Raw genomic sequence first — 72089 nt, forward strand, 5'->3', positions numbered from 1 at the left:
ACCCAGCGACATGCCACTGGCCACAGTCTGTGAGGAAGAAAGAGACTCAGGGAGCACCCGGATCATCATCCTGATGCTCTCACTATCGGAGCCAGGCATGTCCTAGGCGCTTTCTTTCCATGCGTTACCTTATGGTATTGTGCTTATTTCTACTTTTATGTATGAGAGAACTAAGGGACAACAGCTCAAATAACTCATCCCCATTATGCAGAGTAACTGAGGCTCAGAGTCATTCACTTGCCCAAGATAGGTTCAGAGGTCTCAGAGGGCCAAGCTGGGGCTTAAATCCAAGCATGTCTGATTCCCCAGTCTGTGCCTTCAAAACCCGGGAAACGAGAGTGAGGTTGTGTGGTGGGTCCTCAGTGAGTCAAGGACCTGGCCCTGAGGGGATGGGGAGCCTGTGCCTAATGCCCGGGAGGGGGAGGGTTGGGTCCCTGACCAGGAAGAGATGGTGCTGCTCCCACAGCCCTCACTCCACCCCGAACACACCCATTTGTACCTGGAACAAGAGACTGGTGCCTGTCGGGGACTGACATGACTCTGGTTGGCTTCTGGACCAACAGGGTAGCTCTGGCGTCTTTCCAAGTCCCCTTCTGGCCAGGCCCCTGCAAGGCTGTGGCTGGTGCAGCTGGAGCTGGGACTGGGGTCTGCCAGAAGCCCTGCTAGTGCCACAGAGCCCCTGCCTTCCTCCCGCTGCCTGCTCTGCAATTAGCAGCCTCACCAGCCCAGACCTCAGCTGACAGCCTGAACTTTTCTATCCAAAGTAGCTTTCGATGTCGAGGTCCCTGGGGATCCTCAAAGGTCACAGGAAGAGAGATGCTTCTGTGAGCTCCCTCTTACTGGACTGGAAGGTGCCTGGCTTAACTCGCCTGGCTGCATCCGGAGCCTCACCCTTTGAGACCACACGCGGGTGATTGGAGGGACATTAAACGACAGCCAGGTTCTATCTGACTTGGCACTGCCATAGGTTAAGTAGCTTCCTTAACTTTCATTGGCTGCAAGATCTTGTTCAAATGATATCTTATGTAGAAGCCCAACTGGCAAAATAAATGAGTAGAATATCTCTGTCTGAAGCAGGACAGAAGTCGGGGCACCCAGGGCCTTATCTGCTGGGCCTCCTTCCCCCCAACAGCAGGACCCAAGGCCCCTCATCGGGGTTGCTCAGCCCAGTTTGAAAACCATTGATCACTCAGGTCCTTTGATTTACCAGAAAGGAAACTGGAGTTCAGAGAGGTTCTGTGACTTGTCTGCTATTTCAACAGAACATTTAGAGCTGCCTGGATTATCACAGGGTTGTGCACTCTGGCTCGTTTTGTAGCAGGTGGTAGTCTAGTTGGAATTCATTGCACTCTTTCCTTGTATGTGCTCATTACCAGCCATTGAAAACATAGCTCCAGTCTGATCACACAGCTGCTTTAAGCTTAATAAAAGGTTACTAAGTGCCTTATGCCATGTCTGAGGCACTGAGCAGTGGCCACGGTGGAGGGAAGCCCAGTGGCTGCCCCTGGGGGATGGGGGAGGAGACCCCCAAGCAGGTCATTTCAGTGTCTGTGGGGTGCCACATGCTCACAGGACAGCCACTCAGTCCCGCCTAACCTGAGGGGGCCATGGAGGATGGGCAGGACGCAGCCGGCGAGGTCAGGAGGCAAAGGCCTGCAAAGGCCAAGTGTGTGTGTGCTGTAGCAAAACAACGTCACCGCAGACGAGGGAATGTGATGTGGGGGAGGCAGGAAGAGGGCGGGGCCTTGGGTGACGTGTTAAAGAGCTTGGGCTTCACCCCCAGGCAATAAGGATGACAAGTTTTTAAAAGGAGCGTGCAACGTTTAGGACAGGGCATTCTGGTTACTGTGCGATGGCAGATTTGGGGAGAGGGCATGTGATCATAAGCCTAATTCAGACGTTATTACAGTGGTCTAGATGGGCCTGGGACACAGCTGTCTGGATGGAAATTCCAGAAATACTTGTGAGATGCTTAGAGAGGTGAGCAATTGGATTTCCAGAAGGGGTGCTGCAGGAGAGGGGGGCTGGGAGTACTTGGCGGTGACTTAGAAGGGCCAGGCAAGACCAGGACGTGGCTAGGCCTGTGCTCGTGAGAGAGGAGGTCTGGAACATGGGCAAGTCGGGGAGTGTGTGGTTGGGGTTGGGTGCCACCAGGAGTGGCTCTGTGTGGCTGTGCATCACCAGGCAACAGTACACCCCCTGCCCACCACCTGCCGGCTCCCCTGTGGAGGCTCCCAAGCTTAGGCAACCTTTCTTCCTCCAATGGCGGGAACCCGCGGGGAAGCTCTGTGTTCATCATCTCGGCCTCTCCTAAGAGATGCTCTCTGTGGTCCCAGATGGTGCGGCATGTGTGCCTCCCAGAGCAAGCAGAGCCAAAGCAAGCCCAGGCCCCGAAGCCAGCTGTAGGGCAGGAGGCAGCCCAGCCGCCCAGCCAAGAAACTGCTAACTCAGGTCACTTCGCCCCCGACCGACCTCTCAAAGCAAGGGGTTAAACATTTCCTTAAAAACCCTACAGTGCCTTGGAAATCAGCTGAATGGCCTTTCTGTACAGCTCCTAATGTCCCGGGTGCACTACCTGGCGTTCTGACGAGATATAAACGGCGGATTTTATGGGCAGCAGCATGGGCCAGTGGGCTAAGGACAGGCCGGGGAGCCAGCAAGGACGCAGCCCCGGTGCCTCGTGACCGCTTGACTCCAGGTGCGACCTTGGGCTGGTTGCTTAACCTGTTTACACCTTAGTTTCCTTGGCTGAAAAATGGGAGTCCTGGTACCACTGGGCCTCACAGGGGGGCCGTGAGCGGGAGCTAATTGATGGCTGAAGTGCACCCTGGGTGTCTCCGATGCTAGTAAACGGCTAAGTAATTACGCGGCGCCGCACAGCGCTGGCAGCCCGCACGCAGGGCACCGCTCCCAGGCCGGCGGGCCGGGCAGCCGCCGAGAATGCCTGGCTCAGCTAAACGCCAGCCGTTCACCTCGCCAAGCACCTCCCGGGTGAGCCCCTGCGCAAGGTCGTTCTTCATCTGGAGGTCTCGCTCCTCGGGGCTCTGACATCGCTCTCACTCAGACCTGCTTTTAACCTTATTTTCTGCAAGATGTGGCTTTTTCCTCCATTGACAGCCTGGTGAACAATAGGCTGTTGGAGCGGCCACTCTAGGCCGGGCACTCTGCTGGGTGCCTTCTGTGCTGTCTGTCCTGACCACTTTCCCACAGGTACAACGTAGGGGGCTCCATCCTCTCCACTTCACAGAGGTGGCTATGAAGGTTCCAGAAATGGAGGCTGTGGTGCCCCTGGGAGGGCTGTGGTGCCCCTGGGAAGGCTGAGCCTGCACAGTCCTGAGAGCCAGGAGGAGGATTCAAACCCAGAACCCTACGGCTTCAAAGCTCAGGCCTCCCTTTCCATCACTCGGTGCTGCCTTCCCTGTTAGCTCTTCACTGTGTGTGGGCTGTGGGGGTGATGGGTGGGGTGGAACCAGCACTCTGCTGGGTGCAGGGAACCTGGATAATTGTTCCCGTCTCTGCCACAGCCCTACGGTGAGGCGTGGCCTCGCTGAATCCATTCTATCCCCCTGACATCCTTTTTGTCTGTCCGATGTAGGACTCTGGTCCCTGGCTATGTATTATGGTAATAGATGCCTACCTGCTGTGTGTCCTAATGCAGTGGTCACCAATTTTTCGGACCTCATGGACCACCAGTGATCCGCGGACCACCAGTTGGCAACCGCTGTCCTAATGTACAAAAGTTATTAGTAGATCTGCTATGCCCAGTGCAATGACTGAATGTATTCCCCCCCAATCCTACGCTGAAGTCTTAACCCCCAATGTGATAGTATTTGCAGGTGGGGCCTTTGCATAGTGATTAGGTCAGTGAGGGTGTGGCCTCATGGAAGGGCTTAGGGCCCTTATAAAAGGGACCCTGGAGGGCTCTCTCGCCCCGCCTGCCATGGGAGGGCACATCGAGACACAGCTGTTTATGAACCAGGAGACGGGCCCTCACCAGACACCGAACGTGCTGGTGCTTTGATCTGTGACCTCCCACCCTCCCTAACTGTGAGGAGGAAATTCTGTTGCTTAGAAGTCACCCGGTCCATGGTGTTCCGTTAGAGCAGCTGGAACAGACTAAGACCAGCTCGGGCAAACAGTCCCTGTGGTCAGGGACTGTGCTGCACACCCAATTCTCTGTAACAAGATGCACACCCAGATGTGCAGGCCCTATGTGAGGAGCTAGTGTGAGCCCTGCCTTGGGAAGCAGGGCCCAGGGGACAAGACAGACTCAGGAGTGGGGGATTGGGGTAAAGTGGCCTAGGCTCTGACACGGTGGTCTCCCTTTCCCTTGGCCTGATTTATCAGCGGGCAAGAGGTGCTGACCTGGGTCCCAGGGGGCTGCTCCTTGAGAAACCAAGTGATTCCCACCAGCCAACCTGGACAAAAGGTGGTAGGTGGAGAGAGAGTTGAGCCTGCCTTGAACTCTGGCCTTGTACCACCTTGTAGAAGTTTGACTCTGGCTCTGGGGCTGCCTCATCAGGTGCACGGGATCCTTGAGCAAGTCAGTGCTCCCTCTCCTGGGACAGAACAATGACACCAAGTTGCCCAGCTACCCCAGAAGGGCCTTGATGGGCCGCCAGAAATCCTGAGCCACACCATCAGCAACGTCAGCTACCAAAGTGATGGCGACACTGTTCAATTCCGTGCTCCCCATGCTGGTGACGAAGCCGTGGACGGTCTCAGATGTCTGGACATCACACCGTCCTTGATGAGTGCCCCTAGAACAGCGGTTCTCAACCTGTGGGTTGCAACCCCTTTGGCGGTCGGACGACCCTTTCACAGGGGTCGCCTAAGACCATCCTGCATATCAGATATTTACATTACGATTCATAACAGTAGCAACATTACAGTTACGAAGTAGCAACGAAAATAATTTTATGGTTGGGTCACAACATGAGGAACTGTTTTTAAAGGGCCAGAAGGTTGAGAACCACTGTCCTAGAAGAACAGCACTGAGACCCCAAGTGCCTGCTCTCCCCATCTCTGGAGAGTCCTTTGCATCTTCTCCAAATATCCCCCTGCCTTTCCCCTTCCCAGTCTGAATAAAGGGTTTACAGAAATGGCATAATCCTTGTGACCAGCGGGGCCTGTGGCAGGGCCTGCCTCCCCCTCCTCTCCTCTTCCTCAAACCACAAGGCCCTGCTGCATTTCAGGCCACGTTTCTCGCCCCTGTGCCTGAGCTCCCGGGAGAAGGGCTGTAGGTAGGTGAGCCTCCTTTAAATCCTGCTTTCCTGGACATTTCCGACTAAATGGGATCAACCATCACTTCCTATTAGCACAACCTGGCCTTTGCAGCAGCGACGGGCAGCCTAGGGCAGCTCTGTGGATCACTCAGAGTCATAAAACCTGCTCTGGGGGCTGCCCCTGAGCATGAGGGCTCCGGGGAGCCGCGGGAGAAGGGCGGGCAACGGAGCACAGAAAGCTCTGAATCTTCCGCGAAAATGTCTTCTCTGGGCAGGCCTCCCTGCCCTGCTCTGCCCTCCCTCATTCACTGGCACCCGGAGCTCTCCAGGGACAAGGACATGGGGGGCCCAGCAGGTCAGCCGAGTGGCTGCCTCCTTTGGTGTCTGCACCAGGAGCTGCTCTCAGATCTCATTCAATCCTGCCATGAAGTCTAAGATACATCTAAATGTGGGACCTACATAAATTAAGTGACTTGCTCAAGGTCATGGACTGGGCAGAACTGGGATTGGAGGTCACGATCGTTGCCCTTCTGCAAGGTGACTTGGAGAAGCCGCCTCCGTTCTGCCTGCCCCGGAGGACCCTCCAGAGTAGCTCAGGTCAGAGCCAGGTACGCCCACTCCTTCCAGAAGGGCCACATCAGGACCCAACACCAGTGTCAGCGACGCTGTCTTCAGGGTCTACCCAGACCCTCAGCGGTTAAAAGGCAGCATGCAGGATTCACCCCTCGGCCTCCAGGTGAGTGGGGCACCGCTCCCCTCCCCCCTCCCGAGGAAACCAGGGTTGACATTCCCCTCTCGGGAAGCTCATGTAAACCCCCTGCACGGACCATGCAGTATGGGTGGCAGGGCTGAAGTTTTCCAAAAATGAAACAAAAGTACCAAAAATTCTTCCTATCAAGCCACCATGAACCCGGGTAAAAGCAAGCACGTGAGGCCTGGATGGGAGCTCAGTCCCCTCTCGGGCTCAGACACGCCCCCCTCATTAATGGTTCACAGGGTGGTCGCTGGCAGGGCCCCTGCGGCAGGAGTGCACAGAGGCTGAGGAGCCTGCCCAGCTTGGCCTGCGTCCCATCCTTCCCAGAAGGATCCTTTCCTCCGTCATTCTTTTGGTACAAGTTTCTGCCAAAGAAACACAGATTTAGGGCAAAAAAATCAGGGCTGGATTTAGATGGGGGGAAATTCTCAGAATGTCGTTATGTTCGTCTTGGAAAATCTTAAAGTAATACCAAATCATCTTCGGGTTTTTGTGGGATCACACGCACGCACGCACGCACGCACGCAGAAAGCTGTTTCGTTCTCATCTTCTGCATCTGTGAGCTGTTACCGCTACGGCGCACGGCAGAGGTGCGGGGCTAACCTTGAGGCATTCTTCCCTCCCAGTCCTGGACTGCCTCTGTTGGACCTCTTCTTGCTGTTTTGCTTTTCTCCTGCAAGCATTGCCCCCTTTTTCCTCTGTCTCCCCTTGTCCTCAAGCTCTCCTTTCCTAACCCGACAAAAATTAGCTCTGCTCAAACACAAAGTTACTCAGATCACAGGGGAAATGACTGGGACAACTTCGTGTGTTCCCTTCCTGGAGTGTTTGTGTTCCCAGGGACAAATGGCTGTGAACTGGTAGGATCTCTTGACTCAGGGAGTTGATGAAGAGCACTGGGTGGGGCCTGGCTGGGTGGCTCAGTGGTTGAGCGTCGGCCTATGAACCGGGAGGTCACAATTGGATTCCCAGTCAGGGCCTATGCCTGGGTTGCAGGCTCAGTTCCCAGTGTGGGGCATGCAGGAAGCAGCTAATCAATGATTCTCTCATCATCATACTTCTCTCTCTCTCTCTCTCCCACCCTCTCTCCCTTCCTCTCTGAAATATATATATATATTTAAAGAGCACCGAGTGAGGCAAACAGGGTCCCTGGGACCCTCAAAAGCACCCCACATGGCTGCTAACCACTTACCCAAAAGGCTGCTCTGACTATAAAGTCCTATCAGTTACTCCTTGCTCTCTGAGATCTCTCCTTAAATCTATGTAGGTTCTTGGTGGGTAGAAGTCTTTAGCATTGGTTCCCTTCTTCACATTCCAAAGAACAACTTCACCCCCGAAAGAGGCCTACTGAGAAGAGGCCTGGGTCTGGCTGTGGTTAGCTGTGTTTGCAGGGAGCAGGCACACTGACCTGGCAGAGTGCTGCCTAGCATGGCAGCTGCTGCCCGGGAGGTGCCGGGGCTGGGCTGGGGACCTTGGCTGATAAACAATGCTCTGGCAGCAGCACAAAGGGCAGGGGGGAGGCGAGAGCCAGACGCTGAGAGAAACTGACAGAGGAGCCTGCCTTTGCCCTTTCTGCTCTTAAGTGACTGGCGCCTGGAATTTGAAAGCCCCCAGATGTGGCATGGCCTGACCTTTGGCATCTGGGTTATGGCAATCGCTGAAATGACTGGAGACGCTGCACAGACTGAGAAGTGCTGTAGTGTGGACACAGCGTTTCTCACACAATCGCATTCGCTGCTCCAGGGTGCTGTGGGCAGAATCACTCCACTTTCAGAGTAGCAAGCTTTTCTTCCGGGAAATGAGGATGAGAGTCATTGCCAAGGTCACGATGTGTGGAGGTGATAGGACCTGGACTAGGACCCAGGTCTTCTAACTTGCAAAGGCATTTTCCACAAATTTTTTCCAGAGGTGTGGGAAGTAATCCGAAAGGTCAGGACCAAGTTTGACAACAAAGAGCACGCAGGCCAAAGGTATGCAGACATTTTCTCAACTGCTTCTACTTAACCTCAACGCTAGCCAACAGCTGATCCTCAGCCCCTTCCTGAAACTTATTTACTGGTGCTCACAGCACAGAGAATGGCCCTGGCTAGTATTCCTCTCCAGTATGCTCTTTCCCAGCACACCAGAATGCCCAGCCCTGAGCAGCATTCCCCAGAATATTCCTCCCCAAAATGCCCTTCCCCCATATACCCTTCTCCACTCTGCACTCTGCTCCCACTAGGTGTGTGCTTGCCAAGAGTCAGTGGGTCTTTGTTCCCAAGCCTGTGTCCTGCTTACTTTGCTAGTCTTTGTAAAAAAAAACAAAAAACCAAAAACGTAAAAAACAAAAAACAACAACACCACCTTATTGCAATTAAGTAATTTAATGAAATGTTATGCAAACAGATGGTGTAGTGAGAGTGGAAAGAAAAGGAATCGTTATGTTATTCCTATGCAAACGAAGTTAAATATGTTAAGAGATCAAATGACAATGGGTTGTTAGAAAGCACTGCTAATGAGTTAGATGTGGGTAAGCTCACATTAAAGATGGGGGAAAACTAAACACATCTAGGATTCTTCAGAGTACTTGGCAAGTGTAAGTTCTCCACCACTTTAAAGAAACGGAAACTGGCAATGGTAGATGATGCATTATTGGGTGTGGTTTACTCAGGAAAGATGGCTGGATACGCCCATCCAGGGACCTGTACTCAAAGGAAAGGCCTTGGACCTACATCAAAGAACGGTGAATAGATGTACATTTATATGTTTAAGTTAAAAATAAAATGTTGAAGGTGTGTATAATTTTCTCTTATTTCCCTTTTCAACTAACTTTTAACTGACCAAAACCTGTCCATAGTGTCAGATAAAAGGGACCCTCCTCTAATAGCTAACAGTTATTGAGCAATTATTTGGTGCCAGTCACTATCCTAAGTGCCTTTTCTGTAGCTTCCCTTTTAACCCTCACAATCTACCCACGAGTGGGATACTAACATTGTCCTGCAATGGCACACGAGTTTTTGCAGGTCCTAGTTGCTCTGGCCTCCCATCCCTCTTCCTTTCTTTGGCCAGCCAGTAGCCATTACTGAATAGCATCTCTGTAAACCAGCACCCTGGCAATGAATGATGCATTATTGGGTGTGGTTTACTCACCCTCCTGTGAGAGGAGCCAGAGTTCTCTGGCTCCCTGGGAAGACTGATCTGCCCCGGGTGGGTGGCTCAATGGGGAAGGAAATATAGTGGCTTCAAAATAGTCAACTTGGGCTCCAGGTTTCATCATGGATGTGAAGTGGACAGGTGACTGCGCATGAACAGGCGTGGGAGCTGTGAACATAGAAAGCTGGTGGTAAGTGCTGGAGAAAACTGAGCCCAGCACGAGGCCCCTGGGGTGGTAGGTCAGGAGGGAACGCTTAGGAGCAAAACGCTGGAGAAGCCCACCTGAGGCACTCAGGTGAAAGGGCGCGGGGGTGGGGAAGGGGGCCGTGGGAAGTGTTCCTGCCAGCATGCAGGGCAGGAGACAGAGCTTCCTATTTAAACCAGAGTCTCTAAATGGGCATAACAGTCACAGTAGCAGCAAGAACCACCATAGGAAAGAGCAAAGACGAGTGCCCCTTCTGGTTGGTCGCACGGTGGAACCTGTGACTTTTGCAACTCAGGTGTTGGCAGTAGAAATGTTTTTGGTGGACTTGGTTGGTGCTGAAGCAGAAATCTGATGTGGATGAGGCAGAAAGGGGAGCGTGAGGAGCCACAGATTGGGAGGTGATATTTGCTATAGGCGTACCTGAAAAGGGACTGATGTGTAAAGAACTCCAACTGCACAATAATAAGAAGACAAATAGCCCAATTAAAAATGGGCAAAAGATCTGAACAGTCACTTTAAGGAGATGTATGAACGGCCAATAAATTCAGTTCCATCAGCCACCAGGAAAAGGCAGATTCAAACCCCTGTAAGATACCACCACGCAGGCCCTGAGGCGGCTAAGATGAGAAAGACTGGCCACACCAACTGTCGACGAGCAGTTTTGTACGAGGGGCAGGCAGTGCAGGCAGTCTGTATGGGCAGGGAATGAGGGGTGGGTGCATCGTCCACAGAGAATTTAGAAACAATAACAAAGCCACGCAAAGCCGGTCTGCTTTTTATTATCACCATGCTCAGCAATTCTAAACACTGTCAGTGATAAGATATTCCTCTCCAGCCCGGGAAACCCTCCCCCGGCCACCTCCCTTGAGACCCCTGTCGTGGCCAGGATGTGGAGCCACAGTGAGAGTGGGGATGTCATGTGGCACAACCGCCTTGGAGCACTGCCTGGCAGCTTCTTTTAAAATTAAGAGTTGCACTTCCACATATTTACCCAGGAGAAATGAAAACACATGATGTGACTGTTTCTAGCAGCTTTCTTTACAATAACCCCCAAATGGAAACAATGCAAATGTTTATCAGCAGGGTTAATGGATAAACAATATGTGGTGCATCCATACAACGCAACGCTGCTCGGCAACCGAAAACGAACAAAGTGCCAATGCATACAACAAAACAATGAATCTTAAAAACATTACGCTGAGCAAAAGAAGCCAGACATGAAAGAATACACACTGTTTGATTTAATTTATTTAAAGACCAAGAACAGGCAAATCTAATCTATAGTGACAGAAAGCAGAACAGTGGTTGCCTGGGGCCGGGGCTGAGGTGGGTATGGACTTAGAAAGGGGCGCTTTCTGGTGTGGGTAATGTTCATTACCTTGATTGTCTTGGCTACATGAGTGAACATATTTGTCCAAACTCATCAAAACTGCGTACCTAAAATGTGTGCATTTTGTTGAGCGTAGATTGTGTTTGAATCAGGTTGACATAAAACAAAAGTTTAAAACAGAGGGGAAAAACTATAGAGTCAGGACCAGAGCAGATACTGATTAATTTGAGGATGTGTCCCAGATTCTATGTGGTCATTCCTGAGTGGACTCCATAGGCATTCCAGACACATTCCTGTAGACCACACTGCAACATCCAATCTGGGTGTATTTCCATTAACCATTATGGAAAGCTTTGCATAGTTTAATCTGTAGAAGTTTTTATTTCTTTCCTCTAAAGTGCTTTTATGCCTCTGTCAAGTTCCAGTAATTTTAATTTCTTCAGATATAGGCACAAAGAGCAATTTGAATTAGGATGATCATCATAGTGACAGCTATCATTTATTGAACATTGACTGGGACCAGATACAATTTTTTAAATATATTTTTTATTTATTTCAGAGAGGAGGGGAGAGGGAGAGAGAAAGAGAAAAAACACAACATCAGTGATGAGAGAGAATCATTGATCGACTGCCTCCTGCACTCCCCACACTGGGGGTCCAGCCCCCAACCCGTGCACGTGCTGTGAATGGAACTGTGACCTCCTGGCTCATAGGTCGATGCTCAACCAGTGAGCCACACCGGCTGGGCAGTCTAGATGTTGCTATTTTATGTAATATTCACATAACCCTGACCCTGTGAGGTATTATCCCCACTTTTCAGATCAGGAGGAAAAAACATTCAGAGAGATACAGACTCTTATCAAGGGTGCACGGCTAGTCAGACCAAGACTGGTCTGTTTGATTTGGACTCTGTGTCTGCCATTACACTCCAGGACCTCCGACACTGGCCTGGCTGACCCAGTATTGCCAGCACATTCTGGTAGACCAGACCACATGGTGGTTCAGAGGAGGCGCTATACACCCTGCCACTGGGGAGCACACACCTACATTCCTTATGCTGCCAACCTCCTCAGGGCAGTTTCCCTTCCGGGGTGAACCTTCTTTGGCGTGGGCTTTCCTGAAGTCACGGTGGTGCCTGGCAAACAGGTTCATGGTTGATGAGTTCCTGTAGCTCCATGTATGGCCTGCAACCACAGACAGAGTTGAATTGCTTTGTCCTCGTGGGCCTTGACCTTCCACTCCCGCCCAGAGCATTTCCCCCTCTCCATCCTCCCTTAGGATTCTGTGAAGTTTATTCTTTTGATCTGTGACCGTGACCGCATATATCTCTGGGTGTATTCTAACAGGAACCTGCGTTCCTTCCACTGCAGGGCTGGCTAAGGAAGTTATGCAGGGCTCAGGGGAATCCTGGAGGAATTTGCTCCAGTCTGCTGGGGTCTGTATCCTGACACGCAAGTGCATAAGCTCGGCCAGGCCTGTTTGACAATCAAACCCAGGCATGAACAAAAGGGGTGGGGGTGTGGGGGGCAGTGTGGACTCTAAACTGGGCCAGGCTCCTGTCTGGAGACGGGACGGGAGGAGGGGGCCCCAGCCCGGGATGGGGTGCATCCTCAGAAGAAGAGAGGAGAAGATAATGGAATCCAATAGAGCTCCTGAAAACGTGTCATCCTGCTGCAGCCGAAACCCTTTGAATACGTTAAATCCTTAAGCAGAGCAGCCTAAGACTGCAATGACTACATGGAGACATGTTAGTCCGGGTAAATCCTTGCAGGTTTCAAAGATCTGAAGGGCCCCGCACTTCCCCGTGCAGCCACTGCCCTCTGCCCTCTCCTGCGTGATGTCATTATTGAAGTTTCGCTCTCACCACGCATGGCGTAAGTTGACATTGACAGTTGTAGCACTCGCACACCGCCTCTGGAGGATTATTAGCTTTGAAGCTATTTGGCCTTGAGCGGTGAATTCTTTTTTGAGCTCACACTGGCTTATAATATCTGAGAAGGCCTGCTCCACTCCGGCCCCAGCTCGAATTAGGAGAGAAGGCCGCTTTCCAACTTGGAACGGATGCCAGCAGGAACAGAATGGGGAATATTATCCATCTCTGGTGGGCAACGAACAGAGTGCTCTCGAGCCCTCCCCCCGGAGGCCTTCACGCCGAGTTTCCATTTTAACATCAGAGTTGGAGCCGCAGCCTGGGCTGTCTCTGCCTGTAATCGCCCACCGCGCGGCCTCGCAGCTGGACGCGGGGAAGGATCGAGGAGTACATGGTCCTCTGGCCTCTAATCTGTTTGTTATTAGGCGGTTGGAAACCCCTTCGTGGGGCTGGAAGCTGATGTCAGAAGAGCATAATTCAAGTATATGTTTAAAAAAAAATAGAAGGGGGAGGGGAAGGCTCCCTTCTGTGATCATTTGCATGTGGTGAATGCCAGTGTCTGGGGGGATTAATTAGCAGAACAAAGCTGGGGAAGGGGCTGCCAGTCTTTTGGCAAAAATCGTGACCTGAAGCGCGTCTGACCTGCTCTTAACTTCCTCTCGGGATTTAAGCACATGTCTTACAAAACTTCTTCCAGGGAAAAGGGAAGCCCCCACCCGCAGCCCCAGCTTCAACCTTGGGCTTATTCATGAAGAAAAAGTGTGTTGATCACCCTCCACAAAGCACGCGGCTGTATACAAGGAAGCTTGGAAAATGGGCGTCCGTATTCTCAATTTCACTAAACCACTTTCCCGGGTAAATGATGGGTCTGCGGAGAGATGCTGGAGAGCTTTCTCATGAAGAAAATAAGGATCTTCCAAGTTTTCAGGTTGCTGATTTAGGGAGAAGAAAAGTTTCTTGAGATGATCACTTATTTATCTACATGTTCTTATTTGTCTCGCTGTTATCACTTATTTATCTGTCTGTGCGAAGGTCAATCTTCCCCAATACTATTTATGTCCATAATTTATGGGCCGCATCTCTCCGGACGCAACTGGTTTTCGGCATGTACCAGCCTTGGAGCTTGAAGAAACCCAAGGAGACACCTTCAGGTTCGAGTTGGCCTGGGTATTTTGGTTTCCTGGAACAAACTCCGCACCACTGTGAAATGGCAAAGCTGAAGAAGTAGACATGACCAGGAGGAGATGCTAACCGAGGGGGATGTACAACATTGGTGAGAAGGTGGTGGTGATGGCGGGGGCTAGGGGAGACCGCTGGAGAACAGCTAGAGGGAATGGGCAACTTATAGCACGCCAGCACACCAAAACACACCCAAACCATTTCTCTTTGCGATGGTTTAGTTGAAAGAAAAAAACCCCAAAAAACAACTACTGGGTTTATTTCTCTGATGCTCAGGGAAGCAAACAGTGCATTTCCTTAACCAAGAGATGCTCCCCACCTACCCCTCACCATTTCTGAGATTGGGACGTCTTATAGCTGCCACGTCCACTAAATGTATCAGAGCCACCAAAATACCAGCAGGTGGTATTAACACAATGGCCTGACTTACAATCAGTGTGCTTGCAACAGGGAAATATGGTAGAAAGGACAGTATGGAATCTTTAAAGAATGCCAGGGAGCCGTGTAACCATTTGCTCTTGGGCAGAAAGCCTGCACACAGCTATCTGTAAGTGTGCACGTAGATGAACTGGCTATATGCTGAGGTGAGAGTCTTTGAACCGGCAGGGTCCACAGTACCTGGACCATGAACGCGTGGAGCCTATGCTGACATTCCCGTTTTTAACTTACTTAAGCAATTGATGGGTGCTCACCTCATCAAGGCTTACTTATTTTGGCAAAATGATAAATTGCACTCATATTTTTTCCTGCCCCAAGGCAAATTGGTGAGCTTTAAAAAAACATAAAACTCTTTTGGGTCTGTTAATAATTTCCAAAGAAAAGAGCAGCCAATGGTTGAATAAATAAACCATTCTTGATGACAATTTAAGAACCACAGTAACAAATGTGTGCATATGTGTGCTTGTGTGTGTATGTGAACACACAATAGTGCAATCAACTTCTAATTAATCCTATTAATTTGAGAAGTACTATACTGGCTGATTCTGTTCCAGTGTGTGCATTTCTCTATACACATATAATATTTTTCAGAGAAGAGTAAAAAATTTAGCTGATTTCCAAGGTTAAATTATACTTTGTTAACAAAACATAAGTAATTCCTAAGAATAATTTAGTAATTTACATCCATAATTTCAAAGGTGGAATGGGCTGCCTTAGGAGGTAGTGAGTTCCTGGTCACTAGAAGTGTTTGAGTAGCAAGTGTGCAAGGACCTCTTGATGGAAATGTTTTGGTTGGAATCCTTTTATCCATTGTGGAGAACTGGAAGTGGTGAATTTTTAAGTCCTTTCTAATAGGAGAGTCTATGATTCTATGACATAGAATCAGCAATAAGTCTTAAATGAGAGCACGGTGAAGGCAAGGTTACATCTTCAGCACAGTTTGTAGGACATACAAACTGTGGATGAAAGCAATGTGGATGAAAGCATGAATCAGTTGGATTAGATGATTTCTGATACCCTCCCAGCACAAAGATGGAAGTTGATGACTTTAATTGCGTTAGGCCTCTCCATGTACTGAGCATGACTTTTGGATTTATTATGAGACACTGACTCATGCAATTGTGGAGACTGAGAAGTACCAATACTTGCCCTCTACAAACTGGAAACTCTCTGGGTGATGTGATTCAGTTGGAGTTAGGAGGCCCGAGAACAAGGGTTGCCAGTAGTGTAAATCCCAGTCCAAGGGTAGGAAAGACCCATGTTCCAACCAAAGCAGACAGGCAGGAAGGAGGAGAAGGGGTGAATTCCTCTGTCCTTCACCTTTCCTTTTATTCAGGCCCTCAACAGATTGGAGGACACCAACATTGGGGAGGGCTAACTACTTTTTGGAGTCCATCAATTCAAATGCTAATTGCATCCGGAAACACTCTCACAGACACACCCAGAAATAATATTTAACCTGGGCACCCTATGGCACAGTCAAGCTGTCATGTAAATTAACCATCACATTAATGATTGTCAGCCTATGACAATAATGTATGTGGGATGCATGACTTTCTTCCTCAAGGCTCTATTTCCAACCCATGGAGCTCTTCCCTTTTGTAGTCCATGCTCCTTAAACCTGTGAACTTTTGGCGGCACTTCTGATGGGAATAAGTTATATCCACAGTTACTTCACTGGTTACTTGCCTGTCCTTCAGCATTGAGTTGCCCTTGAATGGAATTATTGACCACCTCGACCACACAGTGTTACACGCTCCTAAGGAAAGTTCTCCCAGTTCCAGCCAATCCCAGTTCACCCTGGCCACTGGCTTCTTGCTATGCACCTCTTACACTTTCTCACTGACAGGTGGACTCTTGTGTGGCTGGCTTGGCCCCATCTGCTAGACATCACCCAAACAGTATGCATCCCTGTCTTAACAAAAAATGAATTTTACACGCTGCCTGAAATTTGGTGGCATGTGGGTGAAAGGTAAGAGAACCATTGTTCTAAATGTCTCTAGGTTGTTGAACATCTGATGTTCAGCAATAAAACAGACCAGGTCGTACTTTAATCTTCAGTGCTCAAGTCTGCCGGGAACCTTTAGCTGATGCTTCTAAAGCTCTGTGTGCTTTGTAAGAAGTCAGGCTTCTCTGTGTACGAGGCGTGATTTTCAGAAACTTTGCTGAAAATCAACAAAGGCTGGCGGAGGCAGGGCACTGTGTCTTCTCAGTATGGGCACCCTGATAAAACAGCCTATGACAATAAAGTCAGCAGTCAGTAACAAGCATCTTGGAGATGACCCAACATGTGCAAACATTTTCCTGACTCTGTCTCCCAGATTCAGCTTTGCTCTTGAACTTCAGCTTTTAGGCATCCTGAAAGGGTCCTGCGTTCTACCTGGACCACAGATACACTTGCATACCACCTCATAAGCAATGCCCTGCACAGGTCAGGGGTGGAGGGAGCAGTGATGTTGATGGGAATGGAGCCCGGCTCACTAATTGTGGCTAGCTGCCTCTTATCACAAATCTTAGCCTTCCTTTCCTGTGCAAACCTGAGTCTGTGTAGTTTGCTTCAACACATCATGGGTTCAGTTGAGACTTTTTAAGGGAGAAGGGCTCCTGTGATTTTTCATTCCACATCGCTCACTTCCTCCCAACAGTTGGCAACACTCTTCTTCTCCCCCGCTCGCAAAGAATGCTGACCTCCACTTTTACAGAGAGCACAGTGGGGTTCAGCAAGTCTCCCAGCAGCTTTGATTTTAATTCAAGTGATGTGAACATCGAGGACTTCTCCAGAGGATATCTTGCAAACTTCAAATTGCTATTGCCTTTCTGGGACATTAAAGAAAGTTTCTCGTGCCCCTAGGCTTCCCGGAGGACACTTCCAAACACCAAATTTGCTTTGACTTGAAGGAAGATGACATGTATGGTAAGGAGCAGCGAGGAATAAAGATGTAGCAGGCTTGAAAATTCACTCACACTCCACTCAGATGTGCAATATCAAATAGTTTCTGTCCTGCCCAACGCTGGTCTGATCTTCTTTCGACACCCCCTACTCGCCAATTAACAATATCGAAGTCTCTTCCAATTTAAATGTTTTCATTTAAATTAAATATTTTATTTATTAGAAATCCAGTTTCTTTCTGGGGCTGACAACTTGTCCTCTGTAGGTAAAGGCTCATTCTCCATCCCAAGGTGGTTTCAGGGTGATCAAACAGGCTTCTGTGTTATTTCGTGGGAGAGAGAGAGAAAAAAAGGGGGAGGGGGCTATGTGGGATCCTGTTATGGCCTCTTTATCCTGATCATGGTTTTCGTCTTCCCACCTTCAAACCATATACCTTGGAATCCCATACATGCCATCCCAAGAGCCCTAGAGACCTAGAGAGCTGCCTTAGACCCCCAGGCTGGGCACCTTTAGCTTCCACTGTTGTCCCCTTGCTTTACCTGACTTTGGAAGTGACCATACAGTGACTTCTTGAGGCTTGTAGCCTCCCCGGAGAATCCCCATGGAGGTGTGACAAGAAGTGAGTCTCTGCTCTCTTGATGTTGTCAGCCTTCCCCTCAGTCTATCTACGCTGCCCCCCTGTTCCAGGACTTGAGAGGAAGGTTCAGGACCCGCCTGGCTTCCCTTGTCCGCCTGCCCCTTTGCCTTCTTCGTCCAGCCCCTCAGGCGAAAGCAGCCAGCTTTCCACTCCTCTGAGTCCCATCCTGATGGCATAGAGTAAATCTCTAGGATCTATTCCACCAGGTATGGCTCTTGATACACTAATGGGAGCTAAAGGAATTTAGAAAATCCCTTTCCTTCTCAACAATGCCAGGCTTTGAAGACGATTTTCCTGCTTAAGAGGTCAAGAAAGTCAGCTTTGAGATTCAAATTGATCAATGGCCTCTTTGTTCTAGGCAGTGTCCCTGGGGCCAGAAGCCTCATGCCTCCGCCTTGGAGGTGGAGGACTGCAGAGGAAGGTGATTTAAGAGGAAACCAAAAAGTTAGAAGTGTACTATTCGCAAAATATTATCCCTGTTACAGAAATATGATTCTGAGCTTCCAAGAAGCACAGTTAAACACTCCCTTTTAGGAAATGTCCATTTATATGATTTTCCTGTTTGAAGCATCCATAATTTTCGACTTCCTTCCTAAAACACTTTCCCCAGAGTCCTATGTACTTTGAAAGACTGTCTTTGAAGAATTTTATTCCACATTCTTTCTCTATTTTTCTGGTTAACAAACAACACTGAAGTAGCAATAAATGTTATCTCTACCAGTTGCTCTTTCTCTAACTACCCTAGAGTCTTCCCTCATTCTGCACTCCCTTCCCTTTCTTGGAAACTACTAAGTCACAAGGGCATTATACAGGACAGAATTACAATCCTTGTGGCTGGAAGTAGGATGGTTTGATAGTAACATGCTGGGTGGTTGCTGTGATAATTACTAAGAAATAACTGGCAACTTGGTTTTCATTAGGGGCATAAACTCTAGTTCTTTGTATGTTGTCTCCACAGCAATGACCATGACCCCAAATAAAATGAACATGGCACAGAGAGGAGTAAGTTTTCCTCATGCTTGTCAAAGCATGTCAGTGTTCTCCCACGAAGTGTGGTACAATTCTCCTAATGCAATTAAGCAGCACCTTCCTTCTTTTACCATGAAAATGCACTTAGAAATGTCAGTCTGGCTTGTGGTCACCAGGCTGGGAAGAACTTACTGTGTTATAGAACTTGAAACCTGTCCTGATTATATGTTTTGCAACAAAACCCCAGAGTTCACATGAACTTTTCAACTGGTGAGTATGGCTGGGGGTTCATCATGTATTCACTTGGATTTTGGGGCAGAAGATTTTGATTCAATGTGCTTAGTAAGGTGCTTGTCATTTCTCTCCAACCTTCTGGGCAGCCCTCTCATTCCTATTCTTTTGATCTGACAGGAATCCACTTGTCCACAAACCTCTGTGGATTGGATGAACTCTTCATGACAGGCTTGAAGTAGAGAGCAGCTGGTCTCCGCTGATCAACAAGCCACCAGCCCTGCTAACAGGTTCCTCCCATGACTGGTTCAACCTGGGAGGCAATGACAGTTTTACCCTTCATTGGGCATGTGTGTGTGATAAGAGTCATAATTCCTTCTATGAGTATAGATATATAAGGGTTACTCAGCATGTTCATTTAATTTTCATAAGCACCTAGTAAGAGAGGTAATGGTGGTTAACACAGCCCTTCAAACCAATGTACACGCAGTGGTTTTGGAAATGGGACTTGTCTTGGGGATGTGATACAGTATAGCAGTTAATGATGCCAGTTTTAGAACATTCCTTCTAAGGCCATTTACATTTGTGGGGCCCAGTGCAAAATGAAAACATTATTCATTTTGACACTTGTTCAAAAAGCAGGGGAAAATGCCATTTAAAATGGCTCAGTGGCTGAGCGTCGATCTACGAACCAGGAGGTCATGGTTTGATTCCTGGTCTAGGCACATGCCTGGGTTGTGGGCTCAATCTCCAGTGTGGGGTATACAGGAGGCAGGCGATTGGTGATTCTCTCTCATCATTGACTTATCTGTCTCTCTCTGAAATCAATAAAAATATAGATATTTTTAAAGTAATAAAATATAAAGCTTTTTTTCCCCTCTATGGTTTCTCTTTTGACTCATCATGGTATTTTTTATTTTCTATTTAATGTCATTCTACATAAGGAGAAATTAAAATCTTAAATTATTAGCACACCTTTTACTATTCATTCAACTTTATGTTGTGTAATGCCAGTTTTAAATGTAACCATAAGAGTACTTAACTCATGCAATTAATCAAGTACTTTACTCCACAATTCATATTTTGTAGCTCACACATGTATTTATTATTACTAGAATAGCGAAGACATTGCACAAAACTAACTCATCTGTTTTATTTCACTTCCTGATATGAACACATTCTACCAATGCTTCCTACATTTGGCTAACTGCTGAGTAAGAAAGGACTAAAAAGAAATATCAATTTTATCTAAGTAATATTTATAGAACACTTCATCCAACAACGCAATACACATTCTTATTAAGCTCACATGGAACATTCACCAAGAGAGACCATATTCTGGGCTACAAGACACACCTTAACAAATATAAAAGAATAGAAATCACACAAAGTATGCTTTTAGATCATAATGGAATTGAACTAGAAATAAATAACAGAGAGATAGCTGGCATATTCTAAAATGTTTGGAAATTAAACAATACACTATTCACACATATGTCAAGGAAGCAGTCTCAAATAAAAAAAGAATTTTAAACTAAATAAGAATGCAACTTAAAGTTTGTAAGATTCAGCAAAAGTAGCACTTAGAGGGCAATTGATAGCATTGAAAGCATCTATGTATAAAGAAGGATTTAATATCTCTCAGGGACTCTGGTTTACTTATCTAATTGATATCCCTGTTTCCAAAATATTGGGAAATATGGATTCTTTTCTAGGTAGCACAATGACAGAAGGAGAAGCCCTATCCCACAACAAGGCTGGGAATACCTAGAAATGTGAGCTGCGGTTCAGCCATAGTACGGTAAAGCACCTCAGTCCAAGAAGATGGTTTTCATCTTCAAAAGTGCTTTGGTACCTTAGGCAGCTGGACATTGAGAGCACTGCCTAAGGTAGATTTTCAGGCTCACGTCACAGAGCTGTAACAGAGACCTCAAAAGTTCTTGAGGGTGGGTTAGGGGACAACTGAGGGACAATAGACTCACAACCCATCTCCCCATTGTCCAGCCCAGGATATCTGTTTATCTCTACAGGGAGGGCTCTTTAGATTTCTCCAACATAACTTCCAACTTTACCCATTCAACATACCACATATTTTAACTTAGTGAAATTTTCTATTTATTTCACCTCTTACCCAGATAGTACCTGAAGCCCCTTTACTGCTTGGTGATCTCCTCTTGGACCCCAATACCCTTTGAAAGCCTGCTGTGCCCAAGGATTTACATCCCCAAGATCTACTCTGTCCTCAACTGCAGCTTCCCCTTGGACATAATGTGTTCTTACATGAAACCAGAGATATGCTTACTTGTATGAAACCAGAAATATACTCAGCAGCAGCCCCACCTCTATATCTCCCCCCAAAGAATCCACATTTACCAAAAAGCGTGAGAGCGCAGAGCAGCCTGTACCAATGAACAGAAAGCGTGACTAAGAGAGACGAGGGCATGGCACACTCATGCACCAGTGGCAAACATGTCTAAATTCTTTAGTAATTCTTTTTCTGCCAGATCCCATTTAGGCTATTTAGCCCCTATTAGCCTATGTAGCCCCTAGATTCTCAAACCTAGTCCTTTTCACAGTGTCTACCTCTGCTGTTCCTTTTCTTCTCTGCCAAATTCCTTCTCTCCTCACAACATTTTTTAATTATTTTACACAGCGGTTGTGCTAGCCCACAGCACACAGGACAAACACCTTGATTAGGAAGTGGGCTTCTCATTGGCATTACTTCTAATGTGCACGACTGTGATTATATTTAGCAGTACATTTTTTTTGGTTTTCTGTGGGGTTTTTTTTATATCACACTGATGGTTACTTCTTCTATGAAAAGTTAATGGTTTTACTTTTTAATTTTTCACCAACATTCCTATGGTATCTTTTGAAATAATTATCTTTTGATGATGTTGTATATGTATTCATTTCCTCTCCCATACTAGCTAATCCTTGAATAGTTACAACCACTACAGCTTCCTTTTTTAGCTTATAAACTGCTGAAATGAAGTCGTGTCATTTCCTTGCATTTCTTGCCTGCATTCCCTCTCTGAGTCCGAGGAATCGGGCTTGGCCTCAGTCTTCCATCCTCTCCCTCCCACTAAGGATGTTCACCCGCAATGACAGCTCCACTATTTGTGTGTCTCCTCCTGCATCCTCAGCTTCACCATTGTCTCCATCCAAAAGCAAAGTGCACTTTTAGCCCCCCAACAGCCCCATATACGCCCTTGACTGCTGGAGGTGTCTCTTCAGAAAAATCCCTCCACTATCTTTGTCCTTCTGGTATCACTTTCTTATAGCAAGACTGGTCCTGACTGTCCTTAAGGTCTATAGGACTCAGAGCCGTAAAAACATCCTTTAAGATCTGAGCAAGATAAACTATACGAAATTTTTTTTCTAGGTGAGAAGACATTATGAAAATAGCACATTGAATATGCTCTTCAAAAAATGGCCTTGCCATCAAAAGAAAAGGCTGATAACCTGAGACAGACTCACGGAGAATAAAGACACATGACAACTCAATGCAGTATGTGCAGACGGAATCCTGTAATGGAGGTTTTTAAGAAAGCCACAAAGGACTACTCAATAAACTGACAAAAATAGACTATAAATGGGACATTAATTAAAAGTTTTATGCCAAATGTTAAATTATTGATGGGACTAACTGTATTGTATGTAAGAGAATCTTTTAAAGAAATGAAATAAAATACTGGAGAACATAAAGGATGCATAAACTCAAGTATGCATGGATATTTTTCATATATGTGTGTGTGTTCATACATAGGGAGAAAGGGGAGGGAAGGAAGGAGACAGAAACAGTGATGGACGAGAGAGGAGAAAAGTCACAAATGTGCCAAAATGTTAGTAGGTAAATCCGGATAAAAGGTTTATGGTTTTACAATGCATGCAACTTTTTGAAACTTTTAATTTTCAAATAAATACATTTTTAAAATGGACCATTGATTGTTTTCCTGAATTTTACCTGACCTTTGAGATTTCTAGCTTTGATTTCTGTAGTTATCACCACCACCACCATACCCAGACCCCAGAAGTGTGTAATGCCAACTTTAAAACAATGATCTGATTCTGTCCCAGGCAAGAAACCTGGCACCCACTACACATTTAAAGCATGTGAACTTTTCAAAAGGATTTTTACAAATTACTGGAGAACTTACAACTCATCTCCCCATGATCCAGCCCAGCAGATCTGTCCACCCCTACAGGGCCCTTTAGATTTCTCCAACGTAACTTCCAACTTCACCCATTCATCATACCATATATTTTCACTTAGTGAAATTCCCCGCACCAATGAATAAAAGATTTTTTAAAATTATACATAATATAAAAAACAATAAAAGAACAAAAAGTCAAGATATTTACCACATGGAACCCTTCATTTCTTGTCTGGTGCCACCAGGTCATTCGCCTTCTGGGGTTTTGTGCTGAGATGGGTTTGCCAGCACTTCCCCTGCTCTGCTAGTCGCTTACCACTCCTCACCAGGATTCCCATCTCCCGGAAACGTGTTGACGTCTTTTGTCTTATCATTTCCCCTATTTGTCCTTCTTAAGTACTTATTCTTTTTAAATCTTTTGTTTAACTTTATAGTTCACATACCATACTCATTTAAAGTGTATAATTTTATGATTTTAATATATTCACAGATATGTGCATCTCTACTGAATTTTTAAACATTTTCATGACTTCAAAAAGAAACCTTATAATCTCTAGTTATCATCTCTCTCCTCCCCTTTCTTCCCCCACCCCCAGTCCTAAGCAATCACTAATGTACTTTCTATTTCTCTAGTTCTCTCTATTTGGGACATTACATATGAATGGAATCACATGTGATCCTTTGTGACTGGCTTTATTCACTTAGCATAATGCTTTCAGGGTTCATCCATGTTATAGCATGTATTCATAGATTTTATTGCCAAAAGATATGACATTGCATGGATAAACCACATTTTATTTACCATTCATCAGCTGATGGACATGTGGGCTGTTTCCACCTTTTGAGTATTATGAATACTGGATGCTACTGCTGTGAGCATTTGTTTACAAGTTTGGTGTGGACATGTGTTTTCAATTCTCATGAGTGTGTACTTAGAGGTGTAGTTGCTGGGTCATATGGAAACTCTCTGTTTGACATTTTGAGGACGGGCCAGACTATTTGTCAAAGTGGCTGTGCCATTTTCCATTCCCGCCAGCTATGTGTGAGGGTTCCACCTTCCCCACATTCTCAGTGAGACTTACCTGAATTTTTTATTCTAGCCTTTTTGTGTGTGTGTCTGTTGCTCTCTCATAGTGCTTGTGATGTGCATTTTTTTTTTGATGGCTAGTGACATTGAGCATCTTTTCATCTAACATTTTACTTTTAATGGCATTTTTGGAAAGAAAGAAAAACAAGGGTGCTGATATGCATTTAAGTCATTTTCATGCATAACAGGAAACATTCTTCTAAATGAGTGGTTCTCAACCTTCTGACCCTTTAAATACAGTTCTTCATGTTGTGACACAACCATAAAATTATTTTCATTGTTACTTCATAACCGTAATGTTGGTACTGTTATGAATCATAATGCAAATATCAGATATGCAGGATGGTCTTAGGTGACCCTAGTGAAAGGGTCATTCGACCGCCAAAGGGGTCGAGACCCACAGGTTGAGAACCACTGCTCTAAATATTTGAAAACACATATAGCAATGCCAATTCTGTAGTTTTCTACTTCTATACATTTAGCATGTTACTATAGTTACTGTGTGATTAAGGAACAGCAATACTGTGCACTGGATTTACTCTGTATGGAGTTGAGAGAATTCACTCAAATGACTCCTCAGGGTTGACTACAAGGCAGATCAGAACTGATTGCCAAAGCCTCTAAAGCTGCGTGCTGTTTACATCTGTGGTGCATACGTGTGTCCCACACGTGATGAATACCAAAGAAAAAGGGGAGCTTGGACATGGGCACATAGCATACGTCTGAGAAATAGATGACAAGATGTTTCAATGGGTTTTTCCACTTGATTGTAAAAATGGGATGTATTACACATACCAAATGATAATTGTGAAAGTTGGGTGAGGGCACATGGAAAGATATAATGTTCTATCTGCTCTTATGCATGTGTAAGCATTTCTGTGTTAACAAGCTTTGAAAAATAAAAGACGTTGGGTACCTCATAAGGAGAGGGAGGGGGCAAAGGATAGCTGGCAAGGGGGCATCAGTCCATCGAGATGGGGATTTAGCTCTCTCTCAATAAGGCAGTGTCATTCCGTGGAGGCTGGGAAGAAAAGCTCTTTCCATAGAAAATTAGAGAGAGGAAGGGAGAGGGACAGAGAGTTAGAAACATTGCCCCACAACCAAGGTACATGCCCTTGACTGGAATCAAACCTGGGACCTTTCAGTCCGCAGGCTGACACTCTATCCACTGAGCCAAACTGGTTAGGGCTGAAAGTAGTTGTTTTTTTAAGTGTTTTGTTGAAAAGTCCCCATCTCGTGGCTTCTTGCCCCTCTGTGAACAGTGGTCCAGCACATCTGTCGAGCAAGTGGAGATGGCCTCATTTTGAGGAAAGTGAGATTTGCCATGGATTTGAGGAGCTTTGGGAAGAGAATGGACTAAGAAAACAGAGAACTGAGCTCCATTTGTTTTGTTCACATGTTAGTAAGCATGGGAGCATTATTTGTGGAATGAATGAGTTCCAGGTAGTTCCTTGGAACCAGTAGAATCAATTGTGAGATCTAATCAGGTAGTGATCAGTTACTTATAGGAAGACATTTCTGAAAAAACACAAAGTTGAAATTTTGCCAGACAGGAAGGATTAAAGGGAACTGGAAGGGGGGGCCATTGTCGTGGAGCTTTTGGAATGTTAGTCACTAGATGGACCATCAAGTCTACCTTTGTAAGGGAGGAAGCCAAGAGCTTTGTGGATTGACAGGGAGTGAGTGGATAAATGAATGACCTGGAATTGAAAAATTAACAATGGGCATCTATGCTGGAAGGATAGGGGATGAGGCCAAAGGGTCAAAGGTCAGACTGTATTATTCCTGAGGCAGAGATGTTCCTGGTCATAAGGTCTGCAGTGTGGCAGTGACTGCACTGGAGGGGCAGTAAAGGACCCCAAGATGAGATGGTGTAGGAACTGGGAGGCAGCGTTATTGGCCGCTTGTCCACATGGATGTTACAACCCTCTGCTGCCTGCTCACCTCTTCACGGCCCCTGCCTTGGGGCCCATTCCACCTTTAGTTCCTTTTTGTTCTGCATTTTTTCTGTGGTCTCTAGCTTCAGACATTGCAGGGCCAATGGCATAACTCTAGATAAGAAGATGCTAGTGTGGTAGTGAGAGGGGGCTCTGTTTGGTTTTTGTTTGGTTTGGTTTTTTCTATTTACACTCAGGATTCACAAGGTTTACTGGAAAAGCTACCTGAAGTGCTCATGAGGACGCTCATTCCATTTTTGTGTTTCAGTCTGTACAAGTGGATTTGCCTTCCCGCCAGACCACTGTAATAAGGGTGTGCATGTGTGCAGATTTGCCTCCCCCTCACCACACCCCCCAAAAACATTCCATGGAATTCCATGGTGAGTCCTCAGAGATCTGTAAACCTGGTGCATAGTCTAGAACACACCTCTGGTTCATGAGCTGAAGGAGTTCTGGGGAGATTTATTATAGCTCCACTAACACCATGCCTTCTTGGTGTGAGGCATCAGTGTGCCGTGCAGCGCTCTGACCAGCCTCAGCAGGTGGAGCTTAGGTGACAGAGGAAGCTGGGAGCAAGACAGCATCCAATGTGGGGCTGAGGAGGCATAAGCCTTTGTTCCACCAGCAAGGTTATTCTTTCCCCTCTTTATTTGTTCTTACTTTCTCTTTCACTATAAGGCATCTTTTCCTTACTTTCAGCTTTATTTTACCTGGGAATTAAGAGGCTGCCTGGTTAACATTGCTACCACTGATGGCTGAGTGGTGCTTTTGCTCAGCAAAAAGTAAAAATAAAAAGTAAAATAAAATAAAAATAATCCCTCAGCCTGAAGAAATGCCCAGAGATGGGAACCACTTCCCCAAGGTGACTTTCCAGTAGGTGTACTTCAGTGTCAAGGTTAAAGTATGCTTTCCCAACATGTTAACGTGACCCACAAGAACGATTTTTGAGCAGTGTCTATGCTGTTCCTAGCTCCTACCTCAACCAGCCCAACATTCACTGCAGCAATATCCCCCCAAACACTCCCATTCAGGGTTCACCCACCTGTGGGATCCTCTGATCACTGATTCTAAATAATGATTAAGCCACTGTCTCTTTTTTCACTGATATTTTCTGAAAAAATAAACCCACTCTGGCTGGTTTTGCTCAGTGGTGAGAGCATTGGCCTATGGACTGAAGGGTCTTGGGTTTGATTCCTGGTACGTACCTCAGTTGCAGGCTCCCCAGTCCTGGTAGGGGCACCTGCAGGAGGCAACCAATCAATGTGCTTCTCTCAAGTCAATGTTTCTCTCTCTTACTTTCTCCACCCCTCCTCCCTCCTTTCCAGTCTCTCCAGAAAGAGAAATATCCTCAGGTCTTAGGTGAGGATATATATGTGAATTGATCTTCTTCAGATGTGGAAGGCCTGTCTTCCCTGCTGCCTTCAAGGACATACAGCATTCCCTGAAGGGGAAGGTGTGGGCTGCTATCCATGTTCCTTGAGGCTAAGCTATGAGGAAAGAGACAGAGCCCATCTCCTCAAACCTCATCAGGGAGGAAGTGGGCTTTGGGAGAGGGCACATGGTATCTAGTTCTCAACAAGAGCTCCAGGGAATGGTCACTTTTAAAATATATATATTCTTTTATTTATTTCAGAGAGGAAAGGAGAGGGAGAGAGATAGAAACATCTGTGATGAGAGAGACTCATTGATTTTCTGCCTCCTGCATGCCCTCCCACTGGGGATCAAGCCTGCAACCTGGGCATGTGACCTTGACTGGAATCAAACCTGGGACCCTTCAGTCCACAGGCTGATGCTCTATCCACTGAGCCAAACCTAGCTAGAAATGGTCACTTTTGGAAGCCAAGGAAGCAATCAGTAGGAGTTGAACTTAGTCCTTTCTTCCCTTAAGCACAAGCCCTGAGAAACCCTAAACCCATGCTCCCAACACAGGACACAGAGAAGACATCACTGTTATTACAGAAACATTTATTAGGCAAGTCAGTATTCCCCACAAGGAGGGAATTACTTGGGGGTGGGAAATGTTTGCCCCTGGAAATTCTGGAGAAGCATTGCATGTCTAAATCGTGGAGGCTGATCTCTGAAGGCAGCGCCTCCAGCAGTGGTGAGAACAGCAGGAGGCCCGTTGGCAGCTTGTGGCCTGCAGTTGGGGCTTGGATGGGGCAGAGTCCCCCTGAGGGGCACAGATTGAGGGTGCTTCTGGCATATTTGCTGACCCTTTGATGCCACAGCATTTTGGGGGGGTCTGTCTTCGTTTCTGGTCTGTCTAGCATTGGTAGAGCCCTGGCCAGCCAAGATAGCTGATTTGCGGCCGGACAGGGCATTTGTCACATCATAGGAGGGAGCCCTGCGCTGGAAATGACGCCTCTGCGCTGGCTCTGCCTGGGCCTGCACTGCTCCCTTCTGCACAGGCTTCCCCGACTGCGCTGGGGCGGGAAGGGGCTCTTGGGGGCAGGTGGTAACTACTGCAGGCCGGCGCCCCCGTTTCTCTTCTGGGAACTTGCCCATGTCTGTCATGGCATGCGCTGTCCCAGTAAACGCAGCTCTGCTTTGAACTGGGCCTCTGCTTCTTGTAAGTGATAGGGGGAAGCCCATTTCCTGGAGGGCTTCTTGCATATTATGCAAAATGTTGGGTTGAATCCGCTCGAAAAAGTTCTTCAGTCTAGGTAGGAAATGGCTATCTTCCTTGCCTTCAATTGAGGTGGCCTGTCCCTTCTGTGTTAGGCTGTGGGAAGACTTGCTCCCAAGCTTGTCCTCTAAAGGTGCGTCCTGAGAAGGAAATCTCTGCCCTCCAGGTCGGGAAATTCTCATTTGTGCATCTCCTGCACCGAGCTCTACTGAGTTGGGGCCTGTAGGCTCTGGGGGAGGGCACACGATATCATTGATCCTTTGGGAGATTCCTGGCTTGCTGGTTGTCAAGATGCCACTAGTTTTTGGTTGAACAGCTTTGAGCCTCTCAGCCCTGACTATCTCCCTAGACATGCTGGGCCTGGAAGCAGGTTCTGATTTCTCCCTATTTGCGCCCTGTCGTATTTCTCCTCTGTGATTGGAATTCACACCGCTATTCTTGGTCTCCTGTGGGGTCCCTGCTCGCCTTGCAGGCAGCTTTGGCGGTTGAATGTTGGCTATCAGAGAACGTATCTGAATTTCCCCACCACTCATGGTGTTTGTGACAGGGAGAGGAAAATTCAGGTCATCAGCTGAATTCAGACTCATGTCAAAGCCACCTCCCACATCCTTATGTGAGGGGGTCTTTGAATCACTCAGCAGATGAACTTTTGGATCATTCTCTTGGCTGTGTCCCTCACCCTTGCCCTCATTCTCCTCTATCTGAAACATTTCTGAGCTCCTCTCAAAGAAGCTTCCTGGTTGGCTCAATCCAAGGTTTGGATTTTCACTACTCTGGTCCTTATCCGCAGAGATCCATGAGAGGCCAGAACTGCTCTTTGACTCAAGTATGCCTGAGCAATTGCTCAGAGGCCTCATTAGTGACAGAGACCCATGGATCCTGCAGGGCTGGCCCTGGTGGTGTTGGATGAGCCTCTTTCTAAGGTGGTGCTCAAATTTCTCTAGAAATTCACTGCTGAGAGGAAACTCTACAGGATGGATGGAATTGGGAACATGGGCCTTAGAACTTTGAACCACAGAGGTTAAACCCCACAAACTTTCCTGTTCTTTCAGCAACACATTGCATTCCCGGTGTTCATTTTCAGACGAGGTGTGACATTCTGATTCATTACTGGGTATGTGGACATTCACTTCACAGACCTTATTCTGGGTAATGGGACTGGATGGTAGAGTTTGACCCAGTGGTGAAGGTGACTGAAAATTACCCAAGGTTGTCATTGGGTTATAGGAGAGAACAGAGGGAGGTTGTGGGGAAGGCTCAGGCAGAGGAGTTGGTAAGAGTTCTCCTAGAGGGACTGCTGAGAAGACAGAGGACTGATTGAATGATGGCTCAGTCACCTGAGCTGTCACAGGAGCTGAGGAAGCCACAGGAGACCCAGATGGAGTAGAAGCTGCCAAAGCCTTTAAGCAAAGCCCATTGATTTCACTGGCTGCATTGTTACACACCTCACAGGAGGAGTCTGGACATAAAAGTTGACGACAGCGGGTGATGTCATAATTCTGTCCAAGGGTGCTGCAGGAGGTAGGAAGTAAAAAGGTGCCACTAGGACCAGAACAAGGAAAAGAGGACCTACTGGCCTGGTGAGGGTGGGGCACCTGAAGCCTGCTGGCCGTTCACATTGCTCCACATCCATGACTTCACAGTGCACTCATCTCAAGGCATTCACTCACATTCCCATTCCTATGGCAAGCCCTCCCATGACTAGGAAAGGCCCCACAGAATCCCTGGAAATGCATAGAACATGCTAAAGGGAGATCAGGAAAAATGGGGAAAGACTAGTCACCTTTTCAGGAAAGAAATCACCTCCCTGTCGTCGTCCTTGCTGTCATAATATCTCGAACCTGGGAACCAGAAGAGTGAGTTACATGTAATGAAGGTAGGCACATTGGCATTACACATGAGGCCCTTTATGGGAGACCGTTGGGATATTAGACTCTGAAAGACCCAAGAATTAGTAGATGAATCAAATGGTCAATGATAATATGAATAAGGTCCCCATATGTATGTTGCTTCATTTATAAAATAATCACATTTGATGCTCAAAAGCAGGCTGTGAAGCAGAGGGGTCAGTGGTCACAACAAAGAAGAATCTGATCATCCTGAAGTCAGAGTACTTTTTTAAAGTCAGGAGACAGAACTACTGACTCTCGACATCTACTGGGCAACACCCATGGCCCAGGTCCCTCACTGCTTCTTACCCAGGGACAGCAGAGCAGGCAATCTGAGCAATATCTCAGGTCCTGTCTTTCCATGAGCCTCTCCTGTGAGGGCTCTGTTTCATGAGAGAGGCTGTATCTACCAACTGACAGAGACCGTGGACCTGGTACCTCATGGGAAGGAGAGAGAAGGGTCACCCTTGGGGAGCTCACGTGGAATAGGCAGAACCTTACCTCTCCGTGTCCCACCTTTCCTCCTCCTCTTGGCTCTGACCCGATGCTGAGAACAAAAAGGAATGAGTGGGTGATTAGGCCTCATTTCTCTCCTCCTCCGCCTAGGACACTCAGACATTTACTATCTAAGAATAATATCTCCCTGAGCCAACCAAATACATTTTACCTAATAGAACTTTGTGTTCCTTTTACCATTTTTAAAGCTTTAAACTGTTTTTAATTTTTCCTTTTTTAAAAACTCAAAAGAAGGACTTTGTTTATGGGGTCCACACTTGGTATACTCAGAGGTCCTCTGCTCAAGGTCAGCATATAATCTGAGGCCAACAGTCCATCTCTGTCCCCTCAGATAGGACCCAGTAACCTGATGGTGCTCAGGCTGCAGCCTCTGCTCACTCAGCGGCTCTCAGAAGCTCAGCACTGCTCTGCTTAGCAGCCCAACAGAAAGGCTTGGTTAAGTGATGCCTGCCAGGGCAGCATGACTCAGGATGAAGTGCTGGTTAACTCTGATGTCCTACGGAGACTCCCACGTCTCTGAATAACTGGATCCAGGATAGGGAATCCCTGTGTTTGGTGCTAGAAACCTGTCACCACACCCCAATGGTCTGTGAGATTTAGATGGAAGCCTGAGTCCTCCCTCAACCCCTAGCCCTGCCTGGTGTCTTCCCCTAGAGAAGCGATGTTCTGTTCTCTCCTCAGATGTGCCATCTTCAGTGTCTCTCTGACTCAGCCAAACTCATTGAGAAATGTGGGAATCGAAATGGCAACAACAATGAAGAACTCTTTGGGGGCTCACTCACTCAGGGTTCCTTACCTTTTGGGTATGTTCATTTTTCCAGAACGTTGGGATGGATGGAATTCCCAAGAAAACAATGAAGAGGAGGAATAAGCTCAACACCAAGATGGAAATTGGGTTGAGGTTATTATATAAAAATTCTGAGCCGAAGCTCAGATAAAGCTCTAGAAGGCTATTCAGAAATAGACCGAGTTCCATTTTCCGAACAACAACGCTGCTTAAAGCAACTGAGCTCTGAGGGCTCCGACTCTTGGCTTTATAGCCAGGCCTGCCTCACAGAGCACTGTGGAGTCACAGAGGGTTTCTGAGCGTGGGGGTGGGTCCACCTTCATAGGGTCTGTCCACAGCCCCGCCCCCCAACCAGCCCAGCAGAGTCCCTCCATCTCTTCTGGGCCTCTAGGTCCTTCTGCCCTACTCTCCTAGCCTGTTTTCCAATTTGCCTTTTAACATATCACATATTTACCTTAATGAATGCTTTGCTTGTTTCATCTGTAACCCAGATATTAGCTGGGTTCCCAGTTAATGTTTGGAGAGCGTGACTTTGGTCTCACCAGGTCCACTACCTTGCAAGTCTGAAATACTCCCTGGAAATTTTGCTTGTGCCCAGACATTTACACTGAGGGTCACATATGTCCTCAAATCCAACTTACAGAAAGCCAGGTACAGAACTTAAAGCTCTTTTAGATGTACGTGTGGGTGGCAAATAGCAAATTTTAGTGTTTTCAGTAAGTTATAAGTGAATAATAAAGATTAAAATATTATCCCTCTCAGGAATACATCTCACATATGTTACGTATATCCAAACCCTAAGTTCTGTCTTAAAGCTCTCCGCAGGACATTTCAGGCAGCCGTGGAGGTGGCCAAGTTGGTGTGTGGCAGAGTGACAACCACATGCAACCTCACAACTTCTCAGTTGAGGTACATCCCCACACGGAAGTCTGGGTCCACATATCAGACTGCACTTGGTTATATTGTCTACAAGGAGGAGTGTTTTCCAGAATCTTGACCTGAATAACGTGCTGCTATTTGAGGAGGATCATTGGCTATAAGTCATTCATTTAGGACTCTCATAAGTTTTCAGTTTCCTAGGGACAATCCTCAGTGCTCTCTCACTCCCATCCCTATTACTATGCCTGTGCGGAGCCGCATGCGGACAGCTGTTTTCAGGGTCCCCAAAAGGCAACTGGTTCAAATGAAAAGGATGTAGCCTCTCAGGGCTGTCAGCACCCCCTTACTTAGTGGGAGACAGAGCAAGCTTACTTGTACTCATGTTGAGTCTCACTGAACTCTCACCATCATGAATTCATGGAAATTCTGGGCCATGGGGCTTCCCCAATGCTGTTTGTGAAGGGAAGGTCAGGTACTCACGTTGCAAGCATGCCCTCTGCTCATGCCCTCTGCTCATTGTCTCCTCGAACTTCACTTACAAAGCCGAGTTTTAAGGTAAAATTGTTAAGAATCACAAAATGGTGACAATGGAGCATTAAGCCCAGCACTGAGTGCTCCTGAGTGTCCCCTGAGTGACAGCACAGGTTGTCGTCCTCGACCTGCTCTGCAGCTTCCTTCCTCGCCTCGGTTCAAACCCTGGTCTTATCACATTTGACTGTGTCCACTTGAGGTTCCCCTTGGAACCTCAGCTTTCTCATTGGTAAGACGGGAACGCCCAGAGGGCTTATTTTCAGCTTTGGTGTAAAGCACTTGATCAGTGTCTATCACAGTACTGACCAACAGAAATATAATGTGGGTCAGAAAGCCAGGCCCACATGTACTTTTCCATTTTTCACTAGTCTTTTCCCAGGTCTGTGCTCAAAAGTAACCAACATGGCAAGTCCTTCCCTAAACATCCTGTCTCTCCTAGGGAACATTCTAAGGTGGCCCCTATGATCTCCACCCCTGGGTGTAGTGACCTGTGCAGGTGAAAGCTGTGATTCAGTGGGATCCAATTTCCATGGATACGTTACTAGTACTTGACGCTACATGGAGATTCCCCGGGGAGAGCCCGTCCTAATCAGAGTAGCCCTTAGGAGACAAAGAAGCAGTTGCAGACATTTTCCTTCTGCCGCCACGAGCTCTACAGCCGCAGCAACTGAATTATGCCGACAAACATGAGTTTGGCAGAGAACCCCAAGCCTGGGATTCAACCCAGCCATGGCTGACCCTTTGACTACAACCTTGTCTTAAGCAGAGAATCACAGGCCTTGATTCCTGACCTTGAATAATGGGATATGATACATGTGTGTTGCCTTAAGCCATCAAGGTTGTGGGGATTTGCTATCAGCAATAGAAAACTGGTAAGTCTAAAACACACTCTCTACCAGCATTCTCTATTCCTCTTTCCTGTATTATTTTCCTTCAGAGCATTTTGCCACCTGAAGTTATATTATGCAGTTATTTCCTTGTTTAGTCTGACTGTCCCCCTGGATTATAATCTCCACAAGGGAAGGGACTCGGGCTTGTTTACTACTGAATTCCCAGCTCCTTACAGCCGTGCTTGGCACACAACAGGCATCAAGCCATATTTGTTGAATGAACTCATAAACAAAAATGTGTGTGTTCCGTGTTTACCTAATTTTAAAAACAATCCTTATAGGTCTGCTTCAGTTCAAACAAAGTTGGCATTTATGTATTAAAAGAGAGTTTAGTGATGGTTTTTATTTTTTTAAAAAAAATATAAAATATGAGACAGTTTACCAAAAATGCTAATTTGGCTCTGACTAATAAAATTACTTTAAAAATATATTTCAGTGATGGCACTGCCCAGAACAATGTAATGGATTACTTAAAGTTGTTATAATGGTGAATAGCTTTGTGAATTATAAATTATATCTAAATGAAAATGGACTAAATAAACTTGCTAATCCCCAGTGCTCTCCCTAGTTGTTCATCTGTGCTGCTCAGTGATACACTGGGACACTCATTTTCATTTATTTTTATGAGAAGCAATATAACAGTTAAAACTACAAACAAGACAAAGAAGAAACGTTTGCTGCTCTGAGAAGGTGTTTTCTATTGAGGTGCAGCCAAGAGTGCTGTCTGCTAGGGAGAAGTCTCTTGGCATCATAGGGGCACAGGACTCACAGGTGGGTGCCTTCTCCTGGCCACGCAGCTATGACCCTTCACCTCCTGCAGCGTCCCAGCAGCAATGCTGTGACAGCACAGATTTGTCCGGATATCCTGAGACATTTCTCACACCAGAGGTGAAGTTTACAGTTCGACTCCCGGTCTAGACACACGTTCAGGTTGCAGGCTTGATCCCTGGTAGGGGCGGTGTAGGAGGCAGTGATCAATGTTCATTTTCCCCTTAATGATTCTCTCTCTCTTCCCCTATTCCTTCTTCTCTCTCAAAAATCAATTTAAAAAAATTTAGAGCATGGATTTTGAGATGTTGGCTTCATTCATGTTTTACTTCCTGAGCTACCTTGTTTAGCCTGCAGCCATGAGATGTTCGTCACACTTCCAGTAGGGGGAGCATAGGGTCTGGTGGTGGGAGGCAGCCCTGGGGTGGAGAAGAGCATCTGTGGTAGCCCTGACTAGGAACACTCATTCCTGTTTCCATACATGAAATGAAATGATTTCTTTACCTGTTGTCTCCTGTATGCACCCAAACCAGAGATTGAGCCCACAACCTAGGTAGGTGCCCTGACTAGGAATCGAACCCACAACCTTTTGGTGTATGGGAGGACACTCTAATCAAATGAGCCACCTGGTTAGGACACAGTCTTTTCTTTTTAGCAATGCCACTTTGCCAAAAAACCCAGTGGCAGCCTTCTTAACTAGAAGAACGAGAATAATCTCAGCCTCTGCCCACTAGGATTGCTGTGAAGACTGAATGTGAAACGCACAGATGAAACCTAGCCGGCACCCACCTAAATGTTATTGCTTGTGTTTCCTGAGTCTCCGTGTCTAATTCTCCTCAGGACTTCTGTGGCCAGGGAAATGAAGGGCTAGATGGCGACAGTACAGAAACTGGGCTTGATAGAAACTTGGAGTTCAGGTCTCAGTCTGATCAAGTTGGCCCACAGAGTGAGGGGAACTTACATCTAACTTGGAACGCTAGTAATCCCAAGGGCAGCTGATAATGGGCTGAGGGACCAATCCTGCCCTCAGCTACCCAGCAGTCACCCAAGGCTTCCTTGCTTGGCAGTTGAGAATGCCACAGAGGTGGACAGAGGAGGACAAAGGTCACACCTGAGCATCATTGCTCCGTCTGTGAGCTGTTCCCTGGGATTGTGGGAGCTGGCCTTCTAATTTTTGCAAATTGCACTTAGGGCAGCTTCAGCCAAGCATGTGAACTTCTCTCCGCTCTGTGTTTGGTGCCTTGTACAAGTTGAGGGCAGCAGATTCCCCACAGCTCCTGTGGCCCTCTGCTCAGGGGGCTTTAAAACACTATTGCTCTCAGCAAGCCCTGATCTTCAGTAATAATGAGACGGCTTCGAAACCTCCATTCTGAAACCCTAAACCCAGCCAGACCCGTGTGTTAGGCCATGCGCATGGGAGAGGTTGGCCAAGGTTCCAAAACTCTAGACTGGATTTGGAGGGCATTTCGTCAGCCTGGGTTCCTTTAGGGCAGTGATGGTGAACCTATGACACGCGTGTCAGAGGTGACTCGTGAACTCATTTTTTTAGTTGATTTTTCTTTGTTAAATGGCATTTAAATATATAAAATAAGTATCAAAAATAAGTATTTGTTTTACTATGGTTGCAAATATCAAAAAATTTCTATATGTGACACAGCACCAGAGTTAAGTTAGGGCTTTTCAAAATGCTGACACGCCGAGCTCAAAAGTTTCGCCATCACTGCTTTAGGGCCCGAGTCTGTTTCAGCAGACGGTAGTGTGGGTGGTCAGTGAAGAGGCTGATTTACTGGGCTCCGGCAGAAAACGTTGAGGTTGTGGCCAAAGTGACTGAACCTCAGTCTCACCTCTGGAGGGAGCCTGGCCCTTTCTTCCCAACCTCGTTCCCAGGAGGCTCCTATATTTCCTTCACCCACCGCCCCACCCGTTCAAGGGGCAGGGAGTCAGTGAACAGAGCTACCTTGAGCAGATTGGCTTTTCAATAAGTTGGACATGGAAACCACAGAGGGGAATGGTTTTCATTTTAATATGGTTTTTAATGCTAGGCTCATGACAACACAGGTCAGTACTCTAGAAGATAGTGTTAGGATCTCCCTTCTTACTTGGAACAAAGGATGACAAATCGCGTCTGGGCTGCTGCTGCTGGCTGGGGCCCAGGAAGACCCTGTCAACTGTTAGCCTCTGCATCCAAGCAGGCGGGTAAAGGGCTTAGTGTGGTCTGATAAGCAAACTCCCTAGGAAGGAACGCCTGGGGCCCCCTCTGTACCACTTCCCGTGTGTGTGTGTGTGTGTGTGTGTGTGTGTGTGTGTGTGTGTGTGTAGATGGAGTGCCAGTCAGGAGATTGAAAAGAGGTTAGTGCAGTGGTCGGCAATCTGCGGCTCGGCAAACCGCGGCTCTCGAGCCACATGCGGCTCTTTGGCCTCTTGAGTGTGGCTCTTCCACAAAATACTGGCTCTTCCACAAAATACTGACTTCTGCGCATGGGCCACAAAGTTTCAATCGCACTGTTGCGCGCCCGCATGTGGTATTTTGTGAAAGAGCCACACTTGAGGCCTAGGTCCTAGGCTAATAACAGCTGAGAACCAGGAGGCTGAAGGGAAAGGGGGAGGAGCCAGGACTCAGCTGTGGAGTGGGCTGTGACAGATACGGGGCTCTCTGTGATGCTGTGGCCTTTGGTAGAGGAAGCAGCAGCCTGTGTCCCTGTGGCTTCACTCTCCCACATCCTGGTCCCCTCCTGGTGCCTCCTCAGGGCTCGGCCTGGTGGTAAGCCAGAGGGCAGGGAGCATATGTGGGGACAGTCTATAAAGTTCCCTTCCCCTGGTGAAAGAATCACCAATCAGTTCTGTGTCGTGGTCACCTGGAGAGGCATGGTCATGAGTGTGGATTCACAGGCTGCCCTGGGAAATTCCAGCTCAGGAAACCTGAAGTGAACCCAGAAAAGCTGTGCCTTCACAAAACTCGTGGGTGGTTCTGTCATTCAGCCAAGGTAGAGAGTCCTTTCTTACTTCATAGCAATGCTTTTGTGAATGAGAATTATCACCTGATCCCACTTGTTTTTTTTTTTTAAATTATGTTTTTATTGATTTCAGAGAGAGGAAGGGAGAGGGAGAGAGAGAAACATCAATGATGACAGAGAAGCATTGATCGGTTGCCTCCTGCATGCCTTCTACTGGGGATCGAGCTTACAACCTGGTCATGTGCCCTGACCAGGAATTGAACCATGACCTCTAGGTTCATGAGTCAATGCTCAACCACTGAGCCATGCTGGCCAGGCTGGGTCTCATTTCTGGTTGTACACTGAACCTTGACATCATGTTCAAAGCTGGCAATGAAGTTCATTAATATACTTACCCCATTAATGTGCTGTGTGCCAGCACTTGGCTAGGTATGGGGAGTCCATTGGCTAATAAAGATTTCCCTTCCCTGAATAGGCTTCCAGAAGTCTCTTTTGCATCCATGGAAAATTCTGCATCCTTCTGTAGCAAGATGGGAACATTTCTGGGAGATCACCTATTATTTCTAGAAGAGGGCCCTGAGCCTCTTGCTGAATCTCTCTGTGCTTCAATTTCCCATGTGAAATCTACACTAATAAAAGAGAATAATGGTAATTGGCGTACGACGATACCCTTTTCATTGCCTAATCAGGGCTATATGCAAATTAACTGCCAACAAGATGGCGGTTAATTTCCATATGTAGGCACAATGCAGGGAGGTGAAAGGGAAAGGAGGAAGAAGCCCCCTGCCACTGACAGTGATCAGAAACCCAGGGGGGAGCTAGGCCCTGGAGCCGCCTTGGCCCTGCCCCCCAGCCATGATCAGAGAATCAGGCGCCTTTGCCGCCCTGGCCAGTGATAGCAGGAAGTAGGGGTGGAGCCAGCGATGGGAGCTGGGCACGGTCGAAGCTGGCAGTCCCGGGAGCTAGGGGTCCCTTGCCTGGGCCTAAAGCGGAGCCCACGATCGCGGGGCCGCTGCAGCTGCGGGTCCCCGCTGCCCGGGCCGGACACCTCAGCCAGAGGCGTTAGGCCTGGGCAGGGGCGGAGCCTGCAACCGCGGGGAGCTGGGGGTCCCCTGCCCAGGCCTGACACCTCTGTCGGAGGCCTCAGGCCTGGTCAAGGGGCCGATCTGGTAATTGGTGATCGGAGGGTGATGAGGGTCAACTCCTCTGGCCGAGGCATCAGGACTGGGCAGGGGGCTGAGCTGGGGATTGGGGGGATATGATGGTCCCCATGCCCAGGCCTGAAGCCTGGGTCAGAGGTGTCAGGCTTGGGCAGGGGGTGGAGCAAGCGATCAGAGGGAGATGGGGGTCCCCTGCCCAGGCATGATTCCTGGGCCAGAGGCCTCAGGCCTGGGCGGGGGCCAGAGCCAGTGATCGGGGGGAGATGGGGGTCCCCTGTCCAAGCCTGACACCTCTGGCAGAGGCGTCAGGCCTGGGCAAGGGGCCGATCCTGCGATTGGAGGGTGATGGGGGTCAACGCCTGAGGGCTCCCAGTATGTGAGAGGGGGCAGGCTGGGCTGAGGGACACTCCCCCCACACACAGACTCAGTGCATGAATTTCCTGCACCGGGCCCCTAGTATAGGCATAATAATGGTGCTTTCTTCCAGGGTTATGAGGATGAAGAAAAACAATATATGTAAACTAGTCCAGAGACTTGAACATCATAAGCATTCAGTACCACTGTTACAATAACTAATTTATCATTATTATTTCTCAGTAGGTCTTTGTCAACCATCTCCCTCATCCTCTGACTCCAACACAACAAATAAATGAGAAAATGCCAGCTCTAGGTCACCACTTTCACTACTTTCAATCATATTCTTCAAAAGGGATCCTGGTTGCATCTAGGGTGTGAAGGGCTTGGGTACCTGCATGGTGTCCTATTCATATGTTTAGTTGATGCTTTTTTACATAATTTTTAAGACAGGAAGGAGGTTTGCAGGGATTCAGGGAAGTTGGAAATGGCTGAGGATAATGCTTTTAAGACTGGAAAACAGGACTAATGGGGGAAATGAAAGAAACTGCAATGATGAACGTGGAGAGTGAGAGCTGAGGGGGTGAGCAGTGGTTCTCAACCTTCCTAATGCTGTGACCCTTTAATACAGTTCCTCATGTTGTGGTGACCCCCAATTTCATTGTTACAAATTGAACATAATTAGAGCATAGTGACTAATCACAAAAACAATATGTAATTATGTATGTGTTTTCTGATGGTCTTAGGCGACCCCTGTGATAGGGTCGTTCGACCCCCAAAGGGGTTGTGACCCACAGGTTGAGAACCGCTACGTTAGAGAGAGAATGGCAACTGAGGAGTCTTTGGAAAAGAGAACAAACAGAAAGTGGAGAGTGCGGCGAGAGGGATTTCAGTATTTCAGTTCTGCCTTGAGGATCATTTCCCGAAAGAGGTGGATATGAGCTCCAGAATGGACTATAAAGCCCTTCATGGTTTAAAACTACAAAGGATCTGCATGATGACTCTGGATCTCCTGGCGGGACCATATTTGAATAGGCAAGGGGTCAGCATCGGTGGGGTGGAAAGGCAGGTCTGGGTCCCACCCCCAGCTCAGACACTAAAAACCTGTGTGATGTCTGGTGGCCTCAGAAGCTTCCAGTCTTCTCTGTAAGGGAAGCTTTGGGACCGTGCCTGACACACCAGCCCCTCTGTGCAGGCCCCAAGGCCCACCTGAAGTTCCCAGTCCCTGTGGACGCCCCATGTGGTGAACACCTTGCCGGCTGGCACCCCTTCTGAAATGCTGAATTCCTCTTTGAAGATGAAGAGTCTTTGTTGACTGGTCAGTTGAAAATTCATCATCCCCGCATATGGAAATTGTGTGTGGCTCTCGACAGTTTTTTGGCTCAAAAATGATTTCACTCTGCAGGATTTCCCAGGGTTTTCTACCTCTGGAGACGTAAAGAAGTACAGCAAGATGCCACTGGTGAAGAGGACCCACTGGGTACCTTCACCAAGTGTCACCTGTGGGCCAGCGCTTCACTGGAGCTGCAGGGTGATCTGTCCTCCCCCCCCTCCCCCCGCCCCTGCTGCTCTCAGGGATAGCCCCCACTGGTTGGATGGCAGGAGATAGTCGTTCTTTCACAAAGTGCTGGTGCAGAGTGCTGTGCATCTAGAGTAGAAGGCCCGTTATCTCAGAAGTTCTATGCTGGGAGCCCTGCCCCTCCCCACCTTCTGGCTTGCCTAGTGTTCTACCTGCCCAGATCGCCCAGGAGGAAACTGGACTTCACAAGCTGAAGGAGTAACATGCAGGGAAGCCCTGGGGGAGGGGCAAAAAAGGGAGCTGAGAGAGAGGGGAAGATGAGGTGGGATGTCCAGATGGAAGAGGCTGTCATCATGGATGTGGCTCCGTGGGCTCTCTAAGAGCTGAGAATTAAGAGTCCCAAATAAAGAAAAAACTGGGGGAAGCAAAACTCGTCTGTGTGTGTGAACAAAGGCTCCTGAGTGCTCCATCCCGGGGTGGGTCTCGAGCACTTGGAATGTCCTATTGAACCCCAATGAAAATATTGTGTTAAAACATGACCAGGAGTTACCAAATTTTTTTTCCCATAAAGAGCCAGATAGTCAATATTTCAGGCCTGAGGGCCTGTCCCAACTGCAGCCATTGTAAGTGAAAGCAGCCAGGCACCTACTTAGCATAGATATGGAGAAACAGGAACAAATGGGCGAGGCTGAGCACCAGTAAAACTTCATTTACAAAAGCAGGCAGCTGGCTGGGTTTGGCAGGCCGTAGATCGGCACCCTCATCCTAGACCAGGGCATCTCAAGCCTTCATACGTGTAGAGATCATGGAGGGATCTTGTTAAAATGGAGATGCTGACTCAGTAGGTCTGGACTGGAGCCTGAGATGCTACATTTTGAACTCACTCCCAGGTGCTGCTGGTCCACAGGCCACACCCTGAGAAGCCAGAGTCTAGAAGTCTCATAGGGCAGTGGCTACAGGAGCAGAAGTGGAGGAGGACCTTGGGTGCGCTGGTGGGTGTGGCTGCACATCTGAGGGCTGAGAGCTGGGGCCCCTGGGCCCTGTGGGGGGCTTGCCTGTCTGGAGGACACATCTGCCCACAGTCCTGATATTTTGTGCTTTCTGGGAATGCCATCTGGGTGCCCAGACCGAATGGATTCATCAAGAGGAACTAGAAGTATAGTTTTTATGGGGGGGAAAAAAAATCTCCTGACTTCTAAAGTTGTTTTAATCTCCTGATTTTTACAATTTTTAAAGTTTGGCTCAGAAGTTTTTAAAATCCTGTGTGTGCCAAATCAAATACACATGTGGAGTGGTTCTTGCTCACAGTCTGCCATTTTGCAAACCTGGTTCTTGACCAGGGTTCTTGACCCTTGACCAGGTACCATGAACGCTCTGGGCCTCTTTTGCATGATAGGAGTGTGGGACTGAGCTCATACCCAGAGCATGTCCCCAGCTCAGGACCTCAAAGGAAGGTACACTCTTGATTTTCTGAAAGAGGCTGATGAGCTTTGTGAAGACAGGCGATAGGGCTGCAATTCACGCTTGTGGCGGTGTAGGTAGTAAAAGGCTCACCCTCAGGCAGATGAACTATATTCATGCAGCCCCTTTGGACAGATGAATATCACAAAGGCCTCTTTTGCCCGGCAGAAACTCCACACCTGTAGGGGATGACCTGCTAAGCAACTTTCCCAAAGTCCCTGGGCTAGTCACGAAGAAGCTGGTATTGGAGCCCAGGCCTTGCAGACCCCAAACCCCACGCTCTCTCCACCAACCTCTCTGCCTCCAGTTTTGATGGATATTTGCAAGTGAAAAAGTTCAACTTCTCCTCTCCCCCAAGTCCAGACACAAGTTGCATTCGTAAGACACAGGCACAGCCAATGGGATATTTTTATCTGAAATATTTACAGGTGGAAAGGATTAAAGCAAGTGATAGACTATTGAAGGTTAATGCCACCTTTAAATATGGAAAAACTACTCTCTCCACAAGAAATATACTTGTGGGATAATCTTGAGATATGTGTGTGCGTGCTCAAAATGTCAGCCAGAGTTTCATTAATTTCAGCCTCCCCCTAGAACACTATGTTATGGTCCTGAGGCTGCGAGGTAGCGTGCTGACACAGGCGGGACCGGCAGTGCCCGGCCCTCGGGGGTAAATTTATGGTGTGATGTGTGAGGAATACATCATGCAATTTGGCCTGTGCCCCCGGTTTCTTAATCAGAGATGGGAGATGCAGGACGAATGTGGCCTCCATGGCTTTGGGTGCTGTGTCTCGGCTTCAAGCTTTGATGCATCGGGACAAACATTCCCACCAGGCAGGCCAATTAAGAGGATGGCGTAACACCCAGCCGCTCAGCACACAGAGCAGCGCTTTGCCCTCGGCTTCTCCCAGGCTGTTACTTAACAATTCTCTGGGCTACGGGATCGTGCCATAGAGTTTTCAGGCAAGCAGAGGGCCGTGTGAAGGTGGCTAAGACACAGCCTCGTTTACTCCAGAGTTGTGAAGATCACGCTCACAAATGAACCACAGCCATTTCTAAAGGTTATGGGTCCAGCAGTTCCATCCTGGGCATCTGCTTCAGGAGCCCACTTTGGGGCTCATCTCCTCCCAGAGTAGCACAGAGACTAGGAGGCAGCTTCTAGAACAGCGGTTCTCAACCTGGGGGTCGCGACCCCTTTGGGGTCGCCTAAGACCATCGGGAAACACATACATAATTATATATTGTTTTAGTGATTAATCACTATAGTTTATGTTCAATTTGTAACAATGAAAATCCATCCTGCATATCAGATATTTACATTACGATTCATAACAGTAGCAAAATTAGAGTTATGAAGTAGCAACGAAAATAATTTTATGGTTGGGGGTCACCACAACATGAGGAACTGTATTAAGGGGTCGCGGCATTAGGAAGGTTGAGAACCACTGTTCTAGAGGCTGCTGGCCTTGGACTGCGCCCCCAGCTCCTCCAATTTCAAGCTAGCCCAGGGGCATGACGCCGGCTTCACTTGCTTCATCTGTAACATGGGGCCAATATTCCTCCCACTGGCAGCGTTGCTGGGAGGTGAGAGATACTGTGTTGAGAGTACCTAGCATAGTGCTTGGCGCTTGGTAAGCCACTGCGGGGCTATAGCCTATGTTTGCAGGTTTTTCTTTCTGTGGTTTTGCCTCTGTGTGGTGTCCTGGGTGAAGCACCAACTTTAGAGCAAAAGGACCGGGGTTTGAGTTTCTGCTCTGCCCCTTACCAGTGTGCAATTTGGGGGAAAGTCTTAATCTTGCAAAGATTTTCCTCATCAGTAAAATGGACATAACACTAGTGCTTGCTTGGAGGGCTGTGGTTAAGATTGAACGGCTGGTTGCATATAACATGCTTATATTACAGTGCCTGGCATATACTAAGCTTGGAAGTGATCGAGCTGGAACTTGACTGGTCTCATTCCAGACATGGTGCAAAACAAGTGTTCCTGTGTGTTTGTAGCAGAGGAAACAGGCTCAGAGCAGTTGTGGAACTGCCCTGGGTCCGCACAGCTGGGGGCTCAGATGAGGCTCACACCTCTTAACCATGCCTGTCTGGTTCTGAGCTCAGAACCTGGAGCCCCCCGCCTAGACAGAATCCCCTATGAACATGTCTGGGGGGGGGGGGCAAAGGAGAGCAAAGTTTATTCAAGAGGCCCTTAAAGAAGTTACATTTTCCCATTATTGCTGTCTTGCTGGCTACACGTGTCATCTTGAGAGGAGACCCAGAGACTGACGTGCAGGCTGTGCTGTTGCCCCAAAGACACCATGAAGGCAGGTTTCCCTGGGATGCCAAGACAGCTAGCCGGGGTCTGCGAGTACACATTTCTCACTATAAAGCAAACAAGCCGACTGGCAGAGCACTGTGGGGAAAATGACATCACTGCAGAATTTTAGGGCTAATCATTTAGCTGGATTAGCCCCAAAGTGCTGTGTCTAAACTCAGCATCCCTGCCTCTTTATGTACTCCAGATGAAACACATTAGCAGAAATATGGCAAGGGACACTCACAATACTCGGTTCTACACTCTCAGCAGTTTTTGCAAATCTGCAATTAGTCTAAAGGGCCTGGGTAAATTAGGCCTCTTGATAAATGAAGCACCTAGACAGGTCTCAGATTTATTGGAGCCGCTGCCCCGCTGTCCAGGGCCCTTGTCTGCTCCGTGCAGAGTGGGGACTGTGCCGGGGGAAAGAGAACCAATTCAGGTCTGGAATTGCCCCCAAAATCTTTGAAAAGACCGTGCTTGAGGCTCCTGCCTCTTTGGCCTTAAAAGTCTCTGCCGGGAATGTAGTAGGTGAAGCAGGAAGCTTTTGCCAGAAAGTTGGTGGGGGGGCAGAAGAGGCCCATTTTCTTGGAGGGCTGGGGGGAGGCAGGGTTATGTCCCACTCTGGGCCACCCAGCCTCCTTCTGATCCCTGGAATTGGCAGTGGGTGCTGATGGGGGTGCCCGCCTCTCCTTCTGGGGCTCCCACTCCGGGTTCTGGTTCTTAACCCTTTACTTCCCCAAATGTTGTCCATGCTTCACATAAGAGACTGCCTGGGCCTTGTGACCATACGGGGAGGTCAGACATATTCCAGGAAAGACCCACCCCTGTTACCCCTGAAGGGAGGAGTATGTGGGCAAGGCCTGAAGGCACACATCCAGGGGCCAGCAGGCTGTCAGTGGCTGTGGCTCAGCTAAAGGGGACATATGGGGAGGGGACGGCTGGGCCTATTATCCTGATTTATGTCTCGGAATCACGGGAAGCGGTTCACAGCCATATTGGGGTGACACCTGCTAACTTTGCTGCTGTTGCTGCCGAGGCTGCGGGTGCTGAAGTCAGCTGAACCGGGCCCAGCAGATGTGCAGATGTTTTGGGGTGGCAAGAGTTATTGTTCGTTAAGTGTCTCTGATTTATTTGTTTTTACAACATTTTCCTTCCTGGTTACTAGAGTAATGCATGTTTTGGGGTGGTGGGTACATAGCTTGAATGTTTTAATGTAAAAAGTAGTAAAGCCATACTGGCTCATGTAGACAATCTAGAATGGAGGGTGTTGGGGTGGGGGAGGTGTAGGGGTGTCCCTCTCTCTGTTTCTCCCTTACAATCTCAGGATCTTGGCCACTCTCTCCTCTCAGGGAGCCGGCAGGGTACTCTGTGGCCCTCTTGCCCTTTAACTCCATTCCCCAGTCCAGTGCTTTGTCACTCACTTGCTAGCAGTCCAGGCGCAGGGTGGACAGGCTAGTGAGGAGTCAGGAGCACCCCAGGGTGTGAGCTTTCCAGACCCCGTTCAGGAAGCGCCTCCCGCAAAGTGCCGCCTGCAGCCGGCTGGATTCCGGCCTCTGGCCCGCACATCACTTGGGCGATTCCCCTGTCAGCCACATTGATTTCCTGTAGATTACATTACCTCCCATCACAAAAGAAATGGTGCTCCTCTCTCGGAGTGTCGGAGCAAAACCAATAGCAAACGTTTTCCTGCTGGCAGCTCAGCCCTCCCACCAGGTACCCCCGACACCCTCCAACCTTTCCTCCTGCCTCAGTGACAGTTCCCAGGCTGAGGAGGGCATCAGATCCCACTTGGCATTCCCAGGACACCCAGTGACACTGCCAGGAGGTCCTTCTGCCTCTGCCGACCTTCTAAAGTATGAAAGTTAAGGGTTTATACGGGGGAAAGAGCGGGTGACTCCAGATGTGTTTGGAATTCAGAATGTGCTTTCTCGTATGTTAAAAAAAAGATCCCTTGGATATCATCAAAGGGATTGAACAACTTTTGTTCCTTTTAAAAGTTGCTTTAAGTACTGATTGGAGTCTCTGGTCTCTGGCTCGTGGGTACATGCATGTGTGTGTGTGTGTGTGTGTGTGTGTGTGTGTGTGTGTACGGTAGACAAGGGCTTCTCTTACTCTGTTAGGTTGGTGCCAGGCCCACCTTCCGAAACCCTGGTGTGAGGGAAAGCCTTGCTCATGTGGGCAGCTTTGGCACAGAGTCCTGGCATTGTGGATGTCGAGAGGCGTCAGCACTTTTTAAACAACAAACTAGCAGCAGAAGGCAGGCGCCAATCTCCGAAGTGGGCTTTGTGGGAGCGGTGAGGCCCGCGTCTGGCTGCAAAGGCTGCGGGAGGAAAAGGCACAAGGCACTTGAGAAGTGAGACAGCATCTGCTCTCTTCGCGTTAGCCGCATCACCACACCTCCCCACCCGCTGAGCATGGGTTTCTGTGTGTCCATGTGAGTCAATGAAAAGATAAGAGCAAAAGTTTTCGTTGATAAGTTAACCAATTTATTGAGCAACTACCATGTGCCAGGCACTGGGGAAGTGCCCTATCATCTACCTAGCTTTCCATTGATCATGTAAATGTAACCCTCCAAACAATGATCAGCCCTGTGGTTTTTAAAATTTTTTCTTTATTGTTGAAAGTATTATAGATGTCTCCCTTTCCCCCCATTGACTCCCTCCATCCTGCTCTCACCCCCCACCCCCAGGTCTTCACCACACTATTGTCTGTGCCCATGGGTTATGCATATATGCATATAAATTCTCTGGTTAATCTCTTCCTGCCCCCCCCCCCCCACTTCCCCCTTTCTTTTGAAATTCATCAGTCTGTTCCATGCTTCTATGTCTCTGGATCTATTTTGTTCATCTGTTTATTTTGCTCATTAGATTCCACATGTAAGTGAGATCGTGTGATACTTGTCTTTTTCTGACTGGCTTAGTTAGCTTAGCACAGTACTCTCCAGGTCCCTCCAGGATGTCTCAGAGTAACAGATCCTTTTTTTTTTTTTTTTTTTTTTTTTTACTTCTGCATTGTATTCCATGGTGTAGATGTCCCACAACTTTTTTATCCACTCATCTACTGATGGGCACTTGGGCTGTTTCCAGATTGAGCTATTGTAAATTGTGCTGCTAAGAACATAGGGGTGCATTGGTGTTCCAAGATTCGTAGGATATATTCCTAGAAGTGGGATCACTAGCAGTTCCATTTTTAACTTTTTGAGGAAACTCCATACTGTTTTCCATAATGGCTTCACAGTCTGCATTCCCACCAGCAGTGCACTAGGGTTCCTTTTTCTCCACATCCTCACCAACACTTGTCGTTTGTTGATTTGTTAATGATAGCCATTGTGACAGATGTGAGGTGATACCTCATTGTCATTTTAATTTGCATCTCTTAGATGATTAGTGACTTTGAGCATGTTTTCATGCCTCTTGGCCAACTCTCTGTCCTTTTTGAGAAGTGTCTATTTAGTATCATCCCTGTTTTATTGATCAGAAACAGAGCCTTAGGGAATGTATGTTGCTTTCCAAGGTATTATATGAGTGGACTTGTGTAGTCCCCAAATGTATTGACGTCCTAAGCCCAGTACCTGTGAATATGACCTTATATGGAAGTAGGGCCTTTGGAGTTAAGATGAGGTCATTAGGGTGGGCCCTAATCCAATATGACGGCTGTCCTTATAAACAGGGGAGACCTGGGACCAGAGGCTGGGAAGATTCTTCCCTCGGCCCTCAGAAAAAAACCGCTGTCCGACATCTTGATCTTGGACTTTCAGCTTCCAGAACTGAGACCATAAATGTATGTTGCTTGTGTCACCCAGTTTGTGGTACTTTGTTATGGCAGTCGCAGGAAATGTATACACAAAGGCACAGAGCAGGTCAGTGGTGAGGGTGGGTGTGTATCCCAGCCACGCTGTCTGTGACCCAGTGCAGGCTGCACAGGGCCTTTCTCTGCGGAGAAGTTCACAGCACCCAGGCTGCACAGGGGGCTTCGACTCTTTTGTAGTTGCTATGGTGGGGTAATTGTGGGGGCTGGGGGCGGAGGGGAGTCAGAGGCCAAAGGGAAAACTTATTAAGAATCTAGTGTCTTGTATATACTTTAGCTTGAGAAATCTAAGAACCTGCTAATTTGAAAATTTATATGAAGGGCCTTAACATGTTCATATCCTTTGTGGGTAGAATTATGGTTGCCTCTGGTTTTCTTTACAATTTTCTGCATTTTCCAAGCATTTTATAATTAACATGTAGTAGTTTTAAAATCAGGGAAACCCGCACACTATTTAGATAAAGAAACAATTGGTCTCAATCTAGAATAGTCATACATGAATAACAAGCATTTGATATGTGGCACTGAGTTGGGTATCTCAGTGGTTTGTTCATTCACTTATTCGTTCATTCATTTGCTAGCCCAGAAATGGTGGTGCAGGCAGACTGCATTTCCTATAGGAGTGTGTGGTGATGGGGACACTGTATCTAGAATCATCTTGGAATAACTTCATACTTTTCAGCAAAAAGTGGCATTTCTGTTTGTAATTACTCCTGGGGAAAAACATCTAAGGCAAGTTACTCACACTGCAATTTCTGTTTTCCCACCATTGCCCCCAATTGCTTGATAATTTTTAGGTTTTGAAACTTCCCATTGTCTTTGTTAGCAGAAAAAAACAGCTTCTCATAAATAACCAAAATGAAGCAACAGAACCCTTGGCTCAAATTCACTTTTCAGCCTGACATGTCAGAAGGAGCCTGATGCCAAAACTCTCTCTCTCGAAACAGAAGTGTGGCCCCGGGAGACCCAGCAACACAAATGAACCAGAAACCCTGATGGTGGGAATCCCCTCCACTAACATTAGAAAGAGAAATTGCTCAAGGAGGATCATCTCAGCATGTGGCATCGTCACCAGGGGCACATTGACTGGCCCTTTCCAGCATTCTGTGCTGGTAACAAGGCCAAGGCTCACATCAGAAATGAAGAGAGTGGAAACCAATGGGTTGTGCAGAAAACCAGGCAAGTCTGCCCTAGACTAAAGGTGATGAAGGCATGGCTTGCTTCGGGGCTCCCTCACCTTCTTCTCCTCTGCCAGCCCTTGCCCTTGCTTGGGTGCTGGCCCTGGGTCTCACCTACTCCCAGTTAATGAAGATTTAGGGTGTTGGTTTGATGTGGATATTCTCAAGGGTGTTTGCATTTTAATAAGGATTTATAAAAGCCTTAAAGATAGCAAGGGAGAGTGTGCTAAGAGTAGGAGGACCAGGGAGGCCCTACTCCATGTCCCCAAAGTCATCTCCTTCCAATAATCTGCTCAATGACTGTGTGGTTTTTGTACAGGTGTTGACCTGGCTCAGGAGCAGGCCCCAAGGACTCTAATCTGTCAGCCTTAAATAGGTGTGACCCTGGGAAGCAGCTGTCTCAGGCACTCCGATGAAGGGGGAAGAAGCTCTTCTTTTTGAGATTGGGTATGTTCAGGCAAAGCTAAAATCGGCTCAGTTTTTTTAAAACTTGATTTTAGAGAGAGAGGGATAGAGAGATAGAAACATCAAGATGAGAGAAGCATTCATCAGCTGCCTGCTGCACGCCCATCCTGGGGATCAAACCTGCAACCTGGACAGGGAATCGAACTGGTGATCTTTTGGTCCATGGGTTGATGCTCAACCCCTGAGCCACACTGGCCAGGCAAGGAAGGGTCAGTTTAATTTTTAAAAATTTATCAATTTTAAAAATACATACAAACTTAAAAATTATGAAGCATAAGAAATAAATGGATCATCATAAAACTTCTTCCCAAGTAAAGAGAAAGAACATTGTCACCCTCCACTCCATCCCTTGAGCCCTTCCTCATGTTGACCCCTTTCCTTCCTTCTTTCCTCCCTCTACACTTGGCAAGTAACCACTATCTGAATTCTGCTTTTATTATTTTTTAAAAACATTCCTATTCCTACTTTTTCATTATAGTTTTTCCACATAGTCACTAGGTACATATTATTTTCACTTATTTTTCAACTCTACATAAGCGCTATCACAATGTATGCATTCTTTTGTGACTTGCTGTTTTTATTCAACATCATATGTTTGTGATTCAACCATTTTTAGGCCTATAGCTTTGTTTCATTCATTCTCATTCCAATGTATTTCGTCATAGGAATAGACCATAAATTCATCATCTTTTCTCATATTGATGGAGCAGCATTAGTTTTCAAATTGGTTTTTTCACCATAAGATTTAGGGTTTTTTAAAATAGATGTAAAGATGAGGTGTGGTTGGATAAGACTGGGTGTTTGGGCAAAAGAAAGTAAGAAAGAAGCATTTTGAGGGCACCAGGTTGTAGTCCCAACTCTCCCAATAGTTTCCTGAGAATGTTATTTCACCATCTTCAGAAACACCTTTCCATGAGACAAAGGAGTTGGATGGATTTCGGGTTTCCCTCCGAAGCAACCCTTTAATTCAATGAGCCTATCACTCACTTAACACATGGTGAGCACCTGCTATTTGCCCCGTTGCTGAAGATTCAGTGGGAAACAAAACAGATACGGTCTTTGCCATCACAGAGCTTTCAGACTCAGAAGGTGTTAGCGAAAAAAGGCCCAGGCCGAGATTAAGTTGTTGTTTTAATCGCCCAGACATAACCATCTTTAATGCTATGTGAACAACCGAGAGAAATGGAAATGCTTTAATTGGTAATCAGGATAATAGGAGCAACAACACGAATAGTTCACACTTATTAAACTGTTGCTGTGTTAAAGTTGTTTTAGGTTGCAGACTATAGTAAATAAATGCTGGGAGCACACAGGGGGTGAGGATACAGCGCTCTGGGTAGGTCTACTCAAGACAGAATGGTCAGGAGGGCCTCCCAGAGGATGGCTGTTTAAGCTTAGGAGGAACCAGCCATGCAGTCAGGAGGAAGAACATTCCAGATGAATGAACTGCAGGAGCAAACCTGCAGGTAGGACACGAACTTGAGCATTCTGAACCTGCAGGTACTGTGTGAGAAAGCATGGCTCCGGGTGAGGCCAGACACCCCTGTGGTAAGGGCTGGGGAATGTCCTGTGTGTAAAGGGAAGGTGTGAAGAGCATTTTAAAGCAGGGGAGTGGCATGGCCAGATCTGTGTCTTTAAGAAGATTGCTGCACCTGTGAAGACAACGGGTGGGAGGGTGGGAGGTGGCTGCAGGGAAACAGGCTCTCATGGGAGGTGACAGGGGCTCGGACCACACAGCAGCCGGTGGAGAGGAGGGAGAGGGGACACACGGGGTCCAAGATGGTTCCGAGCCAGGAAAGAGGCATTGTTACAATTTGTTTTTAATGAGAAACATAATCAACCATAGGGATCAAAGGGGAAATAATCAGACTTCAAGTCACTTCACTAGAGAAGAGAAAGTTCAGAAAAGATGGGTCCGGGCTGGGGAAAGTGATAGTCCTTCAGCCAGGAAATAGCACAGACCCTCCTTGCTTCTCCCTCCCCATCTCCCTTCCTTTTTCTAATTGTTTTATCCTCGGAGCATCTTTAAAACTCTGTTCGGTTTGAAGAAGTCCTTTTCTACTAGAATGCAGCAGACAGGGACCACTCCCCCATCTTTCCACGGAGAGAGGCCACCCTCCCCACCCCTCACCCCTCACCCGCCACCGCCAGACACATGACACATGTCCGCAGTGACAGTGTCCCCACCAACACCCCCCATTCCTCCCCATCCTTCCTGCTCCAAGGGCCTGAACGCTGCCTTGTCAGACTCCACCTTGGCACGGCCTGAATATCTCCCTAACAATATACTGCCCACTTACAGCGCCGTGAAACATGACCGAGTGGGGAATATCCGTGGCTGTTTAGTATGCTTTAAAATTCTTTAATTTGCTGTACCACAATAACTTACACTTTAATAAAAGCAATCTTGCGTCTTAATAGCCACACAATAAAGAGTTATTTATAAGGGGCAGTGTGCAGGCCCGAGCCGGCCAGGTGTGCCCCAGATTTCAAGCGCTCGGGGAGCTCTGGGGATGGCGCGGGCCAAGCAGCCTCCTTAATGTGGCCACTGCGCTCACTGTCCCAGGGCTGCCCCGGCCCCGGGCTCCGGGCCCCGCAGCGCACGGGGCGTGCTGCTGATTTATTTCGGTATTAGGTTTAATTGTTTCCTTCTTGTTGAAGCCCTAACATGCGATGCTTGTAAATCTGACCTGAATCCTCCATATGGCACTCTGGTTTTCCATTTTCAAATGCATTCGCCCTGGAATAATGACTGCGGCATAACTCAATTTGAGTTCTGCTGCTGGGGACTTTATTACATAATGCTTCCTAATTGACCCTCATAGTTTAATAAGACAGAACATTTCACCAGAACATTGACAAAAGTTATTAATTTTCACTTCAGCAGAGACCCATGTCCCAATTAAATCCCCAGAGGATGCTCGACTGACTGACTGACCTCATTAGGGCTAATGCTGATTAGTGCCTCGCAGAGGATGGCATCGCACGCCGTTAGAACGCCCAAATGAGCACATACAGCCGCCCAACGAGATTACCACTTCCACCCATGACTAATCTCACTCCCCTAATCCTTGCCTGGTGCGATGAGTGTGGTGTGCCACTGTGGTACCCCCAGATCAGCCGGCCAGGGCTTGGGAGGTGTGGTCAGATGCCCGCAAGTGGCTCAGCCGCGCCCAGTGAACTTGCATCTGCCTGTCTAGGAACCCAGTTCAAGCGCATGGGTGCCTTTCAATGTGGAGACTCACTTGTGCCCATGCCTTTTTTAATGTGGAGCAACTAGCATGCATTTAGTGTTTTCTGGGTTTTGGTGTGGGGGGTGTTTTAGGGGATTTTTAGACAACTTGAAAGAAATTGAAAAAAAAAATTAAAGAAAGGAAGAGAGAACCTATCGCCATCAGTGGCAGGTAGTTATTCCAGCCTTCCTGCTTGGGTCGCTCAGACCCCCTGAAGTGGATTTCCCCCACTAAGTCAGGGTGTATTTATTTGCACATTTCCTCTCAGCTTTCATTCCGAAGGAGACGGTGGGAAGGAGCTCCCAGTCACCATACCTGCCCTGTTTTCTCAGCTTCGATGCCAGGGCATCACCGGTGCCAGCCTGCTTCACCAAAGACAGGACCACCTCCTCAAGCTAGTCCCCTGGGGGCAAGGATATGGGGGGGGGGGACGGGCAACCGGCTGGAAGGCCCATTGGATGAAAAACGTGTGCTTGCCCTGACCAGTTTGGCTCAGTGGCTAGAGCAGGGGTCCTCAAACTTTTTGAACAGGGGGCCAGTTCACTGTCCCTCAGACCGTTGGAGGGCCAGACTATAGTTAAAAAAAAAAAAAACTATGAACAAATTCCTATGCACACTGCACATATCTTATTTTGAAGTGAAAAAACAAAAGGGGAACAAATACAATATTTGTATTTGCATGTGGCCCGCGGGCCGTAGTTTGAGGACCCCTGGGCTAGAGCGTCGGCCTGTGGACTGAAGAGTCCCAGGTTCGATTCCGGTCAAGGGCATGTACCTTGGTTGCGGGCACATCCCCAGTAGGAGGTGTGCAGGAGGCAGCTGATCGATGTTTCTCTCTCATGGATGTTTCTAAGTCTCTTCCTCTCTGTAAAAAAAAAAAAAAAAAAAAAAATCAATAAAATATATTAAAAAAAAAAAAAAAGATAAAAGAAAAACGTGTGCTTGCCCAGGCTGGTAAAATGGAAGGCTCAGAGTGGTGTGAAATTGAAAGCCAAGAAGCTGCCCAGTGTCTGAGGCTTCAGCTTGTTATCTGACCTTTCTTTTCCTGGTCTCCACGACAGTGTTTATCTTTGAGGCGGTCTGACCATGGTGTGGTGTCTGCTTTTCCTGTGCGTTGTACTCACTCCCCCTGGGCTGTAGGATTTGACACATGACAACAATCTAACAGCGGAGATCAAACTTCTCCTCAGCCTCTTTGCAACGTGACAAGTAATGTGTATTGACACAGCAAAGTGCACTCTGGAAATATGAGTGGTTGGGCGGGCACCCGGCCTCCTCGCTCAGCTAGAGATAGCTTAAATCATAGGCTTCAGTTGCCCCCAAAGATAAAGCTGAAATTTAAATAATGATAACCAGCTGGAGGCTGCAATTCATTGAAATCTTTTCTCTCTCTCCTCTTTCTTCTCCCCCTTTGGGTACTGTCATATGGAGAGCAGGAATTTGGTGGTGAAAACAATAGTAAAAATAGCAAAAGAAAAAGACAAAGGCAAAAGAAATTAAACTCAACCTCCCCAGGGTATATTTGAAAGCACTGCACATTCCACTGAACCCTCCATTCTGCAAGCATCCCCTGAGGCCCTCCTTGGTGTTAGGCCCTGCAGAGGAGTCCCCTGCCCTGAGGAAGCTCGGGGTCTGGTAGGCAATATGGTCAAAACTGAAATGCAGATACCGGGTGATCGCTTCTACTGATGACAAAGGTTTATGGGAACACAAAGAGGGGGCATTTAACCCACACTTGGGGATGGGGGATGGGGAGGGGATTAAAATTTGCATCTGACCATAAAGGACTCCTCAAAGCTGTTCTTCTAAAATGCAAACCTGGTTCTGTGGTTTGGGGTTTCCTAGAGAAGGAGACATTGGATCGAGACCCAATGGTAAGTAGGAGATAGCCAAGCAAATCAGGGAGGAGAGGTTGAGCTCCAGGTGGAGAGAACATCAGTTCTTTCTGTCCTTCATTCATTAAACCAGTGGGCCTTTAGCCCTACTATGTGCAGTTGCTATTCAGGCTTCCTTTCTGCACCTGATGCTGAAGAGTGCCTCTTGGTGGGTAACCCAAGATGTGGCTTCCTCTTCAATGAGAAGTGGATTCCAGGGGGAATCAGCACATGGAGGGTCCTCAGTCCCCTTTTGTGGAGTAAATGATTGAGCGAATGCATACAGTGGAACAGCTAACGTGTTCACCAAGTAAGATGTTCAAAATCTTTATGGAAAACATCGCATTGCTGTTATTCGAAGCCTGGCAAATGCTCGATACCACAACACAAAGCTCAGGTCAAGGTCAGTTAGCTGCATGTCTGAGGGCCCTGCCTTCCATCCCGAGCAGCCTGGGACCCTTTAGGATCATGTTGTCTGAAGAGAGGGGAAGGGAGACTTGAAAGTCTGCTGAGAACATTCCCAGTGAGCTTCCTGAAGCAACTGCATGGATGAATTTCAGAAATGAGTGAGTCAGGAGGCTGGACAGCCCGCTGCTCTCAAAGGGGAGTGTCCTGCAGTCTGCGCCCGGCTGAGTTTGAGGGGTTCGATGTACAACTAGACAGGGTGTCCTGGAGGCAGATGGAAAGGCTGGCTGGCTTTCCGGAGAGAGGCTGAGAGAGTTCTGAAGTAGAGCTATGGCTATCAGTGAAGAGATGGTGGCTGGATCTATGAGGGTGGGTGGGATCACTCAGGAAATGGATGTATGATGAGAAGAGGAGTGAGGGGGGAATTCTGGGAGCACCAGCAGGCAACAGACCGACCTCCGGGGAGGAAACAGAAGGGGTTCAAGAAGAGAGAGAAAAGGGTTGCAAGAGACGTGGGAGAAGTATTCACAGAGGCGGCCTCCCAGGAGCCAAGAGCAGACAGTTTTGAGAAAGAAAGAGCAGTCCACACGCAATGGAGTTGTCACGTAGGATGAGGAATGAAAATTAGCCTATTGATTTGGCAATTAGGATGTCAGTTTTTCTACTGAAACTGCTCCAGCTGAGGTCACTAATGAAGCCAGAGAAATAGAATGATTTGCCCAAAGTGGACTCGGTGATGAGTCCAGCATTAGAAATGGAGGTGCCTGACTCCCCGTTAAGTGCTCTTTCTCTTCTATTACACCCACGTGTAGGCTGCCCCAAACCACAGAACCAGGTTTGCATTTTAGAAGAACAGCTTTGAGGAGTCCTTTATGGTCAGATGCAAACAACTTCCAGCTGTCTTTATTAAGTAGGTTTAATTGGGATCACTTTATCCCCAAATTAAAGCATCTTCTTAATATTCTGATGTGCTGAGATCTCCTAATGAAGAAGGAAGCAAGACATGGTGAGGAGTCGAGTCAAGACAAGCATCGCCCACTCCCCTGCAAACCACTCCCGGCTCTCGGCCTGGCTGGATCCTGACTTTCATTTCTCGCTCCATGCCTGCCCCACAGCAAGAGGTCAGAAGGACAGACTGAGACGTTGGCTGGCATAGCAGTGCTGTTTCTCTCATCTAAAGCGAGGACGGGACCTCTCAGAGACAGGCCCATCCTGAGTGGACCTCCTTATCCGTCCTGAAGACCAGAAACAGCCTGGGTCTGTGCCCCCAGCAGGAGCTATTGTAGCCAGAAGTTCGAACTCCATTTCCAGGCCAAGGCACATGAATGTCACAGAATCTCTAAAAGCCATTCTATCAGCACAAGAGACGTGGGTTCAGAGGGAAGCGAGGGCGTCCACTTTGAAATTCTTGATGCTGAGCTGAGCCTGAGATTTCTCCTCTCTCTCTCTCTCTCTCTCTCTCTCTCTCTCTCTCTCTCTCTCTCTCTCTCTCTCCCTCTCTCTCTCTCTCCCTGAAAGCAAAGGTCAGAAAAGCGAAACTTTGAGGGGCAAAGGTGTCAGAACCAGGTGTATTTAAACCACCTGGTGCCCCAGGCGATCCGCACCTCTCAGTACTGAGGTTAGAGCAGCAGGTGTACTGGCAGAAACCCTCTTGCAAAACATTCTGTCCCTGAGAACAGAAAGTGGAGCGAATAAGACCCCCAAGGCTGTGAAACTCCCATCGCCACCCCCTGCCCCAGGATGACAGGGGGTGAGTCAGCTGCTTGGCTATAGAGCTGGCAGTTGGCAGGAAAACCTGGTGGGTTTGCTAGGGGGCACTGCAATCCACAGAGATAAATGGTCTAAACAGAACAAGAGGTTTTTGTTGTTGTTGCTTTTCCTGAGAAAATGAGCATTGATGTTCTCTCCCATGGAAGGAAGCTGCAAAGACTTAAAGAATTTTTCTACGATGGACAAGGCAGTGAGGGCTTCTGGCTGATTAAAGGAAGTAGCTACCACTCACCATCTCTCAGAAGAGGGAGCATAAAGGAGAAAATGCAGCCAAAATAAACAGATGGCTGGATCGGGAGGGGGATGCTGTCATGAGCAGACACACAGGTAGCACGGGCCCCAGGCAACCACACAAAACCATTAAGAGGAGCCAAAACTGAGCGAAGACGAGTTCTAGAACCCTGGGAAACAGCATGTGCCCTGCCCTGGGGGTGTCGCCTTGGAATTGTCACCGATCCAACGGTAGTGAAGTTTGCACAGAGCAGGAGGAACCCAGCAAGCAAGCAATCCTGGTTGGTCATCAGGGAGGTCTGAGAAAAGATGGAACTGAGAGTGATGGGAGACGTGAGCAAAGTCAGCATAAACTCGGAGCCCGTCGAGTGCCTGGAAGATGGAGCAGCAGCCGCTAGCGTGGTGTGCCAAATGGCCGGCTGCTTCCAGAACCAACTCAGAGCCCCTGAGGCAATTCTGCAAACAGGGACTGAGCACTGCTGGGTAACAGGTGCTAAGACACAGTGCTGCCTTTGAGGACCTCATGGTCTGGGCGGCGGCGTGTTTCTAAGTAGATCATTATGCTACTATGGAATGGGTATGAGCAGAGACCCTGAGGGTCATGAGGAAGGGAGCTGCAGGGAGGGCTTCCAGGAGGAGGCACCATGGAAGCCAGGTAGTGAAGACAGCAAGCACTGGCCACGTCAAGAAGGGAAACTTTCACCAGAAAGCTGTAGCTGGCTGTAGCTGGTGAAGTTTACTAGTTCAGGCTCAGGTTGCAAAGCAAAGACATCCAGTTAAACTAGCTGGAGTTCAGAGGAGTGTTACTACAACGGCTAATTTTACAGAAAAATAAGAGGAAACAAGTGCAGTTGGACTTCATGAGGTCTGGTTCCAGGCAGTCACGAGCTGATGTGAATCACCATGTGGGCTCACGGACTTCGATCTGCCCTGCATGGTGCACCTGCCCCACCCCACTGCCTTTCCCAGGCCCATCTCTCTCTCTGTTTACATGTGTTCATGGAATCCCATGCCTTTGTCCCACAGGTGGCCCTGATTTGCTGATATCAACCTCAGGGCCAATGCTCTACGACCTTTCAGGTCAAGTGCCCATCATCCTGGGGTACGCCTGACTCAGCCTCTCAGTGTTCTCATCCCGAATTCCCATGTCAGAGAGTCCCATTGGCCCAAATTGATATCTGCTTGTGGCTTGGTCCCTGAGAGTCAAAGGTGGGTAATGCAAGTGGTTCAGAGGGTCCCCCTTTTGAGGTGTGAGTGGGTGTGGACAGGGAGGTGATGACTGGCATATTTACGATGGTGAGCTTACTCAGGTAAACTCTGGAAATACCGGAAATCTGCCATAAACACCCAGGATGGACTACCGGCTCCTCCTCTGTGCTTCTGTTGCCTCCACTGCAAACCCTCATCTTAACACCAGAAACATTATCATTAAAATTTATCTTCATGTGGATCCCTTCTTCCCCAGAACATAAATTCTAAAGTAAAGGTAAAAACTTGAATCATATTTATCACTGTAATTCTAGGAGATAGCCTAGCATCTGGCATGTGTAAGGCTGAATAAACTTCGCATTGATTGTTGTATCTGCCATCACCTTCATCCTCTATTTTTCATTCACTACAATCACCTGCTACCTGCAGCTTCCTGTGGTGGGAGAGGCAGACATAGGATGCTGTTTAAGTTGGTAACTGAGAACAGAGATTCTACTGGACGATGGCAGTTGTCAGAACTGGGCCCTAGTTGGATCCAAAGGCCATATGTGTGCAGTGGGCCCAAAACTGTGACTACTGTGGTGTGTTCACCCTAAGTCCTCTTACAGGTGGAACTAGGGAGCACTTACAGGAGGCCTCATTCTAAGGAAGATGGGATGCATAGGCAGATGTTGCCTCAATGTCAAAGGGCAGACAGAGTCTGAGTATACTTGGCCAAAGCTGCACAGACCCTCGTCTGAGTATCAGGGAAGGGTCAGGGAAGTAAAAACCATATGTGTTGCCTCACTAAAAGCTCTATGAGACCAAGGCCCCTGTGGACAAAGCATAATTGGGAGGGAAGAAGGCTTCTGTCCAAACACAGTGTGGCTCTGAGACATTGAGAGCTGCAGTCTTGGCCATGGCAGTGCAGGTGCCTGGCAGCAGCTAGATGGTGGCACCAAGTCGATGTTACGATACGCAGCAGCGATGGCAGCAGGACCCGGCATTAGCAGCAGTGCCTGTGGACAGAGAAGCATCCAGAAGGTAGACAGCAGGCCAAGGAGCCCAGCAGGATCCCATTCACACCTGACTGGCCTTGTTAGTGAGCACATGGGATTCACATGATCACCTGGGCACGCACTTGGTAGGAGTTCAGATCCTGCCCGTGTGTGCAGAATGCCACTGTAAGGTATTCCCCTTGTACCCACAGGCGGTTCAACTTGGGAAAATTTGAGTGACATGTAGATAGAGGCACCTAACTCCCTCTTGACTGGCAGCCCAGTGTCTGCGGCAGCTGCTCATCCCAGCAGGAATTAGGGCTCTCCTAGAGGGACATACAGGAGACCCAGAAGGAGCGAAAATTCTCAGTTCCTACCGAGAAAACCCAAGGGCACTAAGAGATTGGGAAGAACCGCCGCCGATGGAAGAGAGTATAATCAGAGAGACATGAATAGAAACTGCCCAAAGAAAACGCGTGCTCCCTAGCTACATGAAGCACAGAAAATAGGCCAAACAAATAGCTCTGTAAAGGATGTGGTAGTGGAAGGGGAAGTAATCAAAACTAGGAAAGCGAGAAAGCGTGAAAAAAAAATCACCCGGCGACTCAGCCCGAGAAATTATAGTACGAAGTTAAGAAAGTGCAAAAACATGATAAGGAAAGCAAAGGTGAGGCATGAAAAGAAGATTGCGAGAGAGGCTAAGATAAATACTAAGACGCTTTTTCAAGTACAGAAGGAACGGAAGGTCAGTGGGAGAGTCAATGGGACCTCTAAAAGCTGGGCGAGGTAATTTATTGACAGAACATGAAGAGATTGCTAAAAAACATTAATGGGCTTTTTTCTCTCCTCTCCTTGCCTCTCTTTTCATAAAGGAAGATGAGGACATATGCCAGAACAGACATACATTTCCCAGGAGTAGAAAAAAGACATATTGAAAGAAATCAGGATCGTGTCAGCACAGGTGATGGAGAAATTAGGACGTCAGAAAAGCTGCGGAAGGTCTAGGGCCAGGCCAGACCCTCCTGGAATGAGGGGCTTGGAGGCCCAGGAGGCCCACAGCCAGGGAACAGGGAGCGGAGGAGGGGAGAGGGTCTGCAGTGCAAGAGCAGAGGATGGGGAACCCCCTGCCCCGTAGCTGGTGTAGGTAGCCGTTTCGGGCTGTGCCTTTAAGCCCATCTTGAAGTTGCTTTTTAATCGCTGATATACAGGACAGATTCAGGGTTTAATCAGGACTTTCACACTCCAAACTGTTGGCATCTCATGATCCTCGATGGGTACTGGTTTTTGAAAGTACCCAGCAGCATCCACCGCAGTTGGAGCAAAAGTTCCCTGTCTTTCCCTTAAGAAGACTCTAGGCCAGAGGCATAGACCTGGGTGTGGACAGGGAAAAAGTGCAAGATGCTGGGGTTGGCTTCTCTGTTTAAAAGCATCAGCCCTATTTGAAATGCATTCCATTCCAGTCCCGAACTGTCGTAATTTTGTCTGGATCGTGCAGCAATTAAAGAGAGACACTTCATTCTCAGGCTTCCAAAGTATTGTTTCTTTTTCTTCTTTTAAAAAAAATATATTTTTATTGATTTCAGAGAGGAAGGGAGAGGGAGAGAGAGAGAGAAATAATAATGGGAGAGAATCATCGACTGGCTGCCTCCTGCACGTCCCTCACTGGGGATCGAGCCCGCAATCCAGGCATGTGCCCTGACCAGAAACTGAACCGTGACCTCCTGGGTCATAGGCCAATGCTCAACCACTGAGCCACACTGGCTGGGCTGTTTCCTTTCTGGAAAATAAGTCAAGCCCTTGGTCTCAAAATGAGCTGAGAGAGAGAGAGAGAGAGAGAGAGAGAGAGAGAGAAGTGGAACCAGAAATTTCTAACACTTTGTCTTAACACAATACTCCGATGGGAGAGAAGTCAAGTTTCATTTCATCAGTGCTGATTGAGAACCTAGTACTCTCAGGGCATCGCCAAAATAAATACTACCTGGTCCTTGTCCTTCATAAACGCATGGCCTCTGCTCTAAATCTCACTTTTTGAAAATATGCCGTGTACCTGGCAGAAGAGCCTTTGTGGAGGTTTTCACCAAGAAATGAAGCAGAAGCCGTCATACTTCATGTAGGATTCCCCGGCATTCGCAGATGAGCATTTTTTCAAGGAAGTGAACCTTCCGATATTCGTTTGGATGTGCACTGGAGTCTTAGGTGGAGTAATTCAAGGCAAGAAGACTGCTGTGTGCCCGGGGAGGCCTGCACGGGAAGCCTGGCTTGTCTGCTCACCCGCTGTGCGATCTCCATAAGAGAGTTAGTGCCTCAGTCTCCTCATCTGCGAAGTGGAGTGAATGGTATTGTCCTTGTGGAGCTGCTCACAGAATGCAGTGAGAGCATGCGCTTCAGCTGGGAGCTTGGCTCCTGTCGGGGCACCAGAGGGACTCCTTTCCCCTTCTGATGGGAGAAATTTAAAAATCAGCAGCTAAAGGATAAAAACACTTGCAATATGTTTGTATCTTCCTGATAATACCGGCTTGACATTTTGTTTTTATTTTTGTTAATCCTTGCCCGAGGATATTTTTTCCCATTGATTTCCAGAGAGAGTGGAAGGGAGGGAGGGGGAGAGAGAGAAACACCGATGTGAGAGAGACACATTGATGGGCTGCTGGTGGGAAGAAGAAGTGAGCCAGAGTGCGATCTTGGGCAAACCCCTGCAGAGGGCAAGCGGCAGCCTGATCTCCCAGGGGAGCTCTGAAGAGAAAGTGATGCCTCATAGCTTCCCAACCTGGAGAGAAGAAACCTCACTGGCAGGGGGGATACAAACCCCCAGGCATTTCCCCCTCTTTCCTCACAGGGTAGTCCTCCCCATCATGTTCCCCCTTCCCCCTTTCTCTTCCTGTTCCTGATCCTCCTCCTCCCCCTCCTCTTCCTCTTCTTATTCCTCCTCTCCTCTTCCTCCTCCTCCTCTTGCTCCAGGGCCTGCAGGTGTGGCTGAGAGCACAGCACAGCTGGCAAGGGGTGAGGTGGGACACAGATACCCTAAAAAGGGACTAAGGCCCACTAGGGGAACCCTGACATGTCACTGTTGGGGTGGACAAGATGACCTAGGGAGAGAGAGTGAGAAGAGATGATGGTCAAGGCCTGGGCCGAGGCACTCCAAGGTCAATGCCGGATCAGAAGAGACACTTATGGAGAAGAGGGAGAAGGACCTACAAAGGAAGGGGCAGAGCCAGCACTATTTCCCCATTTTAAGGATGGGAAGATCAAGGCTTAGCGAGCTTAAGTAACTAACCATCAGGTTAATGGGAGAGTTAGCACTAGAACACAGGTCTCCAGAATAAGTTCTTTCAAATGCTTTCAGGGAAGGCTTGGCAGTGCTCACGGGCCCTGCAAGGGAGCTGGTCCTCTTCAGCAGATGTTTATAGATGCTTGTGGTTGGACCCATGCCTTGTTGGACTCTCAGAACCAGGGAGGTGAGAGGAGGAAGGATGCTCCTTCAGTGAATCTAGGAATCTCTTGTTGCGGAGAGTGTCCAAGGGCCTGGGGTTATGATTTTGGAGGTGTGAGGAGGGGGAGACGGGGTGCAGAGGTTTAAACACCAAGCCCAAGATCTTCACCTTGAATAGCTGGCAGTTTGGCAGTGGGAGGGGCATCCCAGGAGGGACAAAGGTGGGTGAGGAGGGCTTAGGGGGGCTGTGCAGGATCTCCGCTGCCCAGAGCACAGGCCTAGCTGCACAGCGTCCTGGGGCTCTGAGTTTACTTCTAGCTCTCGGGGGAGGCTGCTGTTGACTGTCCATTAAGCAGGCCTGCCTGATGTCTGTTGCCCCAGGCTTCTCTCTCCCCTGAGGAAGCCCCACTGCCTTGGATGGAGATCCGCAGGGTTGTGCTACTTCCCAGGCTTCCCCAGTCCGCAGGGAGGGTGTCTGGGGTGGAGTGGGCTCTGGGCTGGGACTCAGGCGCCTGCCTGTGGGACAGGGAGCATGACCCTCTGTTTGCTGAGTCTCCGGCATAAAGAGCCGCGAGGAAAATTGGAAGTAATAATACCTGCCCCCTGAATTGCCTGGGATTAATTAGGAGAGTGATAATGCACAGCGTGTGTCTAGGATGAAAATGAGTTATCGTCTTGTTATTAATATAGCTGGATGGGTAATTGGTTAATATAAAACAAGGCCACTTCTCAATAAGCCAGAGGTCACGAGGGGTCCTCATGGGGCGACTGAAGGGAATAGCCGATGGGTGTATTTGCCAGGGATTCCCACCAGTCCCTAGAGAGCCAGCAAAGCAAAGCTGTTTTGCCCAGTTTAGTGAGTAAAATGCAAAGACCCAGCACAATGCTTTGTTTATTTCTTTTCCTTAAAGAAAACATTTTTCCATAGACCTGGACACTCACATAAAAAGTAAAAAGGGGGTGGGGGGGGGGGCAGAAACCTAAAACCGATGTAAATGGGAAGCAAACGAGTGTTCATTTCCTGTGGAGGAATTTTATATTTTTTAATGGAGTCACTGTGGCTTTTTATTTCGGTATGAGGCGAAGAGTCAAAGCATGGGGATTTAAGGCTTCCAAGTGCGCCTCGTTATGTGAACAGATCCTTAAATTTGCCAGCATGCCCCAGGCTCTGCTCCTGCATAACTAATGTCTCCCTGCCAGGGCCGGGCTGAGGGCCCTTTGACTCCCCTGGAAGTTATGCAGGAATAAGGGGAGTGTCAGGAATGCAGGATTAGGCCCCATAATTGAGGCTGTCATTAGCTGAAGAGGCAGGCGGGTTTGTGAGTCTTTCCAAGTTTGCATTTATTATGGCATGAAGATATGGCTCCTTTGGTATAAAGAGGGTAGGTAGAAGGGGTTTCTGCAAGTCTGCAATATTTTCTTCTCTCTCTCTCTCTCCCCCTCTTTTTCTAAGTTGGCTGGTTCTGTAACATTCATTATGCTCTCCTTAATAGACCCCAGGAACGCTGAAATAGCCCTGTAGAGGAAGCATTCACTTGAAACAACAAAAGATTAGAGGGACCTTAGAAATGTTGGATTTTCTTTACCTTTTAAGGAAGGCCAGCTGGAACCTCCTGAAATTATTCCTATTCAGTGTGCAGCCACAACCAGCACTGGTGGCGAAGATGAAATATTATTTCTGTAAATCACATGTGGATACAGCAGTGCCATTTAATCAGACACTCCTTGCTAGATGATGAGACTGGAGACCGTGGCCAAGGCTGAGGGTTCTGCTACGGCAGGAGCAGGCTGGGAAGAGGCTAAAGAGAGCAAATGGCCTGTGATCATTCTTGCATGCCAGTGACATTCCAAGTGCAACCTTTCTTTGTTTTCATTTAATTTTTTTTACTACGGTAAATTATAAGTTACATAAAATTTATCATCTTAATCATTTTTAAGTGCACAATTCAATGACACTGAGTACATTCACATTGCTGTGAAACCATCACCACCATCCATCTCCTGAACTTTTTCATTTTCCCCAATGAAACGGTATCTCTTGAACAACAGCTCCCCTCTCCCGGCTCCCTCCAGCCTCTGGAAACATTATTCTACTTTTTGTCTGAATTTGACTATTTCAGGTACCTCAGGTAAGTGGAATCAATCATACAGTACTTGTCCTTTTATGTCTGGCTTAGTTCACTTAGCCCAGTGTCTTCAAGGTTCATCTATGTGTATAGCATGTGTCAGCATTTCATTCCTTTTATGGGTTGAGTAATTTTCCATTGTATGCATATACCATATTCGATTTATCCACTCATCCATCTATGCACATATGGATTGGTTCTACCTTTTGGCTATTGTGAATGATACTGCTATGAACATGAGTACACAAATATCTCTTCCAGACCCTAGTTTTAATTCTTTTGGGTACATACCCAGAAGTGGAAATGCTGGATTATATGGTAGTTTCATTTCTAATTTTTTTCAGGAACTGCAATACTGTTTTCCATAGTGATTAAACTATTTTACCTTCCCCTGGGCTGTGCACAAGGGTTCCAATTTTTCTACATTCTCACCAACACTTGCTATTTTCTGTTTTTCCCCCCCTCAATAATAGCTAACCTAATGAGTGCAAGCTGGTATCTCATTGTGGTTTTGACTTACATTTCCGTAATGATTAGTGATTTTGAACATCTTTTCATGTGTTTGTGTGAAAATATCTGTTGGATCCCCTGTTTTCAATTCTTTGGTGTGTATGCCTAGACATGCAAGTAGGTATCACTCCAACATTAAAGCTGGTCCCCTAAGGATTGCTAGGCAATATTTTGAGTGCGTTACTACAAATCTTTGAGAGTATAATAAAACTTCCATTAATTGGGATTCTTAGAGCCAGCAAATCAAAGCTGTTTTGCCCAGTTTAGTAAATAAAATGCAACGATCTAGCATGATGTGTGTGTGTGTGTGCTTTTTTTTCTTAAAGAAAAAATTTTCCATAGAACTGGACACTAACATTAAAAGTAAACAGTGGTTGGGCAAGAAGAAACCTAAAACCAACGTAAATTGGAAGCCGATGTAAATTCTCAGAGTTAGAGGATATTCTGGTTAACTGAGGGTTGTTAACATAAAAACATTCAAACCTGTAAAGAATTTTTGTGAGTTTATTTGAACCAAACTGTCAACAATTGCCAGGAAGCAGAACCTCAACGGATTGAGATAATGGTCTGGAGAATGGCGGGTTACATCTGTATTAAACATTGCAATCAAAGGAAGGGATGTAGAGGAGGTTACAAGAAATCCATTGGTGATAGACTAGAGAGGTGGGAGAAAGCAAAGCAGGGAAACCCCTGGGATTGGATAAAAGGTAAAATGATAGACACATAAATATGTGGGTGCAGGAACAATGAACTTGATAACAATGAAGGAATTTGTGGTATCTGTCCTGGTGCCCAGGCACATTAGATTGTGCCCCAAGGGTTCCAGAAAAAAAGGAAGTTACAAGGTACTCAGACATTTCAAGGGTATGTTATTATAACTGCAAAAAGATAGATTGGCTCAGTTAAGGTAAAGGTTGACCTTGTCCGTGTAGATACCAGCCTAGGATGTAACTACCCACCATAACTGCTTTAGTTAAAGTTTAATTTCAGACCATCCTTTGTGGTTGCTTTAGGTCTCTGAGTTTGCAAGACCGCCATGCAGGCCTCCCTTGAGCTTGTCAGGCTAGCATGTGGCCCCTTTGTTCCACAGGGTTAAGTAGACGTGTCCTTTTCTATTCTAATCTCTCCTGCTGAAATCCTCCCCAAAACTTCTTATACTCGGTTTTACATGAATTGTGCAGCCTGACCTAGGAGAATCTCTCTTTATCTTAGAGGAATACTACGGAAGGCATCAAATGTGTCTAGTGATGTTATATCCAAAAAGTACCTTTCTGGATAGGACTGTGAACACTGAGCGGGTTAAATGTTCAGAGATACGGTTTCAGAAAAGATGTTCTGCATGGAACCCTTCTCTCTGGCAGTAACTGGAGAGCAGGGTCTGTTGTCTATTAAAGCCACTCCTACTTAATGGAAATAAAACCATGTCAACGGCAAGTAAAAGAATGTTTATCTTTCTGTTCTCTGTGGAAGGAGTTGGAGGGTCCAGGCTAGGAATGCGTTGTCTTCGTCCAAATGTGATAGCACGTCACTGGGAAGAACAGCGTGCTCAGATCCAGCTGTGTTAAACCTCATTGGATATTGGGGTTTTAGGCTAGATTTTGGGGTTACTCCTTATGGTACCCTTGGCACTAGCCCAATGCCGGGCACCTAGTAAGTGATCAATAACTACGTATTGAATGAGTCTGTATTGCTTGAACCTTTAGGAGACTGTCCCACTGCAGCTCGCCCTCCTGGAGCGTTAGGGTGGCGGTTCTCTGTCAGCAATGGAACGGAGCCTTCGGCTGGCCACGCTGCTCCCAGGGCCTGTAGTGCACACAGGCCCACTCTCCACCCCCTACTCATCTGTGTCTGTGACTGTTCCTTTCATGGCATAGGGAACTTTGGCAGGGAGTGGGGGGCAACTAATAGGGAAAGAAGACAGGAGAGAAAGGAAGATGTTGGCTTGAATGGCAGGAACAACTATTTTGAGTCTGGGCTAGTGGGCAGGGTTGGAACCCACAGCTAGAGCTCCTAGAGCATGGTTCTCCTGACAGTGTCTGTGAGGTTCTGACATGGACCTGCTGCGTTAGGGCTCAGGTACAGTGTGGCTGGGGAGGTCTCTGTTCTCCTCTCTTCTGCGCAGGTCCACTGCCCTGCTCTGGGCACTCTGGAGGCGGCAACCTGGGTGGGAAACGGTAAATCTGGAGATGCTCACTGTCCCAGGGACAGCAGGGTTCCTTCAGGCAGCTCGGGGGGGCGGGGGGGGGGCTGGCAGGAGAGGAAGGAATGTGGGTGCCTGGGGCCTATAGAAGTTGACTGACAGGCTGTAGGCTGGTGTCAGTTTCTTGTCTGAACTCCCAAAAGAAACAGGAGGGACACTTTGAAGTTCCCAACTTGAGCATATGTGGGGTTCAAAATCATAGCTGTGTGTGTGTGTGTGTGTGTGTGTGTGTGTGTGTGTGTGTGTAGGATCACCAGCTAGTGAGACCTCAGGGATATTTAATTGTGCTCCAAATGACTACCTTTGTATCTATAAGCAACCAAGCCCATAACCCATTTAAGTAGTAAATGCATAAAGAAATGACAACAAAATCTACACACAGAATATCATCTATTATTCAAAGATGATACCCTCAACTTGGTATCAATGATGGTCCTGTGTCAAATAAGAAACTCAGGTTTGAATAACAACAACACCACTTTTCCACAGTGCCCCCAATGTGAAAGGCATGATTCTAAGCACTTTAGATATTTTAATTAATTTAACCCTTCTAACAATCCTATAAACAGGGAGTCTTATTATGTCTGCTTTACAGATGAGAAAATTGAGGCACAGAGAAGTTAAGTAACTAGGCTCAAATCATACAGCAAGTATGAGGCAGATTTGGGATTCAAACCCAAGAAGTTGGGCTCTAGATTCTGAACATGTAACTACCATCTTATGTATATGAATGACAGCATTATTGAGATATCATTTACATACCACAAAATTCACCCTTTTAAACACAATTCAGTGTTTTTTAGTATATTCCCAGAGTTGTACAAGTATCACCAGCATCTAATTTTTTAAAATATATTTTATTGATTTTTTTACAGAGAGGAAGGGAGAGGGATAGAGAGTTAGAAACTTCGATGAGAGTTTCATCGATCAGCTGCCTCCTGCACACCCCCTACTGGGGATGTTGCCCGCAACCAAGGTACATGCCCTGGACCGGAATCGAACCTGGGACCTTTCAGTCCGCAGGCCGACGCTCTATCCACTGAGCCAAACTGGTTAGGGCACCAGCATCTAATTTTAGAATATTTTTTTAAATATATTTTATTCATTTTTTACAGAGAGGAAGGGAGAGAGATAGAGAGTTACAAACATTGATGAGAGAGAAACATCGATCAGCTGCCTCCTGCACATCTCCCACTGGGGATGTGCCCGCAATCCAGGTACATGCCCTTGACCAGAATCGAACCCGGGACCTTTCAGTCCGCAGGCTGATGCTCTATCCACTGAGCCAAACCGGTTTTGGCTAATTTTAGAATATTTTTACCACCCCAAAAGAACTCCTATATCCATGGACATTACTTTCTAGTCTCTTCTCTGCCCAGTCCCTTGTAACCATTAATCTACTTTCTGTCTCTATGAATTTGTCTATTCTGGACATTTCATATAAATAGGATAAATACAGTCATACAATATGTAAACTTTTGTGTCTGTTTTTTTTTCCATTTAGCATGATGTTTTCAAGATTTATTCATGTGGCAGTATGTATCATACTTAAATACTTTTTTACAGCCAAATAATACCCCATTATATGAATATACAACCTTTTTTATCCATTCATTCATTTGTGGACATTTGGTCTTTTCCATTTTCTGCCTATTATTAGTAATGCTACTATAAACCAGCACACTATAATGACTACAAGTTTATTAAAAACATAAAATCAGTGTATATTTTATGTGTAATGACTAACAAGCGAATAGGCCTATTTCCTGAAGGAGACATGGATAGCCCTTCTAAGACCAGGTAGGCACTCCTCTGCCTGTCTGTATTCGTGTAGCTGAAGAAGGTGTAGCAATCATGCCAGATGATGTATGTGAAAGTGCTTTTTAATACTTAAGACATGAGTCTAAGTATTAGTCATCAGTGATGTGAGCTTGGCTAATTGAGTTCTGATTAGGTACTCAAGGATGGTTAATTGACTAATTGAGGTTTTATTGTTAAAAACATATTTATTTTAAAAGGTTCCATGCTGTGTTATTTGAGAAACAAGAAAAGGGCCCATTGTACACGCATGACCAGCCATCGTGGGCTCCTCTTTCCTGGGTTACCAGTTTCTCTGCTGCCCTCTTCCTCTTTCCCTTTGGTTGTTCACACTTGCCATTTTGGTGACCATTCCTCCTGTTAAAATGAAATTAAGCTGTAATCCAGTTAGGCCCATGTTTAGCTGCAAGTAATAGAAAAACCTAACAAAGGCATAAACAAAACTGGATTGTTCTCACGTAACAGTAAGTCTGAAGGTTGCTGTGGCAGCTCAGTCGTGTCAGGACTGACGTCTGTTTTTAGCTTACATGCTCTCTCATTGTCACAAAAGATTGCCCAACTTGCGACGTCACTCTGTGTTCAGGACAGAAGGGGGTTGGGTAGCGCTTGTGCTAGGGAAGCAGAAGCACCCCCAGAAGCCTGCAGCAGACTTGTGTTTCCGCCTCCCTGGCCACAGAGATCAAATGACCACCCTTCCTCCCAAGGCAGGCTGGGAAAAAGTAGAGTTAACTTTCCCAGCTGCTACAGAGGAGGGACATGAAAGAAAAGGGGGCTGGAAACAGGTGTTGTTATCCAAAAAAACCCCAACACAATGTGTTAGCCACACTCTCCTGAGCAAGAGGCAGTTAGGAAATCCAGACAGACAGGAAGCAGGGCAACAGCTCCGATGGAAAGTGCCGGCACCCCACCCTCTCGCTGCCAGTTGGTGGGTTCGCCGATGTTCCCCATTGGCCTTTTCTGCTCGGAGACTGTGATTGCACTGGAACCGCTCATCTCCCCGCAGACACTGGTTTGGCTGCATGATGGTTGAACACATGTCTGGATGTTTCAGTGATGCGACCATAGTCCATTGTGACATGATGTGGTCCTGAGGCACTGTGACCGAAACCCATCTGTTTGGCTGAGTCGTGTCTAAATGCCAACAGATTTGTCCAGGGTTCTGGGGCCAGCTCGGCATGTCAAAAGGGTTCAGCAAAGCGCTCTCTGAACATGCCCCTCCCCAGCAGGAGTGAGGTGCATGAGGACAGGGACGGGCCTGACCATTCTATTATGCCTCCCTTTGCCTGCTGCCCTCTCTGGGCACTGGAACAGCCCTGGGCATGTGGATGGGTCTCGATAAATACTTGCGGAGCAAACTCACATTCCTGGTGGCTGGTCAAAGATGTGTCACTTGTTATGAAGTGTGCCAAGAAAGTCACTCCCTCATGTGTGTCCAGTAAGCACTTTAGTGATTTAATCTCTGAACCAATTACTTCAATACAGTTTCCAGAAATAAAGTTCTCCATCCTTTGAAGCGGGTTAATTGTCAGCCAATATTTTATCTGTGTTCATTCATATGGCAGACGATCAGTGAGGGCGTCCAAAGTGTCAGGCACGGTGCTAGGCACAGAGGGACACAGAGAAGACCTGGTGGCGTCCAAAGTGTCAGGCACGGTGCTAGGCACAGAGGGACACAGAGAAGACCTGGTGCTGCCTGCCTGGACCCAGAGGGGAGTGGGCTAGGCAGGCATGTCAGCAATGTGACTGGGGCTGTGAGGAGGCCTGCATCAAAGTGCTGTGGGCTCACAGGGGGCGGGTGACTCACGGCCCAGAGGAGCTGTGGGTTGTGCAATTAGATCGGCTGCCAGAGTCTCCTTTCTTAGACATTCCAAGCTGACTACTGGCGAAGGGGGTCTGGGGCCATGACCCTGCCTGGCTTCCCCCCAGTTTGGTTCGCAAGTGAGAGCTTGCTACTCCCTGGAGGCCAGCTTCATACACGGTCCAAGTTGTCTCTTTTAAGAAACAGGACAAAGGAAAACCTTAAGGAGAGTAGGGTGAGATCCAGGAAACTGGAAGGCCAGATGCTTTCTCTGAGTGAAGGTGTTGGCTCAAACCCTTTTCATTCCCATAAGACTAGAACATGCCTCTTGGTTTTTTCAGTGGGGATGGAGTGAGGTGTGGGAAGATGTTTGGGAAGGGCTAT

Source organism: Myotis daubentonii, chromosome 11 (genome assembly GCF_963259705.1).
Source record: "Myotis daubentonii chromosome 11, mMyoDau2.1, whole genome shotgun sequence".
NCBI classification, from domain to species: Eukaryota; Metazoa; Chordata; class Mammalia; order Chiroptera; family Vespertilionidae; genus Myotis; species Myotis daubentonii.